The 72089-nt window shown below is 41.2% G+C and overlaps 3 protein-coding genes and 2 pseudogenes across 3 annotated transcripts in view; 2 read left to right on the plus strand and 3 right to left on the minus strand.

Annotated features, from left to right (window-relative positions):
* Positions 1–10784: 10784 nt before the first annotated feature.
* Positions 10785–24641, minus strand: LOC124511675 (60S ribosomal protein L9-like; annotated as a pseudogene).
* A 111-nt stretch (positions 24642–24752) lies between these two features.
* Positions 24753–36120, minus strand: LOC124511676 (KRAB domain-containing protein 5-like). The gene is made up of 4 exons (XM_047079063.1): positions 36067–36120; positions 35596–35719; positions 35009–35101; positions 24753–24763 (listed from the first exon to the last, which is right to left on the minus strand). Exons 1-4 carry the CDS (start codon positions 36118–36120, stop codon positions 24753–24755), a joined length of 282 nt encoding a protein of 93 aa, XP_046935019.1.
* A 957-nt stretch (positions 36121–37077) lies between these two features.
* Positions 37078–37269, plus strand: LOC124510848 (cytochrome c oxidase subunit 7C, mitochondrial-like; annotated as a pseudogene).
* A 21565-nt stretch (positions 37270–58834) lies between these two features.
* LOC124511678 (vomeronasal type-1 receptor 2) lies at positions 58835–59776 on the minus strand. Its single transcript, XM_047079064.1, has one exon. The coding sequence runs from the start codon at positions 59774–59776 to the stop codon at positions 58835–58837; it is 942 nt and encodes a 313-aa protein (XP_046935020.1).
* An 11584-nt stretch (positions 59777–71360) lies between these two features.
* LOC124510841 (vomeronasal type-1 receptor 4) overlaps positions 71361–72089 on the plus strand; it is a 921-nt gene continuing 192 nt past the window's right edge. The window contains exon 1 of the mRNA XM_047077519.1: positions 71361–72089. This exon is cut by the window's right edge and continues 192 nt beyond it. Within this exon, the coding sequence (XP_046933475.1) occupies positions 71361–72089 (729 nt within the window).

Here is a 72089-nt window from a genome sequence, read left to right on the forward strand (position 1 = left end):
ATCAACAATGAAACAAATTGGGAGTTTCATGCAAGGCTTCACTGAGCTGCATGCTTGAGAATCAAGAACACAACACCAAGGAAAGGAAAGTGTCCTCTGGCATAACCCCTAAATTAGAGATCAGGGAATTCATCATGACGTACCCTAGTTTGGTTGTCTTTACCAGTGTTCACAGTAAGCTTCCTCCCTCTGAATTCCTGCAACACAAACTACTAAAGAGGCATAGAGTTTTAGGTTGGTCCCCCCCCCCTTATCCAGGGAGTCAAAAAATGCTGGATTTCATGGTTGAGGAGAGCTGAATCTAGTCTTTGCTCTGTCTCATCAGAATATTGTTGAACACAATTTTCTCCTTAAAAACCTTAATTTGCAAGCCATTGAGGAGTTCAAGTCTTTGGAGCATTAGCTCCTCCTTCTCCTGGGTGGGTCCACACAAATAGCTTAAATTGGTTTACTGAAAAAGCTCAATGTATGATTTTATGGTTTGCTGCACATGGTAGACAAACTCTCATTTGCTTTGGTTACTATTTTGGTGAGCACAGCGGGAACCTAGTCCCATGTAGATGTTCTATACATGATTCATTGGCCCCTGGCCAGTGGGGGCATCTCAAAGATTTCAGCCAGCAGCTGCCAAGAGTGCTTATTTTGGGGAGAGTATTGACACACTGACCGCTGACCAGACCTTGTTAGTCAATGGCACTATCATTTTTTTTTCTGAGATCTACTATATTTTTTCTTTTCTGTTTATTGCAGATTCACCTTATCCCACAAAATTACACCATTTCTATTATTTCTGATGAGCTAAGGACAATAGAAGTGCTCAATTTCACCTTATTGTAACAAGGCAATGAAAGGCTGAATTCTAACTAGATGTTTTTTATTTTAACATAACATGGGACTCATGGCATGATTTTAACGCTCACATGGCTTCAATGAAGACCCCTAGAAATACTCAATTTGTATATGTATACATTCTCCTCCAGACAGCCATCTATTCACCTAAACAAAGTAAATGGGGTATATATTTTGACTGCAACTTAGAAGCTTTTAAAGGAAACAGTGACAAGATAGTTACCATGGAAGAAATAAAAAAGGAGCCTTCTGAAATAGTGACAAAAACTGAGCTTAAATGTACCAATCCCAGGGTGTCTGGGTGGCTCAGTCAGTTAAGTGTCTGACTTCAGCACAGGTTATATAATCTTGCAGTTCGTATGTTCAAGCCCCATAGAGCCGTCGGACTCTATGCTGACAGCTCAGAACCTGGACCATTTTTTAATCAACCCTTGTAGAAGTATTTCCTACTTCTCAACCATCTTTTTATACTTGAAATGGGATGCCAGAAAATGAGGTATTAAAATCAAATCCTCTGTCAGAAAACAAGAATTCTTGTCCCCTCAAAGGTCATTGTGGATGGACTAAGAATCAAATTGACATGACAGAGATTAACAGGAGAAAATAAAATTTAATAGGTAGACATACAAGGAATTCACATAGATGGGGACATTCCAAAGACTGTCAGGCAAGATGAGGTACAAATATCATCCTGAACTAAGGAAAATGGTGTAGGTGCCTAGAACTCCTAAGGAAATGAATGGACTTCACAGGACAGTAAGAGCAGCTATTAGGTAATTAGATGTTTGCCCTGACTTACAGATGGGTCACTGAGATAAACTTTGCCTCTGTTAATAATTGTTCTTCTGGGAAAGACTTCCAATTTCAGATTCTTCCGTGTGGTTAAAGGAGGGAGAAGTTTTCCTCTTGAGGCTGCAGTTTCAGGTATTTTCAGCTGAAATTATCCACAGGCCAAACTGGCACATTATGGGGGTGGGGTGGGAACGTCTGTCCAAATCCCCTTCCGTTCCGTCATCTGAAACTTCCTTGGGAGTTTCACGTATTAAAAGTTGACCAGGTTTCATGTCACTGATCCAGCATTTTAGTCCAGTTTATGATGAATAGCATTTAAGTCTAATATCCACAAAGATGTTTCACTGAAACATTTTTTACTATAATCACCCTCATTTTTACCAAACATAGCCAAATTTCATTGCAAAAAAAGTCTAGTTTAGGAGAAAAACACTTGGCCTGGTTATTTATATAAGTGCAGCAAGAATAGAGGTTTGACTTAAAGACTCTTTTTTTCCCCTATTTAACAGAATTTAATATATTGCTACATTTGCAAAATAGGAGAAAATTGGAATATCACTAGACTTTTAACAGTGAAACTTTTTGCCAAAAGAAAGTGGAACAACATATTTAGGTCACATCCTCGCCAACATCTGTTGTTGCCTGAGTTGTTAATGTTAGCCATTCTGACAGGTGTAAAGTGGTATCTCATTGTGGTTTTGATTTGTATTTCCCTGAGGATGAGTGATGTTGAGCATTTTTTCATGTGTCGGTTGCCCATCTGGTTGTCTTCTTTGGAGAAGTGTCTGTTCATGTCTTTTGCCCATTTCTTCACTGGATTATTTGTTTTTTGGGTGTTTAGTTTGATAAGTTCTTTATAGATTTTGCGTACTAACCCTTTATCTGATGTCATTGGCAAATATTTTCTCCCATTTCATTGGTTGCCTTTGAATTCTGCTGATGGTTTCCTTTGCTGTGCCAAAGCTGTTTATTTTGATAAAGTCTTATTTTTGCTTTTGTTTCCCTTGCTTCTGGAGACATGCTGAATAAGAAGTTGCTGCAGTGACTTAAGACTCTTTAAAACCAGTTGTGCCAGGGCTTTTCACAATGAATCTCTAGATTTCATTTTTAATAGCATTTCAAGCCCAGAAGCCAAGCCAAATATTTGCCATCAGACTTTGGCTACAATACCTATAGTTGAAGTCCCCAAATGTCCTGAGGTTCCTGCACCTGTTAAGAAATGATCTTCTTGGGGCACCTGGGTGGCTCAGTTGGTTGAGAATCCGACTTCAGCTCAAGTCACAATCTCACAGTTCGTGAGTTCGAGCCCCTGAATTGGGCTCTGTGCTGACAACTCAAAGCCTGGAGCCTGCTTCAGATTCTGTGTCTCCCTCTCTCTCTCTGCCCCATCCCCACTCATGCTCTGTCTCTCTGTCTTAAAAATAAATAAAACATTTTAAAAAATTTAAAAAAAAAAGAAATTATCTTCTTGGGGAGACTCGGTGGCTCAGTCGGTTAAACATCTGACTTCAGCTCAGGTCATAATCTCATGGTTCGTGAGTTCGAGCCTCGCATCAGGCTCTGTGCTGACAGCTCAGAACCTGGACCTTGCTTTGGATTCTGTATGTCCCTCTCTCTCTGACCCACCCTACTGTGCTCTATCTCTCTGTCTCTCAAAAATGAATAAACGTTTAAAAAAGTATATTAAAAAAAAAAGAAATGATCTTCTTTACTCAACTCACAAGACTGCTGAAAACTCTGTCAGCAAGGTACTAAGCTGATAATTCCAAGGGGGCTTTATTGGCTCCATAAAGTCAATCTCAATTCCTTATAGCTGTCTCTTCATATCTGAGTCTATGAAGCTCTTTCTCAGTGCTGACATTCTACACTGATTCTTGATTTCAGCTCAGGTTAGTATCCAAGTGTCATGGGAACTAGCCCTGAATCAGGCTGTGTGCTGAGCAGACTTGAAAGTCTCTCTCTCTCTCTCTCTCTCTCTCTCTCTCTCTCTACCTCTGTCCCTTTCTCATGCTCACACTCTCCTTCCCTCTCTCTATCAAAAGGAAAAGAAAATTAAAAAAAAAAAAGAAGTTCACTCACATTCTTTAAAATTGTAAGGTTTGCCCCAGTATGAATTCTGTGATTAGGAGTAAACGTTGAACAGTGATTAAGGATTTTCCCACATTCTTCACATTGATAAAGATTCTTTCAAGTATGAAATCTGTGATGTTGAGTGTCACTGCCTGTTAAAGGCCTTGCCACATTCTCTAGATTTCTAAAATTTCTGTCTAGCATGAATTCTGTGATGTCGAGTAAGCATTGACTGCTGGTTGAAGGCCTTACCACATACTTTACATTCATAAGGTTTTTCTCCAGAATGAATTCTATGATGTCTAATGAGGCTTGTGAGCTGGTTAAAGGCCTTGCTACATTCTTTACATTTGTGAAGTTTTTCTCCAGTATGAATTCTGTGATGATGATGAAGGCTTGAGGCCCAGTTAAAGGCTTTCCCACATTCTTTGCATATGTGAAGTTTCTCTCCAGTATGGATTCTCCTATGTCCATATAGTGATGAGCCATAAAGGTTTTACCACATTCTTCACATTTATAAGGTTTCACTCTAGTATGCATTTGCTGATGTTGAGATAGTCTTGAGTGCCAGTCAAAGGTTTTGCCACATTTCTTACAAATGTACTTTTTCTCTCTAGTACCTATTATCTTATGTATATTTAGTCCTGATGATTAAACATGCTCCCAGGTTTATCGCTTCTGTATGATTTTTTTCCCATGTGAATTCTCTGATGATCATTAATATTGGAGAACTGGTTAAAAGCTCTCCCACATATATTATATTTATAAGGATTCTCTCCCATATGTGTACTCTTATGTATAATAAGTTTTGAACTTTGATAAAAGACTTCCCCACATTTGTTACATTCATAATGGTCCTTTGGAAAATGGGTCCTCAGATATTTATTAACATCTGAGCCTTGGTTAAATTTTTTCTCAGATTCACTGCATTCAGTAATTCTGCCTCCATTAAAAATGCTGTGGTTATGTTGTAAGGTCAACTGCTCAGCGGAGGCCCTCTCAAGTTGATGCCACTTGGCACTTTTTTCTTCATTTTTAAATCTCTGATTTTCAGGAATATTTGACTGAAAGGCCAATCCAATCCTCTTTTTAGAAGGGTTCAAATAATTATTTTCAGCATGAACTAGATAACTTCCCAGAGTTTTCAAATTTTCTTTCCGTGAGTATGTATCCTTAAGTATTTTATTTGAGTCTTTGCTTACAGAAACGCACTGCTTTGCAGAAGTAGCAGACTTAAACACGGATGTTCTCCAAACTGCTTTATGTTCTTCACCATTTTGGGAAGTGAGATTCTTACTATGGGCAGTTGCCTCCATTTGGATATGTACTTCAGGAAATCTTTGCTGCCCTTCACTCTCCCCATCACTGTCCCAGTCTGTAATTAAGGGTAAATTCTCAAGGGTACTAAGTTGATATCTACCCATTGACACATTTTGGAAAGAAGCTTCTATGTGTGGCTTTGGCAGGAATCTCTGGGCACCATATGAAGATACAGCTGAAAGATATCAAATAAGAGAAAAGTAAAATCATTCCACTTACTACTCTCAGATGAATATTCTGAAAACTTCTAATATACAATCAGAGGATGTAATCAGATGGCTGAGAAGGAAATGTCACTACATCATTCCTCTATGAACACATAAACTTGCCTAAGAGATAACTCTGTAATATTGTCATGCTGTAGCACAAATCACTTTCCTATACCTCAAAAAATCAGAAGTACCATGTGAGCCCAAAATTAGCAGAAGGAAGAAAATTTAAACATAAAACGAAACTCAACAAAATAGGATACAGCAAAAATAGGAAAGTATCAACAATAGGAAGAATTGGTTTCAGAAAAGGTCAACAATGGAGTGCCTGGGTGGCTCAGCCACTTAAGCATTCGACTTCGGCTCAGGTCATGATCTCGTGGTCTGTGGGTTCAAGCCCTGTGTCAGGCTCTGTGCTGCCTGCTTCAGATTCTGTGTCTCTCTATCTCTGATCCTCCCTTGCTCACACTATGTCTCTCTCTGTCCTCAACAATAAATAAACATTAAAAAAATTAAAAACAAAACAAAACAGTATCTGTTACACAGCATCACCTGGTTATCAAAGTCACAGAAAGAGACTACAAGTAAACAAGAAGACAAACTACTACCTGTGAGGAATATTCATGCAACATCCACAATAAAACAAAGCAAACTGAATCAAAAGCACATTTTATCATTTTACAGCATAATCAACTGGGAATTCTTCCTGGAATTCAAGGGTGTTTCAACCTATGGCAAGCTATCAGTTTAAGACTGCACATTAACAGATTAAAGATAAAAAATAACACGATTATATTAATTGATGCATAATAGGAATGAGAGCTTTTGGACACCATTTCATGATTGCAAACACTCATTAAAATACAAAGAAACCACCACAAATCTAAAAGACGGTACATGCGCATGAAAAGCTGAAATCTAACATATTCAATAGTAAAAGAATGAAAACTTCTCCTGTATGATCAGAAACAAGGTATGAAAGCACCTTCACCACCTTCCATTCAACACAGTACTGGATAGTCTAGCCAGAACAATTAAAGTATACCTGGCATACAAAGTTACATTGGTTCAGGTGTACAACATAGTGATTTGACAACTCTATAGGTTCTACTGTGCTCACCACAAGTGTAGCTACAACCTGTCACCATATAATGCTATTATAATAGCACTGAATGCATTCCCAAAGCTGTATCTTTTACCCTAAGATGTATTCATTCCACAACTGGAAGCCTGTCCTTCCCATTCCCCTTTACCCATTTTACCCATGCTCCCTTCCCAGTTCACTCCAATAACCAGCACTTTGTTCTTTGTATTTATGGGTCTGTTTCTGCTTTTGTCGTGTTTTTTTTCTTCCACTTACAACAATGTGGATAGATGTAGAAGGTATTATGGTAAGTGAAATAAGACAAAGAAAGACATATAACCGTATGCTCTCATTTATAGGTGCGATCTAGAAAACAAAACAAATGAACAAATAAAACCAGAAACGTACTCATAAATATCTATTTTGTTTTGAAAAAAGTCCATGGATAATCTCAAGAATTATAAAAATTCCAAAATTCCACACATTTACAATGTAACAATTTGGCCTGTAACAATTTTCCAATGTTGGCAGAAAACAAGAGACTCCTAAATCAAACTCAAAAAATTTATGCCTTATGACACAGCTAACACCATAAACTTCTTCATACTAATTTCACTTGTCAGCCCCAACTCCCAGGCCCAACTCCCAATTCATACAGGTAAATCCTGCCCACGTAGATGGTTTGTGTAACATCTGTGAGACCTTGACCATAGGAAACCTCAATATCTTTAAAAAAAATGTTTTTAATGTTTACTTATTTTTCAGAGAGACTGAGAGACAGAGCACAAGTAGGGGAGGGGCAGAGAGAGAGGGTGACACAGAATCTGAAGCAGGCTCCAGGCTCTGAGCTGTCAAGACAGAGCCCGATGTGGGGGCCCGTACTCCCAAACCATGAGATCATGACCTGAGCCCAAGTCAGATGCCCAATGACTAAGCCACCCAGGCATCCCAGGAAACCCCGATATCCTAAAGCAACACCTAGCACATCTGCCCAAACTTTTGCCATAGAAGATGATATCTGTTTTCATGTGCAATAAATAAATATGTCCTCTACCCCATGGACAAGATAATATCACTACATTCCAATGCTTTCTATACACAAACATTAGTGGAAAGACGTTTAAGAAAAAAAAAAAAAACTTACAATGCTCTATCTATAACACATGGAGAAACTGAAATAACTAAAAAATTGTCTCCCAACAATATCCACCATTCTGACCATGGTTTGACTCCTGCCTAATTTTCTCACGTGTACACCACCTCATCAAACACTCATTAATCTGATATAGGATCTGGGATAAAATCTATTCAACTTATGTCATGAAACATTTTCCAACGCTATGATTGGCAGGATACAATGCAGAAGAATCCAGTGACTTGTAACGCTCACTTCTCCAATGTCTTTGTGAGTCATTGCATTCAACCAGGTAAAGAAATCCCAATACTCATGAAGGTCTACCTTAAATTTCAGTAGTGGGCTTTCTAAGGGAGATGGGTGAAGAAACAACTAAACTATGCAAAATCATATGATTTACATGAATCTGATAAGGTAAGGGGATTTTGTACTCCTTACCCAGGCAAGGCAGGTCCTGGATACCATGAAATCATGGTTTATTACAAGAAAAGGGCTGAGAGTTGAGAAACACATAGGAATTAGGGAAGAGGTGTTTACCAACCATCAACAGGGAATATTTAAATTTTTTTTTCAACGTTTATTTATTTTTGGGACAGAGAGAGACAGAGCATGAATGGGGGAGGGGCAGAGAGAGAGGGAGACACAGAATCGGAAACAGGCTCCAGGCTCCAAGCCATCAGCCCAGAGCCCGACGCGGGGCTCGAACTCACAGACCGCGAGATCGTGACCTGGCTGAAGTCGGACGCTTAACCGACTGTGCCACCCAGGCGCCCCTTAACAGGGAATATTTAAAGGAGCAACATAGATATAAAAGATCAAGGAGATTGTGTAAAATGAAACAGAGGTGGTCACAAGGACAAAAATACTTTGGGCTGCCCTGAACTCAGTTGAAGAGCTGGAAAAAACATTGATGGAAGAAACACTGATGGAAGTAAGCACTGTTTGTGCCTCTACTGGATGAAAATCAAGGAAATGATGGTCTAGATCATAAGCTGACAACATAATTTCAAGGAATAATAACAATGCTGTATGTAGGAATATATCATTTTGTTCTGATATCCACAACAGTGGGTTGTTCTGGGTTTCCTCTCATGATGTTTTTGCTGCTCATTTGGCAATGACATATAGAGGAAAAATTTTAAAAACTCAGTGTACCTGGAAGTTTTTACTTTAAGCTCCAATCAATGTCCATAGGGCTAATCTTAACAGTCTAGAAGACACCCAATACAAACATTATAACACAATGGACACACCGCTGGCAGGAAAAGATGGAGAGAAATCACAGTACAAATGTGCTCCAAGATGGTGGTGATGTTAATCCATGTCAAGAAATGACTTGCGTGGGGCGCCTATGTGTGGCTCAGTCAGTTAAGCGTCCGATTTCAGCTCAGGTCCTGATCTCAACACTCATGAGTTCGAGCCCCCCATCAGGCTCTATATTGACAGTTCAGATCCTGGAGCCTGTTTCAGATTCTATGTCTCCCTCTCTCACTCTGCCCCTCCCCTGCTTGCACTTTTTCTCTCTCTCTCTCAAAAATAAATAAACTTAAAATAATTTAAAAACATAAAAAATAAATAAAAGAAATGACTTGTGCAATCAGAAGGAAAAAAGCACAATACAGCATTTTCAGAATATGTTTCAATTTGTTAGCCATGTTATGAAAAAAAGAAAAAGAATAAAAAACATCAGTCACTACACAAACCACATAACTCATTGATTTTTAGTACACTTCTCACCAAAATTGTAAAGATAATTAATGATGCTTTGAGAAAAACACAAAGGATTCTATCTATGTGGTCTTGGTATAAGAGAAGATTTATAAAGACAATAAAAAACACTAACCATAATGGGTAAAGTGACAAATTAGATACATTAAAATTAAGAACTTCTTTGTACCACAAGCTCAAGAGCTAGAAATAGAGGTGGCATGAGAGAGGAGACAATGGAGTCATTCTTAGCATATATACGGAACTACAAAGCCTGAAGAAAAAGATATCACAACAGAACAAAATGGTCATAATAACTAACTAGACATTTTGAAAAGGAGATTATCCAAATTAATGCCTAACTCCATAGTAACACGAAGTAACAACAACAACAAAGCAAATAAAACCATGACTTGGTCATTATCACATACCAACCAGAAGCCTAATGTGAAGATGACCTAAACTACCAAGTTTTGCAAAGTATGTAGATACGCCAGAAATCCCATATACTGCTGGTGGGTGTGAAAATTAGTACAAAGATTTTGGCAAAGTATTGGGTACTATCTATAAAAGCTGAGCACATCTGTATTTACCAGCAATATGCTCCCACATATATAGCCAGCAGATATGTGTGCATGTTCCACTATAAGGAAAATTAAAGATTTTATATGCCAGTACTATTCATGACAGTTCTACATGGAGAATTCTTCACCTGCCCAGTAAAAGTAGAATGATGAGATCAATGGATATTCACACAATGGAATTGGATCCATCCAGTCTAATGAATGATGCACAACAACGTGCAGTAAATACAGATAAATTCACAAGCAATAGATGGAAAGAAAAAAAGCCAAACAGAAGAGTTCTTTGTGCCTGATTACATTTACAAAAAAGTGCAAAAACGAGGACATCAATCTATTGTCTACATGTTAAAAGAGTGCTGGGCTTTGGGCAAAGCTACTGAGGACCTCAAGGGGGAATTTTAGAGAACAAATGATATTCTGTTTCTTGATCTCAGGGGCTTATAGAGATGTGATCAGTTTGTGAAATTCCATTGAGCTGTGTGTTCACTTATGATCTGCACGTGTGACTTTAAAAAAATGATTGAAAAAATAGATATAAGTAAACAGATAAGTATCATAATGTACACATATTGACAAGTTGAAATTAAAAGTAGGAAGTAACTTCAAACTGTGACTAGACTTTGAAAGCATGCTTTAATTTCTAGCTAAACCATATGGTACTGAGTACACAGTGTTCACAGAGAAAGAATGAAATTTAGAATTATTTTCTTAAAATGCACACAGGAAAGCACATAAAACATAATAAAAAAATAGAGTGTAAGGGAAAATATAAAAAACTTGGTAAACCCAAACCCCAACATCTCCCTTAGAATATTAACATAAATAAGCCAAATGTTCCTCCTAACATTTGCTTGACTATATTCAATTGGATTATTCCTAGAGCTGTAACTAAAACATGAGGATGAAAAGTTAAAAATAAATAAATAAAACCCATATTCATACACATATATAAGCATATGCAGATGTACATACATGTATATAGAATTATAAGATATTAGATTAAAAAATAAAATATCACAAATAAGTCTGGAAAATCATCCACCATCTTGCTTTTTCTGGAGCTGGACAACTGAGATCTTATTGATCAGATGCTGAGTTGTTCCTTTTTCAGAAACATAGATACCATCCCAAAATTTTGTGATATCCTTGTTTTTAACAGTTGTGGCTTGCTGAATCAAAGCAGCTGGGTTTGGTACAAGTTCAATGACATTTCCTTCAAGAATTAACTTATTTTTAGGGGCTTGAGATACAGAACAAGCAACACCTGGCCTCATCCAAACCCTACAGATGTATTTTCCACCCGTGAAATTTTGAATTTCAGCAAGAGAACCATTCTCCTGAATAACCATGTTGGTGGGGAAGTGAGCATAGGCAGACCTCATCTTGTTACAAAAGCCCGGTTAATGCCCTTCCTTGATAATGCACCGTGCATGATGAAAGATGGTGCGAACAGTAGCCACTTCTTTTCTATTTCCCCACCATTTGTCAACTCAGAGCCTCCTCTTTTTCCTTTCCAGGAGACTGAGTTCTACACTGATGTGATTGAAGTCCCTTCACAGGGTTCCTCTGGGGCCCTTCTCAATAACAGTGCATTCCTCCAGAGTGATGTTTGATGTCAACGTTTTCTGTCATGTCTACAGTCTGCTGAGAATGGTCTTCATTCTCTAATGAAGCAAGTGGGTACTATCTATAAAAGGGAAACATCCATTTTTAGCTTATGAGATGGGGCACCTGGGTGGCTTGTTCAGTTAAGCTACTGACTTTGGCTCCGGTGTGATCTCACCATTCATGACTTCAAACCCTGCATCGGGCCCTCTACCATCAGCATGTGAAACCTGCTTCAGATCCTCTGCCCCAAACCCCTCTCTGCCTCTGCCTGACTTCACTCTCTCTCAAAAATAAACAAACATCAAAAAAAATCTAGATCATGAGACATGAAAATATTGATTACAGAGGGGTGACATCATTAAGATGGTGAAATATATGGTTCCCACTTCAGTCTGTCTTGTAATAAGCTCAACTAGCAACTATTCACATAAGACACCATTGGGCAAATCTCAGTTCTCAGGAATGAGACTGAAGCACCCCTGGACCAGAGACCCCAGACCAGAGACCAAGGACAGCATTAGAGGGGTGCCTGGCTGGCTCAGTCGGTTGAACGTCCAACTTCGGCTCAGATCATGATCTCGCAGTTTGTGAGTTTGAGCCCTGCGTCGGGCTCTGTGCTCACAGCTCAGAGCCTGGAGCCTGCTTTGGATTCTGTGTCTCCCCCTCTCTCTGCTCCTCCCCTGCTCATGCTCTGTCTCTTAATAATAAGTAAATGTTAAAAAAAATTTTTTTTAAATATTAAAAAAAAAAAAGGACAGCATTAGAAGGGTAAGAAGAGCCATTTCACTTTGACCACAAGCACCTCCCCCAGGACAGCACAGTGCCCCACCATGAGAGACCACCTCAAACAATGATTCCTCCATCAAAAAGAGAGAGAGACCAAGGTGGGAATCCAACATTCTGCAAATGGCCGGCCTCTTCCTGGGTGGCCCACTTAGGTCTCCTATCAAGTGGATCCTTGGGGGAATCTATACTGCTGGACCACAGGGTATCATATAAGGATGGAGAAGGTGGGTAAGCCTTACAACAACCAGTGTTCAGATCTTGGAAGACTGTCAGAACAGACTTGTTCCACCTTGTGGTGACACCCAATCAGAGATGTCAGTGACTCTGCCCACCTGCAGAGCTGAGATGGACCTACTTGGTCGAGGAGCTTTGTTAGCAGCTATGCCTGACTTGTGTCTCCAGCCAACAGGTTGAACTAGAGCATGGAAGCCATTCTATGGCCTGTCTCAGCAGGCATGCAAGTTGGAAGTCACCTCCCACTGCTGAGCATAGCGTCCAAACCTGCCCCACCATAAGTCTTCGCAGAGAACAGACTCTATGAAATGAGACTTCAAAGTGAAAATTCCAGCCCAAACCACACACATATAACCTGAGTGGCTTTCTGGTTGACTACTAAGAACCAGACATAGAGGTCAGACATCCAAAGTACAAGTGCAGGGAAGGTCTGGCACACACATGACTTCACTTTCACATCTGGAAAACCAAAATTAGACACCTATGTGCCTGATTGCATTCTGCAATATGCTAATATTTTTACTGAGTAACACAACCATAAATGTGCTCCAGGACATTGGTTCTCAGAGTGGGTTCCATAGACAGGTACCTGACAATGTGTATGAAAGGGAACTGGGGGAGCTGTACCCCAGAACTACCAAAGTAGTAATGTGGGGAGAGGCACAGCAATCTGATTTACAAGTTCACTTGGGGATTCTGACACTAATTTGAGAGCCTCTGTGGTAACTAAGTTACAGGTCATCACAGGTAAATCACTGTTAGAATTGCTCTATGCTTGTGGTCATGCTAGTGTTGTCACACACACACACACACACACACACACACACACACACACACACACACACAAGATCCACAAGACACATTCTTGTTATTCAAAAATAACAAAAGCCTGTCTTATTTTCCTCCTCTCCCTTCAGTCAATACCCTCCTTGAGCTTCCTGGAATGACCCCAAACACACTTCTGTTCATGCTCCTGAATGAAAGCAATCCAAGTTAGAGTGAATTGGAACTTATTTAAATATTTTATCAAGTGAGTTATGAAATGCATACCAGACATTAACACATGGTATATATTATCATGAGATTGAATATAGCACTCTCACTATAGATCTGTATTTGATGATTTAAACATGAGACCATAAGTAATTGCAGGCTTAAGAAGTGCTTCATCAGCACTCCATTTGTATGCAGAATAAAATCCCTATGAAGTAAGGTTAAGGAAATTGTAAATTTTAGGGACTTAAAAAAATTTTTTTTAAGTAGTTATTTATTCTTGAGAGAGAGAGAGAGAGAGAGAGAGAGAGAGCACGAGCAGGGGAGGGGCAGAGTGAGAGAGGGACACAGAATCTGAAGCAGGTTCCAGGCTCTGAGCTGTCAGCACAGAGCACAACATGGGGCTCGAACTCACGAGCCATGATATCATGACCTGAGCCAACGCTTAACTGACTGAGCCACTCAGGCGCCCCTACAGACTTTTTGTAATAGCTAGTTTCAGTGCAAAATGTGATTGCCTTTCTGTCAGATGCTGTGATACGGTTCAGAGAAAAAAAGCCCTTCACAAACATCTTATATGTCTACCTGTGTTACACTTATATATTTCTACTTAGACTGGCCCATATGTCAAAGTTCTTGTCAATGACTTGGAGGGAGAAGAGCCTTGGGGAGGATGGCCTTCCTTGAATGAAAACAAGACTTCAAAACAAATTCCCTAGCTCAATCAGATTTACACCGCCTCCTTTGCTGCATAGAACATACTATGATGCCTGGTGGTGGGGTAGGTATCTTGGGGCCATGGGAGAGCAAATATGAGCACAACACCTGGGGGTAGACAATACAAGAGAGAAGAAATGGAAAACCCAGAGCACACCAAAGGGTGTCTGTGCCATTTTATCAGATATGAGCATCTACCTACTCACTGTATACATAACACAAAATCCACCTCTTTTCTGTATATACACACATCAGCCTTTTCATACTATAGTTGACCATAAAATCGGAGGTACTGAAAAATGAATGATTAATCTTCATTTGAATCTATGTTAAATGTGAATATAACATGCTACCAAACTTTATTCTATCAGTTTCTACAACTGATAAAAATCCTCTTTCCACTTGGGTCAGAATGGGTGAAAGGATAGCATGAGCTGTGAAACAATGTAGGGACATCTAGACTAAAAAGTGGGTGGGCTGTTTGAAACAGAAATGTTCACGGCCCATGAACAGTGAACTGCTCCCTAACTAAAAGGTGCCTTATACACCGTCCAGAGCACGGGACTAGATTCATCACAAGCTGAAAGGGGAAAGGTGGAAGTGAAAGCGGTCCCTGCCAGCTGTAGATCAGCATCCTTGGAAAGTGATCCATTTATACTACATCAGACCTATACTGGGGTTTTACACCTGGGAGGCCAGTGCTTTGAGGAACTATCCACATGCCTTGCTGATTCTGATTATTCGTGTCCAGAAGACTTCTTCATCTTCAGTATGTACTCTGCCATGTGATATCTTAAAACAATGGCCATAATGTTTAAATATCCAATCTCCCCTTTCCATCCACTGCCACCCACCTGGGCCTGGGAAAGTACAGTTATCCCTGCCATCCAATAACAACAGTCCTCAGAACCACCAGGGAATTCATTAAATCATGAAGAAAGGATCTGACTCCCTCAATCCCAGGAAACCACATTTTCCAAGTCCCCATCCCTGTCACATTTGTCCATTACAAGTAGCTTCCTAAGACCTTGCAGTGACCAAGAGGGGCTCCCTACCAGATCTTTCTCTGCATCTCAAGAGTTCTCCGTATTTGCTTCTAGTAGGATTTATCTTCCTCTTAAAGGATACCATCATCATGTTTTATCCATCCCCACACATCTTAATACCAAGTGCCTGAAATAATCCTGTGACCCATTGATGGTGTTTTCCCGTTCTTCCAATGAAGTGGTGACAACATAGTATTTAAGTCCCAAGTATGGCCATACATGATCCAGTGACCAACCATTTCCCATTGAATTAAAAAATTCCAAACTACTCCTAAGAGCCTAGAAGGGCCTACATGGCTTATGTGGGAGGAGACAGCAGTGAAAATGGGGTCTCCACAACACAGGAAAGAAGGATAGCAGTGATGCCTACATCACTGGAATGGAGACGAGGACATCAAAGAACTGGAGATGATTTGGAAAGAAAACAAGTAAAGTTTATCCTTCTAAATTTAGACTCAGTAGTTCAGCCTTTGACAGGTGTCCTCTACCTAAATGAAGAATTCATGCCAATGCTTCAGCCTGGACATTTTATCTTTTACCCTGGGCTGCATCATCACTCTTAGTATTTGTTTTCTTCCTAAGTCAAGAACACCTACTAAGCACCCAGTACTGTCCCAAGTTTGGTTCCTTTAAATTGATGTTAAAATAACACATGACTCATGAAGTCTCCAAGTTTTCACCTAATCAAATTGTTCCAGTAAAGTGAATAACTTGGATGATGTCAGTTCCAAGAAGGAAAAAGAACAGTAACTAAAAGAAATTGTACTTAGTATTCTTGTCCAGTTGAGAAGAAGTAAAAGGGAGCAATTAAACTACATAGACTTAAACTACTGTGGAATTACTCCCATATTCAAATTAATTTTGGAACACCATGTCATTTCACGCAACGTATTCTTAAAATCCCTGAGCAAGTCATAAAAGCAACAATTCATGAACGTTGGAACAAGGGAAACAGAGTAGATCCTACATGAGTAATAAGTAGGTAGACAAAACAGGATTTGCAATGGGGAGATTCTCAAACCAAGATACAAGTGATTTAGGAGAAATCAATTCAATACAATGTAGAGAAAATTATTCCCACTATGAATATATAACATTTTGCTTGCTAGGAAATCATCAATTTTGAAATCTGGAAATTACTTCATTTGATCTAATATTCCCTTTCATTCTGAAGATATAGATATACATGCATTTCTTCTTAATTTGTTCTCTTACTACAAGATATACCTTTAGCTTAATAGAGCATATTATTTTCTGTGCATATCAAAACCAAAAAACTGTGTTCAGTATGCCCAGAAAAGCAACATAAGCAAAGAAAAATATAGTGTAAAGTTTTAAAAACAGTGATTGAGAATTCTGTAGATATGGCTTATAACTATATTTGCAGTGACTTTGTTCAATTAGCAGTTAAGTAGAACCAGTACTTGGTAGTCACATGGATGGTGACCCATGGTTCAATAAAAGAAAACAAAGAAATTTAAATACATGAAGTTTATTACCCTTAGATCCTGGAGGATGTACACAATATCCCTTGAGGGACAACATGGAGAGGTCAAGGCTGAGTGCAGGTAGACAGAATGGCAGGAACTGGGGCAGATGCCTTTTTTGGGGTGCATGGTTGGAGTGCTTTGGAGTTCCTGTGCTAAGTGTAGAATGCACAATTCAAATCAAAATGAGTGGAAAATGGTAAACTCTGAGAGAGTCTTCTGTAGGGGGTACACAAGGTAAATATATAGGGAGTGGACACTCATTCACAGAGGCTACTGGGGAAGTCATAGGAGGATCTTACCTTTGCTTGTGACTTTAGGGACTGTTATCTATAGTGTATTTGCTACTGGGCAGAGCCAGAGTCACTTCAAAAGCCCCTGCAGGCAGTCTAGTTGTCCAAGATGGATTCCAAGGCAGCAGTATGAATTGATTAGCTACAGTCTCAATAATACTTCTATATCCTTATTAAAAATATCATAATGTTCCAGCAGTCACAATAAGGAAGAAAATATATGATACATGAACATAGGGAAAATAATCTCAAGTAATGTTCAGTGTACCCACCACTCATGCAGTTGAAAATCATGTGTAATTTTGAGTCCCCAATACTTAATTTTAATAGCTTTAAAAAAAATAAACAAAAAATAATAATAGCAGCTTTCTGTTGACAAGAAACGTTATGAAAACCAGTCAATTATTACACCTTTATATGTTATATGTTACATATGGTATCCCTACAATAATGGAAGCTCAAGAAAATCAGAAGCAAGAGAAAATGCATTTACAGTACTGTACTATGAATAAATCTGACTGTAAGTGGACCCACACAGTTCAAACCCATGTTGATCAAGGGTCAAGTGTACTTTGTGTTACCATCTGTTAACCTGCAACCTTGTGAAGGTGGAACAGTCCAGGGTTTGTGTAGGTTAAAACTTCATTTATTACACATCAGTGTTAACACATTAAAATCCATTCAGTGTTATTAATGAAAATATATTGAGTTCAAATGCACTCTAAACAAACCACTGCAAAATTACTGTATGATTCTTTGTTAAAATACCCATGACAAGCATTCAAGAACCATTCTTGTTCCTGTGATATAAGGATCTGTGAGTTATACTTCCTACACTTTCAAATAATTATTCATTATTGAGTAAATGTGGATTATAATAATTTCATACCCTTTTATGGAAGAGTTAGCTATAATTTCCCCAGATATCTGAGAAAAATTTTTAAATTTCAACCACATAACTAATATTCTTGACTTGTATCAATTGCTATTATGAAAATACATCCAGATTTTAATGAACTGCCATTCTCCTTAAACAGCAACTAACACAACTATTTAAAACTCAAAATGTTTCTCTATCTTACTTTATTTCAAATAATAATGCCCTGAACCCTTACTTCATCATGAGTTGTATCCCTCTTAGACATCAAACACAAACAGCATCTCCAAGTAGATTTTCTTCATACATTGTACACTACAGTCTCAATCTTCCATGGAAAAGTAGGTATGAATGAATTCCCCATCATAAAAGAGCCACTCATGTCTATGAGACAACAATCAAATCATTTTGCACGCACACAAATAAAGGCATTGCATGACATGATTTAAGGGTGAAATTAATAGTATTTGTCATGCAAAAAAAAAAAAATCTCAAACATGGTCAATAGAAAAAAAAAAAAAAAGAGAGACACACTGAAATTATTCCCCTCCAGACATCCATCTTTCCCTGAGACTTTCAGGCACATTAACAAATACAGTTGATCATTGAGTAAGATGGGTTTGAGCAGTGTGGGTCCAAGTAGATTTATTTTTTGACAAACACATTGCAGTACTATAAATGTTTCTTCTCTGTTATGATTTCCTTAACCTTTTGTTTTCTCAAGCTTACTTAATTATAACAATACCATTTATAATACAGACAACAAAGAATGAGATGATTGTTAATATTCTAGGTAAGACTTCTAGTCAACGATAGGCTATTTCTGTGGAAAACCAGGTATGGTTTTAATTTGGGGGACTCAAAAGTTACAGTAAGATTCTCAGGTGTGGTGGGGTCATACCCCCAATGCCTACATTCTCCAAGGTGAAAATGTAATTCATATTAGAGTTTTACATTCAAATTTTTCTCTATAATAAATGCTCTGATTTACAATAGTGTCTGAAAAATGATAGACCTATTGCTTTCTGCTGTGAAACCTCTCATTTTATTTATATCTTGTTTTCCATTACATACTTTGCCAATTGTTTACAACTTTCATGTTTTTACCTGTTATAAAGACTCTTTTTTCCCTGAAGCATGTATTAAAAACAAAGGTCTTTCATCAACCATTACATTTATAGGGCTTCCAACCAATATGATTTCTCTGATGTTGAGTAAGTGTTTGAACCCAGATAAAGACATGACCATCATTCTTGTCATATGTAACTTATCTCCCCAAGAGATACTGCCTCACGTTGGATATTTTGGTTATGAATTAAATGCTTTACCATATTCTTTACATTTGTAGGGTTTCTTTCAGTATGCACACTATGATGTTCAGAAAGTTTATAGTTCTGCTTAAGGGCATTGTCACATTTTTGTAAACATTTTTCAGCCTTCTCTCCATAACATATTACCTAATTTTGATGTTTTGAGTGGTAAATGTTTTGCCACATTGTTTACATTTGTAAGATTTATTTCCATTATTAAATCTCTATTGTTGAGTGAGTTTTGAAGACTAGTTAAAAGGTTTGCCAGAGTTACTACATTTGTAAGTCTTCTGCCCAGTAAAGATACGATAATGTACAATAAGATTTGAGCTTTTATAAAAGACTTTCCCACATTTATTACTTTTATACTGGTTCATTGGAAACTGAGTTTTCTGATGTTTACTAGGATTTGACCCTTAACTGACATTTTTTCCCAGATTCATTGCATTAGTAAGTTTTATCTCCACTACAAATACCTCAGTAATTACGGAAGACTAAGTCCTCACTAAAGACCTTCCTAAAATCACAATACATAAAAACTTGCTCCAAATTAAGTATCATGTGATAACTATAGAACAGTGATGTTGGGATAAAGACCTTCTGAAGTTTATCAAAATTAGACGTTAGAATGAGGAGGGATTATGTGTTGGTGGGAGAATAATGAATACTCTGAAAAGGTCTTCTCAAAACCACATGTAGAACTTTTATCTTTATTCTTAAATGTCTAACTTTCAGAAATATTTCAGTGAATTACTAATCCAATCTTGTATTTGAAATGGTTTCAATGATTACTTTCGGCATGGTTTAGGTGACTTTCCAGAATTTCCAAATGTCCTTCTAGAGAATATGAAGGATTACGAAATGGATTTTGGGGGCACCTGGGTGGCTTAGTTGGTTGAGTGTCCAACTTCAGCTCAGGTCATGATCTCACAGGTTGTGAGTTCGAGCCCCACATTGGGCTTTGGGCTGACAACTCAGAGCCTAGAGCCTGCTTCAGATTGTGTCTCCCTCTCTCCCTGCCCCTCCCCTGCTCACGCTCTCTGTCTCTTTCTCAAAAATAAGTAAACATCTTTTTAAAAATGGATTTTGGTCCTTGGGTTCAAAGACACTTTCTGCAAATATCACTGACTTAAGGTAGGGTTTTCCCCCAAATGTTTTATACTCTTGATCTCCTCTAGCAGTAAGGATTTCCTTATGGATAATTGTCCCAGTTCGGTTATATCCATCATAATATCTGTTCTGCCCATCACTACCTCCCACAACCTTCCCAGTGATTCATTAAGTATAAATACTCAAGGCCACAGCTTCCATATTTTCCCATATCATTCTATGGAATGAATCTCCTTTGCCTGTCTGCCAACAGGCCTAGGGTGTTATGGACAGATGCAATCAAAAGATACAAAGTAAGTTATCCCATTTGTTATGCTAACATGCATGTACATTAAAATGCTAATGTGCAAAATTGTTTTTTATTTTTTTAAATTTACATCCAAATTAGTTAGCATATAGTGCAACAATGATTTCAGGAGTAGATTCCTTAGTGCCCCTTACCCATTTAGCCCATCCCCCCTCCAACACCCCCTCCAGGAACCCTCTGTTTGTTCTTCATATTTATGAGTCTTTTGTGTTTTGTCTCCTTCCCTGTTTTTATATTATTTTTGCCTCCCTTCCCTTGGGTTCATCTGTTCTGTGTCTTAAAGTCGTCATATGAGTGAAGTCTTATGATATTTATCTTTCTCTGACTGACTAATCTCACTTTGCACAATACCCTCCAGTTCCATCCATGTAGTTGCAAATGGCAAGATTTCATTCTTTTTGATTGCCGAGTAATACTCCATTGTGTATATATACCACATCTTCTTTATCCGTTCATCCATCGAGGGACATTTGGGCTCTTTCCATACTTTGACTATTGTTGATAGTGCTGCTATAAACATGGGGGTGCATGTGTCCCTTCAAAACAGCACACCTGTATCCCATGGATAAATGCCTAGTAGTGCAATTGCTGGGTCATAGGGTAGTTCTATTTTAGTTTTTTGAGGAACCTCCATAATGTTTTCCAGAGTGGCTGTACCAGCTTGCATTCCAACAAAATTAAATTTTTTTAAGGTTTACTTATTTTTCAGAGACAGAGAGAGAGAGAGAGAGAGAGAGAGCAAGCAGGGGAGGGGCAGAGAGAGAGGGGGAGACATAGAGTCCAAAGCAGGCTCCAGCTGTCAGCACAGAGCCTGACAGGGCTCAAACCCACAAACCATGAAATCATGACCTGAGCTGAAGTTGGAAACTTAACTGGCTGAGCCATCCAGGTACCCCACTAATGTGCAAAATTAATACTCATAACAGGACATCAGCAGAATGGAGGAATAGGAAGCAACCTGGACTTAACTCCCCCGTGGAGACAAAAATGGACCACATTACCTTTTGGAAGCTAGTTAGGAGAACATAGCACACCCTGGCAAGGACAAATGAAGAGCCGCATCAAAGAGACAAGAAAAGTTTGTGACACTTGCACACAACAGCTGTTCACCCTCTGTGGCACTCCATGGCAAGACTGAGAAAACGGTTACCCCTCATCAGGAGAGAAACAAGTAAGTGACCTGTATATTCAGTGATCTTGCTTCTTTGCAGCTGCCTGGGGGGCTTGTTTCTGTCACGCAGGACATGGAAGCAGAGGGAATGACAGCACCCTCTGGATGCACTGTGGTGGCTGCTCAAACAAAAGGTGACTGTTTGTTTAAACAATGAAAAGACTACAGAGCGAGGACACACAGAGAGAGGAAGGTATCATGGGCTCTAAAGAAGTAATTACACCTTTGTAAACTGGAAAATTACAAAATTTCAGACTTTGCAAGTGCCCAGAAGATGTATGACAGGCCCCAGAATTACTATTATTTTTGTTCTCCTGTACAAAGCAAGTCCATAATCCTGGGCCCAGAGGCTTTTTATTTTTGTTTTTGTTTTTAATTCCCAAATGTCAATAGAAGATCACAAGCCATACAAAGAAATAGAAAACTGTGTTCTAATCAGAGGAACAAAATAAATCTCTAAAACTGGCCCTAAATTAAGAAAGAACTTGGGGCGCCTGAGTGGCTCAGTTGGTTAAGTGTCCAACTTCAGCTCAGGTCATGATCTCATGGTTTGTGAGTTCAAGCCCCGTGCAGGGCTCTGTGCTGACAGCTCAGAGCCTGGAGCCTGCTTCGGATTCTGTGTGTCTCTCTCTCTGCCCCTCCCCTGCTCATGCTCTGTCTCTCAATAATAAATAAACGTTAAAAAAATTAAAAAAAAAAAGAACCATAAGTTTCCTGACAAAGAATTCAAATAACCATCATAAAGATACTCATGGAAGGAGAGAAAACAGGTAACTAAATGATGTCAGGACAACTATGCAGGACCAAAATGTAAACCCAAAGAGACAGCAAGTATATCAACCAGAAATTGGGAGCTGAAGAGTACCATCACTGAATTTAAAAATACAATAAAGGGTGAGCAACAGACTTGATCAAGCAGAAGAAAGAATCAGACAATCTAAAGACCCTTTGTGTTAAGTTATCTACTGAGAAACAAGAAAAATGTGGAAAAGGAATGAGGATAAGTGACCCATGGGACACCAACAAATGAACCAGTATGTACATTACAGGGACCCCATAAGGAGAGGAGAGTGAAAGGGGACAGAGCATTTCCATGAAGAAGTAAAGGCTGCTACTTCCCATGTATGTAGAAAAAAGAGACAAATTCACTGAGTTCAATAAATTCAAAGTAAGATAAATGTCAACATGAACACAATGACACATTATAATTAAACTATCAAAAATCACAAGTGATAAGAGAATTTTGAAAAGCATGACAAAAGCAACTCTTCTTGTACAAGAGAGCTCCTGTAAGATTATTAGTGGGGTTCTCAGCAGACCTGATAGGAAGAAGTGCATGGGACAATGTATTCAAGTACTGAATGATCAAAAAATATCCACCGAGAATCCCTATTTGGCAAAACTGTTTTCCATGAAAGTAGAAATGAAGACTTTGCCAAGTAAAAACCTCTGTATGTTTACCAGTAGACCTGTCCTATAAATGTTCAAGGAAGTCTTAGTTAAAATAGGATTCTAAACAGTAATTAAAATGACACAACACAAAGCTCTCTGCTAAATACAAATATTTACACAATTATAGAAATCTGTAAGATTGTAATGAAGCAGCACAAGTCACTTTTATTTCTGCTACAGAATTTTTTTAAATAAAAGTATAACAATCATAAATCTAGGTAATAAAATACACAACATAAAAGACAGAACTTGTGATATCAAGAACTTAAGGTGGGTGCAGGGGTGGAGTTGATAAGTAGAAGAGTTTTGTATGCAATTGACAATATCACTTTATGATGATTTGTTATCTTTAGAATGTTTTAGTAATCTCTAAGGTAAAGTGATGAAAATACATTCAGAGGATGCAAAAGTTAATGAGAATGGTATCAAAACATGAGATGGGTAGAACAAAATTAAGGATAAAATATAATACCTAATCTTGGGAAAGAGCATAAAGATGATTCATATTTCGGTAACACACACATTGTCCAAAAACGTCCTAAGGTGAGAAATGCCATTCTGTGACAAACTACATAGGTAAAAGAGAAAGCACAACTCTGTCCCTCTCCTGCTTACACATATGCATGCGCTCTTTCTCTCTCTCTCAAAATAAATAAATAAACATTTAAAAAAATAAAAATAAAAAAATAGATAAATTATAGAAAGTCACATTTAAAAAAAATTTTTTTTCAACGTTTATTTATTTTTGGGACAGAGAGAGACAGAGCATGAACGGGGGAGGGGCAGAGAGAGAGGGGGAGACACAGAATCGGAAACAGGCTCCAGGCTCCGAGCCATCAGCCCAGAGCCTGACGCGGGGCTCGAACTCACGCACCGCGAGATCGTGACCTGGCTGAAGTCGGACACTTAACCGACTGCGCCACCCAGGCGCCCCAGAAAGTCACATTTAAAAGGAAACCCTCTACGGAATAATAATTTTAAGGGGGAGGAGTTAAGATGGCTGAGGAGCTGGGAGACCTTAAGCTTGTCTCTTTCCTTGAACACAGCCAGATAGTTATCAAATCATTCTAAACACCGACGAAATCAATCGAAGATCTGAGAGAACAAAAACTGCAAGACTACAAGTAAAAAGTGACCCTTTCAGCAAGTAGGAAGTTCAGAGAGTTTACCCAGGGACATACTGCTCTGGGTATGGCCCAGGGAGGGAGCCTAATATGGAGGCCACTGCAAAGTACTATAAACTGTGGAGCACAAAATCTGAACTTGTAGCAGTCTGCTACTGTAGGGGGAGTGCCTGACTTAAAGGTGTTCATGTGGTGAAGAGGGGCAGAATGCCAGGAGTGACAGGGTGGTCTGAGGATTTCTTGGGTCTCAGGAAAGATGGGTTGTGCCAACACGCTGGGATATTTCCAGGCATGAGATGGGACTCACTCTGGCTGAGGGCGGCAAGCAGGGGTGCCGGCTTTCTGCTGTTTTGACATAAACTCTGAACAGCTGCATAGTCACATGACTTTTTTAAAGATGGGCTGGCAAAAGCATGGCCAGACGCTACCCCAGAGGAACGGTGTGGGTCCACCCTGTGGGAATCCATAAAATTTGGGGTTTTGAAATTCAGTTGCTGCCTGTAATAAAAAAGCTTGGACACAGTCAGGGTGACCGCAAGGTTCTGACAGAAACTGGGGACACAAGAGGGATGATTAGTTGCTCTTTAATCAGGTTTCCCCTTAAGAGTGGGGGTCATGAACTTTAAGCTCTGGGGCTACAGAATGGGAAAACCCCATATTCATTCTGTCCTTCAGAACTGAAAGGCTACAGGGAGCAAAACAGCGCCACCTAGTAGAGGCCACTGCCACTTACACCAAAACCCACACCCTTGCAATCTGGAGGTGCATTTCCACTGGAACAATTTAACCTGAGAATCAGCACAGCAGGCCTCTCCCCCAAAAGACCAGCACAAACAACTCACTTGCACCAACTCTACACTAACAGACTTCACCTCTAGGGGAAATAGGATCTAACTTCTCTTTTATTTCTATTCTTTATTGTTTATTATTATTTTCTTCATTTATTTTCTTATTTTTTCAATTCCCTTTGTTACTTTTTAGTATTTTTTTAAGTTTTTTTACATTTTTAATTGTTTGTTTGTTTGTTTGTTTAGATCAAGCTTGGGAGGGGCAGAGAGAGAGGAAGACAGAAATTCCAAGCAGGTTCCAGGCTGTTGGCACAGAGCCTGATGCAGGACTCAAACTCACAAACTGTGAGACCATGACTTGAGTTCAAATCAAGAGCTGGATGCTTAACTGACTGAGCCACCTAGGTGCTCTTATTTTTAATTTTTATATATACATATTATTTTTATTTTGATCTAATTAGTTGTTTTCATTTCATTTTATTATATTTTATTTTATTCTTGGATCTAGATTCTCTTAACAAGCAGAAAAAACACACAAGATCTAGTTTGTTTTTTCATTTTGTTTTGTTTTGTTTGTTTTCTTTCTTTTCTTTCTCTCCTCTTTTCCTTTCTGGACAAAATGATGAGATGGAGAAACTCATCCCAAAAGAAAGAACAGGCAATAGAACTCACGGCCAGGAATTTAATCAACACAAATACAATTAAAATGTCTGAACTAGAATTTAAAACCACGATTATAAGAATACTAGCTGGGGATGGAAAAAAAAAAAAGCATAGAAGACACCAGAAAATCCCTTTCTGCAGAGATAAAAGAACTAAAATTTAGTCAGGCCAAAATTAAAAATGCTATAACTAAGATGCAATCTCGGATGGATGCCATGACATGACAGTGAGGATGGATGAAGCAGAGTAGTAAATCAGTGATATAAAAGATAAAATTACATGGGAATGCAAGCTGGTGCACCCATTCTGGAAAACAGTATGGAGGTTCTTCAAAAAATTAAAAATAGAACTACCCTACGACCCAGCAATAGCACTACTAGGTATTTATCCAAGGGATACAGGTGTGCTGTTTTGAAGGGACACATGTACTCCCATGTTTATAGCAGCACTATCAACAATAGCCAAAGTATGGAAAGAGACCAAATGACCATCGATGGATGAATGGATAAAGACGATGTGGTGTATATATATATATATGTATGGAGTATTACTCAGCAATCAAAAAGAATGAAACCTTGCCATTTGCAACTACGTGGATGGAACTGGAGGGTATTATGCTAAGTGAAATTAGTCAGTCAGAGAAAGACAAATATATGACTTCACTCATATGAGGACTTTAAGAGACAAAACAGATGAACATAAGGGAAGGGAAATAAAAATATATAAAAACAGGGAGGGGGACAAAACATAAGAGACTCTTAAATATGGAAACAGAGGGTTACTGGAGGGGTTGTGGGAGGGGGGATGGGCTAAATGGGTAAGGGGCATTAAGGAATCTACTCCTGAAATCATTGTTGCACTATATGCTAAGTGATGTGGATGTAAATTTAAAAAAATAAAATTAATACAATTAAATAAAATTAAATAAATGATAAAATTATGGAAAATAATGAAGCAGAAAAAAGAAGGAAACACAGGCAAAAGATCACAATACAAGACTTAGAGAAATCAGCAACTTAGTAAAGAATTACATTCGTATCATAGAAGTCCCAGAAGATAAAGAGAAAGAAAAGGGGGCAGAAGGATTATGTGAGCAAAGTATAGTTGAAAACTGCCCTAATCTGTGGAAGGACACAGACATCAAAATCCAAGAAGCACAGAGAACTTCCATTAAATTCAACAAAAGCAGACCATCACCAAGACATATCATAGTCTTGCCATAGGCCACAATTAATGACTTAGGAAACAACATATGTTGGCAAGGATGCAAAGAAAGGGGAACCCTCTTGCACTGTTAGTGGGAATGCAAACTGGTGCAGCCACTCTGGAAAACAGTATGGAGGTTCCTCAAAAAGCTTAATATAGAACTTCCCTCTGACCCAGCAATTGCACTCTTAGGTATTAACTAAAAGGATACAAAAATACAGATTCGAAATGATGCAGGCACCACAATGTTTATAGCAGCATTATCAACAACAGCCAAACTATGAAGAGAGTCCAAACGTCCATCAAGTAATGAATGTATAAGGAAGATACAGTGTGTATGTGTTTATATAGAATGGAATATTACTCAGCCATCAAAAAGAATGTACTCTTGCATTTGCAATGATGTGGATGAAACTAGAATGTATTATACTAAGTGAAGTCCATTACAGAAAGACTAATACTATATGATTTCACTCATATGTGGAATTTAGAAACAAAACAGATGAACATATGGGAAGGGGGTGGAAGAGGAGAGAATTTTATTGGCAAAGTGCATAAAGCTGATTCATATTTGAGTTACACTCACATTATCCAAGAATGTAATGAGTTGAAATTTATCCTATAACAAAATACACATGTGGAAACGAAACCACAACTAACTAATACTGTGGAAAGTCACAAATAAATGGAAGCTGATTACTATGGAATTGCAAAAACAAAGTAAGACAAAATTTAACCCAAAAAATTCTACATAAAAAAGATGTATTATTTAAAAGGAAACCTACTATGTATACAACTATAATTTTTTTTTTTTATGAAGTTTATTGACAAATTGGTTTCCATACAACACCCAGTGCTCATCCCAAAAGGTGCCCTCCTCAATACCCATCACCCACCCGCCCCTCCCTCCCACCCCCCATCAACCCTCAGTTTGTTCTCAGTTTTTAACAGTCTCTTATGCTTTGGCTCTCTCCCACTCTAACGTCTTTTTTTTTTTCTCCCTTCCCCTCCCCCATGGGTTCCTGTTGAGTTTCTCAGGATCCACATAAGAGTGAAACCATATGGTATCTGTCTTTCTCTGTATGGCTTATTTCACTTAGCATCACACTCTCCAGTTCCATCCACGTTGCTACAAAAGGCCATATTTCATTTTTTCTCATTGCCACGTAGTATTCCATTGTGTATATAAACCACAATTTCTTTATCCATTCATCAGTTGATGGACATTTAGGCTCTTTCCATAATTTGGCTATTGTTGAGAGTGCTGCTATGAACATTGGGGTACAAGTGCCCCTATGCATCAGTACTCCTGTATCCCTTGGGTAGATTCCTAGCAGTGCTATTGCTGGGTCATAGGGTAGGTCTATTTTTAATTTTCTGAGGAACCTCCACACTGTTTTCCAGAGCGGCTGCACCAATTTGCATTCCCACCAACAGTGCAAGAGGGTTCCCGTTTCTCCACATCCTCTCCAGCATCTATAGTCTCCTGATTTGTTCATTTTGGCCACTCTGACTGGCGTGAGGTGATACCTGAGTGTGGTTTTGATTTGTATTTCCCTGATAAGGAGCGACGCTGAACATCTTTTCATGTGCCTGTTGGCCATCTGGATGTCTTCTTTAGAGAAGTGTCTATTCATGTTTTCTGCCCATTTCTTCACTGGGTTATTTGTTTTTCGGGTGTGGAGTTTGGTGAGCTCTTTATAGATTTTAGATACTAGCCCTTTGTCCGATATGTCATTTGCAAATATCTTTTCCCATTCCGTTGGTTGTCTTTTAGTTTTGTTGGTTGTTTCCTTTGCTGTGCAGAAGCTTTTTATCTTCATAAGGTCCCAGTAATTCACTTTTGCTTTTAATTCCCTTGCCTTTGGGGATGTGTCGAGTAAGAGATTGCTACGGCTGAGGTCAGAGAGGTCTTTTCCTGCTTTCTCCTCTAAGGTTCTGATGGTTTCCTGTCTCACATTTAGGTCCTTTATCCATTTTGAGTTTATTTTTGTAAATGGTGTGAGAAAGTGGTCTAGTTTCAACCTTCTGCATGTTGCTGTCCAGTTCTCCCAGCACCATTTGTTAAAGAGGCTGTCTTTTTTCCATTGGATGTTCTTTCCTGCTTTGTCAAAGATGAGTTGGCCATATGTTTGTGGGTCTAGTTCTGGGGTTTCTATTCTATTCCATTGGTCTGTGTGTCTGTTTTTGTGCCAATACCATGCTGTCTTGATGATGACAGCTTTGTAGTAGAGGCTGAAGTCTGGGATTGTGATGCCTCCTGCTTTGGTCTTCTTCTTCAAAATTCCTTTGGCTATTCGGGGCCTTTTGTGGTTCCATATGAATTTTAGGATTGCTTGTTCTAGTTTCGAGAAGAATGCTGGTGCAATTTTGATTGGGATTGCATTGAATGTGTAGATAGCTTTGGGTAGTATTGACATTTTGACAATATTTATTTTTCCAATCCATGAGCAGGGAATGTCTTTCCATTTCTTTAAATCTTCTTCAATTACCTTCATAAGCTTTCTATAGTTTTCAGCATACAGATCCTTTACATCTTTGGTTAGATTTATTCCTAGGTATTTTATGCTTTTTGGTGCAATTGTGAATGGGATCAGTTTCTTTATTTGTCTTTCTGTTGCTTCATTGTTAGTGTATAAGAATGCAACTGATTTCTGTACATTGATTTTGTATCCTGCAACTTTGCTGAATTCATGTATCAGTTCTAGCAGACTTTTGGTGGAGTCTATCGGATTTTCCATGTATAATATCATGTCATCTGCAAAAAGCGAAAGCTTACTTCATCTTTGCCAATTTTGATGCCTTTGATTTCCTTTTGTTGTCTGATTGCTGATGCTAGAACTTCCAGCACTATGTTAAATAACAACGGTGAGAGTGGGCATCCCTGTCGTGTTCCTGATCTCAGGGAAAAAGCTCTCAGTTTTTCCCCGTTGAGGATGATGTTAGCTGTGGGCTTTTCATAAATGGCTTTTATGATCTTTAAGTATGTTCCTTCTATCCCGACTTTCTCAAGGGTTTTTATTAAGAAAGGGTGCTGGATTTTATCAAAGGCCTTTTCTGCATCGATTGACAGGATCATATGGTTCTTCTCTTTTTTTTTGTTAATGTGATGTATCACGTTGATTGATTTGTGAATGTTGAACCAGCCCTGCATCCCAGGAATGAATCCCACTTGATCATGGTGAATAATTCTTTTTATATGCTGTTGAATTCGATTTGCTAGTATCTTATTGAGAATTTTGGCATCCATATTCATCAGGGATATTGGCCTGTAGTTCTCTTTTTTTACTGGGTCTCTGTCTGGTTTAGGAATCAAAGTAATACTGGCTTCATAGAATGAGTCTGGAAGTTTTCCTTCCCTTTCTATTTCTTGGAATAGCTTGAGAAGGATAGGTATTATCTCTGCTTTAAACGTCTGGTAGAACTCCCCTGGGAAGCCATCTGGTCCTGGACTCTTATTTGTTGGGAGATTTTTGATAACCGATTCAATTTCTTCGCTGGTTATGGGTCTGTTCAAGCTTTCTATTTCCTCCTGATTGAGTTTTGGAAGAGTGTGGGTGTTCAGGAATTTGTCCATTTCTTCCAGGTTGTCCAATTTGTTGGCATATAATTTTTCATAGTATTCCCTGATAATTGTTTGTATCTCTGAGGGATTGGTTGTAATAATTCCATTTTCATTCATGATTTTATCTATTTGGGTCATCTCCCTTTTCTTTTTGAGAAGCCTGGCTAGAGGTTTGTCAATTTTGTTTATTTTTTCAAAAAACCAACTCTTGGTTTCGTTGATCTGCTCTACAGTTTTTTTAGATTCTATATTGTTTATTTCTGCTCTGATCTTTATTATTTCTCTTCTGCTGGGTTTAGGCTGCCTTTGCTGTTCTGCTTCTATTTCCTTTAGGTGTGCTGTTAGATTTTGTATTTGGGATTTTTCTTGTTTCTTGAGATAGGCCTGGATTGCGATGTATTTTCCTCTCAGGACTGCCTTCGCTGCGTCCCAAAGCGTTTGGATTGTTGTATTTTCATTTTCGTTTGTTTCCATATATTTTTTGATTTCTTCTCTAATTGCCTGGTTGACCCACTCATTCGTGAGTAGGGTGTTCTTTAACCTCCATGCTTTTGGAGGTTTTCCAGACTTTTTCCTGTGGTTGACTTCAAGCTTCATAGCATTGTGGTCTGAAAGTATGCATGGTATAATTTCAATTCTTGTAAACTTATGAAGGGCTGATTTGTGACCCAGTATATGATCTATCTTGGAGAATGTTCCATGTGCACTCGAGAAGAAAGTATATTCTGTTGCTTTGGGATGCAGAGTTCTAAATATATCTGTCAAGTCCATCTGATCCAGTGTCTCATTCAGGGCCCTTGTTTTTTTATTGACCGTGTGTCTAGATGATCTATCCATTTCTGTAAGTGGGGTGTTAAAGTCCCCAGCAATTACCACATTCTTATCAATAAGGTTGCTTATGTTTATGAGTAATTGTTTTATATATTTGGGGGCTCCGGTATTCGGCGCATAGACATTTATAATTGTTAGCTCTTCCTGATGGATAGACCCTGTAACTATTATATAATGTCCTTCTTCATCTCTTGTTACAGCCTTTAATTTAAAGTCTAGTTTGTCTGATATAAGTATGGCTACTCCAGCTTTCTTCTGGCTTCCAGTAGCATGATAAATAGTTCTCCATCCCCTCACTCTCAATCTAAAGGTGTCCTCAGGTCTAAAATGAGTCTCTTGTAGACAGCAAATAGATGGGTCTTGTTTTTTTATCCATTCTGATACCCTATGTCTTTTGGTTGGCGCATTTAATCCATTTACATTCAGTGTTATTATAGAAAGATACGGGTTTAGAGTCATTGTGATGTCTGTATGTTTTATGCTTGTAGTGATGTCTGTGGTACTTTGTCTCACAGGGTCCCCCTTAGGATCTCTTGTAGGGCTGGTTTAGTGGTGACAAATTCCTTCAGTTTTTGTTTGTTTGGGAAGACCTTTATCTCTCCTTCTATTCTAAATGACAGACTTGCTGGATAAAGGATTCTCGGCTGCATATTTTTGCTGTCTAGCACCCTGAAAATCTCGTGCCAATTCTTTCTGGCCTGCCAAGTTTCAAAAGAGAGATCAGTCACGAGTCTTATAGGTCTCCCTTTATATGTGAGGGCACGTTTACCCCTTGCTGCTTTCAGAATTTTCTCTTTATCCTTGTATTTTGCCAGTTTCACTATGATATGTCGTGCAGAAGATCGATTCAAGTTACGTCTGAAGGGAGTTCTCTGTGCCTCTTGGATTTCAATGCCTTTTTCCTTCCCCAGTTCAGGGAAGTTCTCAGCTATAATTTCTTCAAGTACCCCTTCAGCACCTTTCCCTCTCTCTTCCTCCTCTGGGATACCAATTATGCGTAAATTATTTCTTTTTAGTGTATCACTTAGTTCTCTAATTTTCCCCTCATACTCCTGGATTTTTTTATCTCTCTTTTTCTCAGCTTCCTCTTTTTCCATAACTTTATCTTCTAGTTCACCTATTCTCTCCTCTGCCTCTTCCATCCGAGCTGTGGTGGTTTGCATTTTGTTTTCCATTTCCTTTAAAGCGTTTTTCAGCTCCTCGTGCCTGTTCATTAGTCCCCTGATGTCTGTAGCAAGAGATTCTCTGCTGTCCTGTATGCTGTTTTCCAGCCCAGCGATTAATTTTATGACTATTATTCTAAATTCACTTTCTGTTATATTATTTAAATCCTTTTTGATCAGCTCATTAGCTGTTGTTATTTCCTGGAGATTCTTCTGAGGGGAATTCTTCCGCTTGGTCATTTTGGATAGTCCCTGGTGTGGTGAGGGCCTGCAGGGCACTTCCCCTGTGCTGTGGTGTATAACTGGAGTTGGTGGGCGGGGCCGCAGTCCGACCTGATGTCTGCCCCCAGCCCACCGCTGGGGCCACAGTCAGACTGGTGTGTGCCTTCTCTTCCCCTCTCCTAGGGGCGGGATTCACTGTGGGGTGGCGTGGCCCGTCTGGGCTACTTGCACACTGCCAGGCTTGTGATGCTGGGGATCTGGCGTATTAGCTGGGGTGGGAAGGCAAGGTGCACGGCGGCAGGGGGGGCAGGCTTAGCTCGCTTCTCCTTAGGTGATCCACTTCAGGAGGGGCCCTGTGCAGCTGGAGGGAGTCAGATCGCTGCCGGAGGTTTGGCTCCGCAGAAGCACAGAGTTGGGTGTTCGCGCGGAGCGAGCAATTTCCCTGGCCGGAGCCGGTTCCCTTTGGGATTTTGGCTGGGGGATGGGCGGGGGAGATGGCGCTGGTGAGCGCCTTTGTTCCCCGCCAAACTGAGCTCTGTCGTCCGGGGGCTCCGCAGCTCACCCTCCCTTTGTCCTCCAGCCTTCCCGCTTTCTGAGCAGAGCTGTTAACTTATGACCTCCCAGACGCTAAGTCGCGCTTGCTGTCGGAACACAGTCTGTCAGGCCCCTCCGCTTTTGCAAGCCGGACTCGGGGGCTCTGCTTGGCCGGCGAGCCGCCCCTCCGCCCCGGCTCCCTCCCGCCAGTCCGTGGAGCGCGCACCGCCTCGCCGCCCTTCCTACCCTCTTCCGTGGGCCTCTCGTCTGCACTTGGGTCCGGTGACTCTGTTCTGCTAATCCTCTGGCGGTTTTCTGGGTTATTTAGGCAGGTGTAGGTGGAATCTAAGTGATCAGCAGGACGCGCGGTGAGCCCAGCGTCCTCCTACGCCGCCATCTTCTCTACTCCCTCACAACTATAATTTTTAACAGTGACTGTGTACCCATGAAAAACAAGCATTTTGAATTAGACATGTCTTCATTGATAGTAAAATTATAAAGAATATTCATTAAAATCCACCATGAAAAGCTATGATAAAAATTTTTATAAATAAGCACTTATAAGACATGAAAAATATATTGCTATTAATATATTCCTCCTCATACAGAGTTTAAGGCTATAATCCCACATTTAGAACCAAGCAGAAAAACAAAAACTTTTCATTTCTAAACAGACAAATACCATCAAAGTTGTGAAATATGTTGACAATCACTTTAGAAAAATTAAATATTTGGGATTAAATTCAGATACATTCTGAGGAAAGTAGAAAAAATCGTACTGATTAATTTTTCCTGAAGTAAAATTACATGTATGAACAAACCTTTTTTATTCAATCAGAATTTTACTAATTATCTATTTTACTTCTTATAAAGCACATGCCAATGTCATAGCAGAATTTTTTATTTAATAAATCAGAAATGAATCTCATATATATATAATTAGAAAGTAAAAAGTATATGACAAAGTCATAGGAACTTCTTATAAGACAAAATTATGAAATGATGCAATTATTAAGAAACAAGTTAACAATTGAGAATTTATTTTACACTGTGAGTTCTAAGTTTTAATGTTCTAGTTCCCCTATGGCATTAATTTATATAAGATTCTAAGAAACAAAAAGATACATTAAATGATTTCATCATTGAGGAATGAAACACATGGAGTGGAAATTTCTAGTTTTAGCTAATACAAAAAAAAAATGAACTTTTGAAGTGAAATAAAGGACTAGATTCTCTCATTTTAGGGAGGTGTTTTGTTATCTGATGAAATTACCTAACACCATTCTGTGTAAAACCTTTGTAACATTGGAAATCATAGATCAATAAACACATGATATTGGTCTCCACTGTTCCAGGATTTCTATACCAAACCACAATATGCCCACACTACCCTGACACACTTCTCACAGGAGGCAAAGCAGAATTTAGAAAGGCTTTAGCATAAAGTTCCTCATAAATATGGAGATTTCCCCGGGGCCCTCAAAGCAATGGAGCAGCTCTCAGAATATGGAGGCCCTCACGCTGCAAGGAAAGTCTCCTGGCCCTCGCAGGGGACAGGATGGGCCATCACTGGAGCTAAAGTCAAATCCTTACAGAACATAGAGCATGATAATGTTGGATACCAGATGTCCTATCATGAGAGGGAGAGACCTAAAACTAGGCTTCTCAAACTTTTATTCAAGGAGAGCTACTGGAACCACATTTTAAGGTCTATCTTCCTCCTTCACATTTGGACCCCACCTCTGTCATCTGCTTCATTCATTCAACCTACCTGGGTGTGAGGCTACCTTCTCCTTTCTCTTCACTCCCCATAGCTCCTTCTTTTGCTCCAAAAAGATGTCTAGGTCTGGCTTAGACACAAGACCTGTTTAGTAGAAAAAAGAAATGAGTATTGTTAGAGATTCTAACTTTCAATCCAGTATTGCACTCAGCAGATAAGAGAGGACATTGTAAAATTCTAAGAAATGATTTCCCAAAGGCTGTTACCCAATAGCCCCTTTAGAACACATAGGAGGGATTTCCAATGTTCAGATCTTGACCTCCACTTCCAAGTACTAGACACAATGATAAAGAGTGGAAATTGGTGTTTGAGATGTGGGCAGGACCATTTTATGTCACTTAATGTTTAGAATTGCCACTAATCTACAGAAATGATGCTACTCTAAGGAAGAGGAAGCTAAAGCTGAAAAGGAAACATCATGAAGATATTTCTTTACATCTACAAACTCCTACTTCTTTCCCTTACTGCAGGGATCTGAATCCCAGTCATGCAAAGAAGAAGCTTCCAAGAGACTGTCTTCAAAGGAAGGAACAAAACCCTGAGTGTGGTTTGGGAAGTCTGGAGGGAGTTATCCTCACCCAAAAAGAGGAGGTGTCCATGGGTCTCTAACATCACATCCCTGTATAGTTCCCCCTGAATGTGATTTATGAATCTCCATTCCTGAGAGAATTCTATGGCCACATCTCTGAAGGTCAGCACTCCCTGCAACAAATACCACAGTTACCAAGTGGACACAGGCAGAGTTCATAATGGTACCTATGATGAAAGAGGGAGTTAATGTCACCAGCTAGACGCCAAGACCTGACCTTTACTGCTTACCTGCTTGTACCCGCTGACCTTAGCCCCTCATTTTACTTAACCTCTTCTTTCTGTCTTATCTTTTACTTCAGGCCATAGTCTCATGGTCATAGTCTCCCATGAGGGAAATAGAAACTAACAAAAGGTAATGACTGCCCTGAGGAAGAGCTTGGGCAGGCCCAGGTTGAGCTTACTCCCCACTTATATCTAAGCAGATCAACTATGGAGTAACTCATGGAGTGAGGACTTGCCTTGACCTCATTGTAATACCAAAATCTCCACGTAAGGAGGAGCACAAACCTCATTTACGTAATATACGAAGCATGATAGAACTGGTTGTTTTTTTTTTTTAAGTTTATTTATTTATTTTGAGAGAGAGAGAGTGGGAGAGGAGGGGAAAGAGAAGTAGACAGAGAATCCTAAGCAGGCTCTGTGCTGTCCATGCAGAGCCTGATGCAGGGCTCAAACCCACAAAACTGTGAGATCATGACTTGAGCTGAAACCAAGAGTCGGACACTTACCTGACTGAGCCAACCAGGTGCCCCTCGAACTTCTTTCTTTTTAAAAAAATTTTTAATACTTATTTTTGAGAGAAAAACAGAGCACAAATGGAGGAGGGAGAGAGAGAGAAGGAGACAGAATTTGAAGCAGCTCCAGGCTCTGAGCTGTCAGCATAGAGCCCGACATGGGGCTTGAACTCACAGACTGGACTGCGAGAGCATGACCTGAGCAGAAGTTGGTCACTCATCTGACTAAGCCTACCAGGTGCCCCTAGAACTGCTTTCTCAAGGCTCATGTGTGACCTTATGCCCAACTCTACATAGATGATAAAGCTCCCCTTTCCAAATATCTGTCCTAACCTTAAATAAAAGGAAATCATTCCCCCTTACTCTGTGAGTCTGTTTTAGAAGTTATTCCCTGTGGGGGTGCCTGGGTGGCTCCGTTGGTTAAACATCCAACTCTTGATTTCCCTTGGGTCATGATCTCACAGTTCATGAGTTTGAGCCCCACATGGGGCTCAGCACTGATAGCAAGGAGCCTGCTTGGGATTTTCTCTCCCTCCCTCTCTCTCTGCCCCTGCCCCACTGGTACTATCTCTCTCTCTCAAAATAAACGAACTTTAAAAAAAAAAAAAAACAACCTTACCCCTCTGTTTCTTACACACCAGGGAACAACAGTGTCTTGAAAAGAGAACTTGGTATGCTGATGTTATTCCTACCATCTGGAATCTCTGCGCCTTTCACAGAACTTCCAACAGCACTATGTTGGGACAGAGCATCCAAGGGTTCACAACATCTGTGGTCCATAGGAGCCACTATGAGGAGGGCCCAGGGAAGAATTTGCCATTTTCAGTGGAAAACAAGTGACAGTTACTAATTATGATGACTATGTATTTTGGATCTGGATTTGCTGCCCCCTTTTTTATGGTAAGACACCAACTGCTTAGCAAATAAGGATGTTTTCATTAATCCATTACACAGATGTGGAAAGGAACATTTTAAGAGGTGGAGTCTCTTTGAAAAATGGATCAAACTCTTGAATACAACATACTCAATATGTTTGTAAATAAATTTATGGCATTACTTCTTAATGCCTCTTTTCTGAAAAAATAAATAAACAAAAAAGTTATTCCCTGTGATCTCCTTTTTGGCTGCACATGAAGTTTCCTTTGTGTGTGATATGCCCCAATTCGAGAGACCCCCCCCCCCAAAAACAAACCACCAGAGTCCAGAGTCAAAGCCAAGCGGCAAGGGTCGTTTATTGCAGGTTCGAACCCGGTCCTCCGCGCACTCATTGCCGGTGACGCTAAGAGGCCCCGAGCAAGGCTCTTACAGCTTCTTTTATAGACAGGCACAAACAAGTTAGGGATTTTTTGCGGTTACAGAGCTGTTATTGGTTGACATTTAAATTTGAACGCTCAGCAGAACTTGTTTGGTTCCCGCCTTTATTTCAAACCACTCAGCAGAACTTGATTGGTTCCCGCCTTTATTTCAAACCACTCAGCAGAACTTGTTTGGTTCCCGCCTTTAGGTCAGACTACAACCGGGCATGCCCTGGCTGGTTTCGGGAATGGCTGGGGGGGGGGGGGGCGGGGGGGGGGGTCTTTTCTTTGCAGTTGTGAGTACACCTGGTAATTTTTCTCTTAGTCTCTCATGTGACAACCCCATGTGGTGTAGTTTCTACCTGTGACTCACCAGGAAGTAAACTCATGCTAGTTCAGTTATAGTAAAAAAAAAGTGGTTCTGACTTAAGTGAGTTTCACACTTTCTGCAGTGAGATAATTTTTAACACAGTCCCATATGCTCTAATGTATTCTCTAACTTAAAAAAATTTTTTTCTTAATGTTTATTCATTTTTGAGAGACACAGAGAGAGAGCGCGCGCATACACAAACACACACACACACACACACACACACACACACACACGAGTGGAGGAGGGGCAGAGAGAGAGAGGGAGACACAGAATCCGAAGCAGGCTCCAGGCTCTGAGCTCTGGGAAGGGACGGGGCTCAAACTCACAAGCTGTGAGATCATGACCTGAGCTGAAGTCAGACGCTCAACTGACTGAGCCACCCAGGCGCCCCATGTATGCTCTAACTTTAAGGTAAGAACTGTTACAGACATACACCTTTTCTGAGTACTATGTGATGAGGTTTTGGGGGTCCAGGGGGAATAGTGGGGCTCCCAGGGTCCGGAGCCATGGCCAAGAAAGAATCTTGAAGATGTCTTTGCTGCAAAAAGGTGATTTTACTAAAAGCACAGGGACAGGACCCATGGGCAGGAAGAGCTGCCCGGGGACTGTGAGGAGAGACTGGTTATATATACACTATCGAGCTGGGGGGAGGTAATGTCCAGGGGAAGTTTTCAGTGAGACTTTCATATCCTAAAGAAGACCCACAGGCTACTGGAAGCCTTATCTATTGTCAGGCTAAGGTTGTTTGCCCTCTAGCAAACCATTAGCATTAAAACTAGGAAGTTCCTGGAGAAATGTTTTATTCTGCCAGCCTCAAGTATCTGTCAATGGGCTGCAGGTTATAGGGAAATTTAGTTCTATCCGCCATTTCCTTCTGCCTTTGTTTCCCCCATCACTATGGAGAGGGGATGTTGGTGCTCCAGAAAACAGTCTACAGGTTTCTGGAGATTAGGCTGTTGATAAGATTGCCTTTTTCTCGGTGATTTACTAAGATATTTGTAAACAGATGGAGACTCAGGTCCTTCAAGACTATGATCTCTATCAGTTAACCATTTGGTTTTTTTTCCTCTTTCCTTTGTTCTTGGGCAGCCAGGAGTGCCCTGAGGAATATCACACCTGGGGGTCAGGCAGTATTTGTGGCCTGTCAGCTTGCCTCATGCTCCCTCATCACTATGGTTATATCATACAGTATAATTTGTGTCTATTTCTTTGATAGAAAGTTTTGTGGTGAGTTACAAATATACTTATCAAATTCTAATCTGAATTAGACTTTCACAAGAGCACATTGGAGATGTTGTTAAAATGCAAATTTTATTCAGGAGTTCCGCCCTGGGATCTGAGTCTGAATTTTTTTTTTTTTTAGTTTATTTATTTATTTTGAGATAGAGAGAGAATGAGAGAGAGAGAGAGAAGCAGGGAAGTGGTAGAGAGAGAGGGAGAGAGAGAATCCCAAGCAGGCTCTGCACTGTCAGCACAGAGCCCAATGTGGGGCTTGATCTCATAAATAGTGAGAACATACCCCGAAGCTGAAGTCAGATGCTCAACCAACTGAGCTACCCTGGCACCCACTGAGCCTCCATTTCTTTCTTTTTTTTTTAACATTTATTTATTTTTGAGACAGAGAGAGACAAAGCATGAATGGGGGAGGGTCAGAGACAGGGAGACACAGAATCTGAAACAGGTTCCAGGCTCTGAGCTGTCAGCACAGAGCCCACTCGGGGCTCGAACTCACAGACCGCGAGATCATGACCTGAGCGGAAGTCGGCCGCCCAACCGACTGAGCCACCCAGGTGCCCCTGAGCCTGCATTTCTTCCAAGGTATTAGCCTATGGGCCAAGGGATACATTTTTGAATAGTAAAGAGTTGAACTCCCAGGCAAGAATTCTTGGAGGACTTGGAACTGAATGGGTTTTGATGAGGAAAACAAAGGCAAGAGAAGTGTAGCCAAAATTAAATTTACAACTTGCAGCCCACTCACTGATAGATACCTGAGACAGGCAGAGTTGACATTCCTCAAGGAACTCATGGCTGCCTTAATGTCGGTGTTTTGCTACAGAGTACAGGCAATCTTATCTTGCCAATAGCCAGACCTCCAAGGTCCAGTAAACTCCACTTCAGCATAAAAAAAATTCCTTCAAAACTTATGTTATCTCTCCTCCCCTAACTAAAAAGTATAGAACCAGTCACTCTTCACAATCCCAGTACAAGCTCTTTCTGCCCACGGGTCCTGTACCTGTGCTTTAATTAAAACACATTTTTGCACCAAAAACATCTCAAGAATTTTTTCTTGGCCTTTTGCTCTGGAACCCAAACTTCAAATCACATTAGGTTTTATAGCAATTACAGGTTCTACTAGAAGAGCAAGAAAGGCAACAACAAGCCTTCTGAGCATTTCCTATTTACTACATAGTATGTGACAGTTTTCATAAGTTAATAAAAACATAGATAATCTAAGACAGCAAACACATTATTCTATTTGTATGCAAATATTTTTAAAAAATTTTTAACGTTTATTCATCTTTGAGAGACAGGGAGAGACAAAGTGTGAGTGGGGGAGGGGCAGAGAGAGAGGGAGACACAGAATCCAAAGCAGGCTCCAGGCTCCAAGCTGTCAGCACAGAGCCTGACACAGGGCTTGAACCCCCGACCGTGAGATCATGACCTGAGCCGAAGTCAGTCGCCCAACTGACTGAGACACCCTGATGCCCCTGTATGCAAATATTTTGTCAAACATCCAGTACATGGAGTGGATCAGTCTTTTTTGTTTTTTAGTGTTTATTTGTTTTGAGAGAGACAGAGAGACAGAGAGAGAGTACGCAGGGGATGGGCAGAGAGAATCCCAAGCATGCTCTGTGCTGTCAGCCCAGAGCCCGAGGTGGGGGCTGGATCTCATGAACCCTGAGATCATGACCTGAGCTGAAACCAAGAGTCAGACATTTCACCAACCACCCAGATGCCACTCAATCATTTCTTTTGAAGGCCATGGATTTTTGCTCTGTCTTCTTCAATTTTGACTTCTCAAATTTCTCAATCCCAGCCATATTGGGTTTGTCAGACATGGTTGCAGAGGAAGCAGAGTAAGTCTCATGAGCAGGTCAAGTCTAGTCTGTGCAGTGACGACCACCAAGTGCCTAAAGATTTTATGTTTAAGTAATCTCTACACCCAAGGTAGGGCTCGAAATCACAACCCTGATTTCGCTCCACCAACAGAACCAGCCAGGTGGCCCTCTACAGGTACTTTCTTATGTTAAAGAAGACTTACAGGATCCTGGAGGTTTGGTTACTGTCCAGCTAAGGTTGCTTTATGTCTTGAGAAAAGCATTAACATTAAAGCACTTGTGAATTCCTTGAGGAATATCTTACTCTGCCAGTCTCAACTATTTATCAGGGGGCTGCAAGTCAGAAGGAAATTTAATTTTATCTACATTTCTTTTGTCTTTGTTTTCCTCATCAGAAACTACAAGCAAAGGTAACTTGAAAGAAGTTTCCAGTTTAAAGGTGATAATTTCTGCACATCGCAGTAAATCCACCTAAGATCCTTAGGAATGATTGAGAGGAAAAAATATGAACTTTAAAGGGGAAATATCGGGGCGCCTGGGTGGGTCAGTGGGTTGAATGTCCGCCTGGCTGGTCCAGTGGGTTGTGTGTCTGCCTTCGGCTCAGGTCGTGATCTCGCAGTCAGGGAGTTTGAGCCCCGCGTCAGGCTCACAGCCTGGAGCCTGCTTCGGATTCTGTGTCTCCCTCTCTCTCTGCCCCTCCCCGCTCACACTCTGTTCTGTCTCTCAAAAATGAATAAATGTTAGAAATATTTTTTTAAAAAAATTAAAAAAAATTAAAACAAAATAAAGGGGAAATATCTACCAGAGAGCCCCAAGCCAAGTAAAAGAAGTTATCATCTATAATGAAAGAAATTGATATCAGTGCCTAAGTCAGACTAAAGGACCTATTATCACTGGTGTGTTCTTGTGGACAGCAAAAAATAAATCAGAATATAAATCAAATTACGAGCATATGGTTGATTTATACAAAGTTCAATCACCTACAATCTCTATGTCCTGTAATATTTAATGTATTTTAAATAAAGTATCCTTTTCACATTCTGAACAGCGGGACTCCCTTTTTATTTGAGAACCTTCTGAGTTATCCTGGGTCTCATATCCATCCTGTTTATTTGTGCATTTTCTTAATCCTGGTCTACACAGAGCTAATAAAGCATCTAGATGGGACCTAAATGTGAAATGGTTTTCTTGACTGATATCCCAGGACCAGACCCCATCAGCAATAGGAATCTTGGATTCAAGGCCTTCCCCTGTGAATCTGTCACAAAGGGAATATTTTCAATACTTGTAGGACTTTAACTCAAAGCGACAATTGTTGATGTGCTATTGGAGGCCAGGCTGGAGAAGGGAGAGAAGGCTCTGGGATATACAGGAGACGTGTTCTAAAGACCTAACCTTAAGTATCATTTTTAAAAAGGTGTAGGGGCGCCTGGGTGGCTCAGTCGGTTAAGCATCCGACTCTTGGTTTCGGCTCAGGTCATGATCCCACGGTTCATGAGTTCAAGCCCTGTGTTGGGCTCTGCACTGACAACACTGAGCCTGCTAGGGATTCTCTCTCCTCTCTGCCCACCCCCCACTCATGCTCACACTCTCTCTCTCTCTCTCTCTCTCCAAAGAAATAAACTTGAAAAATATAGTACTTTAAAAAATAAATAAAATGGCTTAAAAATGAGGTGAACACATAAGGCAGAAATATCAGAGCTAGAGGAATCAACATTTGCAATTTCTAAAAGCACGGAATTTCAGGAGACAATGATGACACAGCCTGTGACGTGGGACATGCGGCTTACCAGAGAACTGGCCATTGCTTCTTTCACCTCGTCCTCTAGATTCCTTTCTCAGAAGCTATTTGGGGAGAAATCACCGCTACATCAGGAGAAAATGCCTTCAAAGCCACCAGCTGACTCTCTTCACGTGTAAAGCGCTCGCCTGCAGGCAGGACTTGGAAATGCAGAAAACGCCCAACTTCCTAGTCCTTTGTGTCCTGAGCTCTCAGAAACTGTGAGCTTTTACTTGGAGGCCGATCCCTGCCTTTTCCTTCTCTACTTTCGGGGGCGTCCTGTCCCACAGATGCTCACAAACTCAACTCAAGCGTAGGAAGACTGTGCTGCCTGGACCTGATCCTCCCAGACTCGTGTAGAGGAGACCCTGTTACCTCTCCTTGAGCCAAAGCTTGCCCTCAACTCTCCTAAATTCATGGGAATCCTTCCTGCTTAACCCTGGCCTCACTTAGAATCACCTGGAGCAGTTGTAATTAAAACAACACTGTTGTTTCCCCCCACACCAACTGACGGGGGAGGGCACCAACAACGATGGTGTTTGAAACTCCACACGTGAACCTATTGGGAAGCATTTGGGGAAGTGACCAGACGGAAAACTAACCATGGCTATGGTTGTTGTCCAAATTTTTTTTTTTAATTCTTATTAACATTTATTTATTTTTTGAGAGTCAGAGAGAGACTGAGCACGAGCAGGGGAGGTGCAGAGGGAGGGAGACACAGAATCGGAAGCAGGCTCCAGGCCTGTGCTGTCAGCACAGGGCCCGATGAGGGTTCAAACCCAAACCCACAAACCATGAGATCATGACCCGAGGTGAAGTCAGTCACCCAACGGACTGAGCCACCCAGGTGCCCCGATTGTTGTCCAAATTTAAATTCATGCCTTCTCCACTGATCAGAGTTTTCTGGGGATTTACACATTCCCCCCTCTTCTACGCAGAGGGAGCCTTCCAAATGGAGATTTCTTTTATAAATGTAAATGTCTCTTTCAAAGGAAACTTCTGTGTTTCAGAGATTTCCCTTTGTCTGCTGTTTCTTAAAATAACAAGCCTAGGGGCACCTGGATGGTTCAGTCAGTTAAGTGTCTGTCTTCGGTTCAGGTCATGATCTCTCAGTCCGTGAGTTCGAACCCCGTGTTGGGCTCTGTGCTGACCACTCAGAGTCTGGAGACTGTTTCAGATTCTGTGTCTCCCTCTCTCTCTGCCCCTCCCATGCTCATGCTCTCTCTCTGTCTCTCAATAATAAATAATAATTGTTAAAAAACAATTTAAAAATAAAATAACCAGCCTAACCTAACCCATGTTTTGGGGTGGCAAAATGCTTTCCTTCAGTAGGTAAATGCCAATTTTCATAAGTAACTGCCAAACAGTTCTCGAAAGTAAATGTAACTTTTACACTCCTATCTGCAATACATGAGAATTCTAATTCCTCTACATTTTCATGGAAAGTGGTATTATCCTTTTGTCTTAATTTTAGCCATTCTAGAAAATATTAAGTGGTTTCTCACTATAAAATATGAAGCGGCCTTGCTATATTTGTCCTGGTGACTGAGAAGACTGTGTAGGAGAAGAAACGTTTTGTTTTTGCATCTAGATTCCTTGGCTGATCTAATAATCAAACTGACATAAGACAGATTTGATAAAATTTGGAAGTGAGGTTCATGAGCAAATTGCCAAGAAAAAATTCTTGAGACGTTTTTGGTGCAAAAACGTGATTTTGTTGAAGCACAGGTACAGGAGCTGTGGGCAGAAAGAGCTGCACTGGGCTTGTGAGAAGTGACTGATTATATAACTTCTAAGTTTGTGGAGGAAGGGGGGTTAGAGATGATGTAAATTTCTAAGGAATTTTGAAGCAAGGCTTTCCAGACCTTGACGGGCTAGCTGTTGTTAAGAGGTTACTTTTAAGTCTTTGATATGATATAAACATGAAGGCAGCCATGAGTTCCTTGGGGAAGAGTCATGCTCAGCGGTCTCAGGTGTCCATCAGTAAGTAGGCTGCAAGCTCTAAGGAGATTTAAGCTACATTTCTCTTTGCCTTTGTTTCCCACACCTGATTAACAGGACAAAAATTTAAGTTCTTAATTACAGGAATCCTAAAGATATGAGGCTTAAAAACAGGCGATTCATGTTTATATGCCATGCTGACTTAACAAGAAGGGGGTGATATGCCGCGATTCGAAAGACCCCCGAAAACAAACCACCAGAGTCCAGAGTCAAAGCCAAGCGGCAAGGGTCGTTTATTGCAGGTTCGAACCGGTCCTCCGCGCACTTGTTGCCAGTGACGCTAAGAGGCCCCGAGCAAGGCTCTTACAGCTTCTTTTATAGACAGGCACAAACAAGTTAGGGATTTTTTGAGGTTACAGAGCTGTTATTGGTTGACATTTAAATTTGAACACTCAGCAGAACTCGATTGGTTCCCGCCTTTATTTCAAACCATTCAGCAGAACTTGACTGGTTCCCGCCTTTAGGTCAGACTACAACCGGGCGTGCCCTGGCTGGATTCGGGAACGGCGGGGGGGGGGGGGGGGGGGGGGGAGATCTTTTCTTTGCAGTTGTGAGTACACCTGGTAATTTTTCTCTTAGCCTCTCAGGGGGTAGGGATTTACAGTTTCAAAAAGGGGGTAAGTAGGGGTACCTGGGTGGCTCAGTTGGTTGAGCATCCGACTTTGGCTCAGCTCATGATCTCAATGTTCGTGAGTTCAAGCCCTGCATCAGGCTCTGTGCTGACAGCTTGGAGCCCGGAGTCTGTGTCTCCCTCTCTCTCTGCCCCTCTCCCACTCATGCTCCCTCGCAAAAATAATAAACATTACCAATAATAATAATAAACAAATGGGGGAAGTACATCCACAGGGAAATGGAAAGAAGAAATATTTGGTAAACTAATATTTGCCATGCCAGGCAGGTAACTCTTTCTAATATAAAAATTTGTCTTGGGGAGGGTGGGTGATGGGTATTGAGGAGGGCACCTTTTGGTATGAGCACTGGGTGTTGTATGGAAACCAATTTGACAATAAATTTCATATATTGAAAAAAAATTTGTCTCTGGAGGGCACCTGGGCAGCTCAGTCGCTTAAGCATCTAACTTTGGCTCAGGTCATGATCTCACAATTCATGAGTTCAAGCCCCGTGTCAGGCTCTGTGCTGACAGCTCAGAGCCTGGAGCCTGCTTTGGGTTCTGTGTCTCCCTCTCTCTCTGCCTCTCCCCTGCTCTCTCTCTCTCAAAAATAAACAAACATTAAAAAAAAATTTTTTTGTTTAAATTTTCTCTGGTGTAAACTCTCTTCCTGATAGAGTGATAGCGGTCCCCCATCTAATTTCTTTTTGGTATATAGATCAGCCTCAGAAAAGAAGAGAATCCTTCTATTTGCAGCAACAGAATAAAACTGGAGGACATTTTGTTAGGTTAAATAAGCCACATAGAGAAAAATAGACACTGTTTGAAACTACATATATGCAGGATCTTAAAAAAGTTAGAATCATAAAAGTGAAGATTAGCAATGTTTGTTGCCAGGAGCTGAGGGTGGGGAAAATGTTGAGATGTTGGTCAAGTGGTAAAAAGGTTCACTTATGCAGGATGTGTAAGCATGCAACATCAAATGTACATCATGGTGACTATAGTTAATAATAGTGTATTGCACGCTTGAAATTTGCTGGGAGAGGGCATCTGAAGCATTCCCACCACACACACACACACACACACACACACACACACCTTAACTACAGGAGGTAAGGGACATGATCATTAGCTTATCTTGTTGGAGAAATGAATAAAGTACGCCAAAGATGGCAGATGCGGCTAAAACAAACTCTGGTCTCTAGATTAGAGATCCCTCCGGGTTCTTCTTCCTTTGTTTGCTGCACGTGCAACCCTCCCCCCCCCCCCCCCCCCCCGCCACACACACACACACACACACACACACACACAAATGCGGAGGCTTACAAGTATAAATTACCCTTCCTGCTCGCATCTGGGGCTCAGATCTTTGGAGAAACAATCTCCTCTGAGCCCATCGGTGTTAAATAAATCTCTGATCCACCAAGATCTCCGAGTGCCGCTTGATTTTTCCGCCAGCGTTCCAGCCTGGTTCCGAAACAGATTGTGGCGATCTTTTTTTTTTTTTTAAGAGTTTATTTTTAAGTAATCTCTACACCCAAACGTGGGGCTCCGACTCATGACCCCAAGATCAGGATTCACATGCTCTTCTAACGGAGCCAGCCAGGTGCCCAACTGTGTTAATCATTTTGTAGCTAGTGCAGAGTGGGGAAGGACATCTGGTTCCGGGGATCCCAAACAGACAGGGATTGTTTTGTTTTGTTTTGTTTTTAAATGTTTTATTTAATTTTATTTTTTAGAGGCAAAGAGAGAGAGGGGGAGACACAGAATCCGAAGCAGGCTCCAAGCTCTGAGCTGTCAGCACAGAGCCCCACGCGGGGCTAGAACACACAAACTGTGATCAGGACCTGAGCCAAAGTCGGATGCTTAACCGACTGAGCCTCCCAGGCACCCCCAGACCAGGTTTGGCCACTAGCTGCTGACAAAATCCAAGGCAGAAGAGCAGTGGTGGAACAGGAAAGGGATTTCCTTCAGTGGGACCAAAGGGGATATGCAGGTGAGCCGAACTCTAATTTCCAAACATCTGCTCTCCTTATCCTGTGAAGTGTATGCCTTCACTCTGAAATCCTAGACCCCTATCGATATGGGGAACAAAGGCGAAAAAAAAAATCAATCTCCTTGCAACTTGCAGCCCATTGACAAACCTTGAGACAGACTGAGTGATCTTCTAGGAACTCAAGCACCTCCATGTTAATAGTTTGCTAAGGGCAAAAGGTAATCTTTTCCTTCCTTCCTCCCTTCCTTCCTTCTGAAGGACAGAGAAAGCAAGCAGGGGAGGGGCAGAGAGAGAGAGGGAGAGAGAGAATCCTAACCAGGCTCCACCCTGTCAGCCCAGAGCCTGACATAGGGCTTGAATTCACAAACTGTGATATGACCTGAGCTGAAACCAAGAATCTGCCACTTAACCAACTGAGCTACCCAGGCACCTCAGCAATCTTTTGCTTTAGCTTGACATTATCCCAAGCACCACACCCCCTCCCAAGATGCTGTAAGTCTTCTTTAACATATAAAAATACCTTTGGAAACTTCCTTTAACTCTACTTCCCCAAGATAACAGGTTGACAATCAGGCTCCAAGCATATGGCCCACTGATATACATCTGAAGGGTCTCATGACTGAGTTTTTAGTAAACAGTAATAAATGACCTTTTCTGAACAACAGGTAGTCCCTCAAGGTCCTGGAAACCTTGTTTCCAAAATTCCTTAGACACTTACACTATCCCTAACCCCCTCCCCACCTGAAGGTATATAACCAGTCACTCTTCACAGTCCTAGTGCAGCTCTTTCTGCCCACGGGTCCTGCCCCTATGCCTAAATAAAACCACCTCTGCACCAAAGTCGTCTCAAGAATTCTTTGTTCACTTCTGAACCCCAACATTGCCACATCACCTACCCCCTTGTCTTTACATCAGAATGACATATATACCTCATTTTACCTGTGTTTAAAATTTCCATGCCTATGTGGTATTCATCATAGGTACAGCAGTAAATTTTATTTTCTCATGTTAATCTGGTCTCATGTCAATTCGATTTTTTTTTTTTTGAGAGAGCAAGCACAAGTAGGAGAGAAAGGAGCAGAAAGAAAGGGAGAGAGAGAATCTATCAGTGCAGAGCCTGACACAGGGCTCAATCCCACAAACCATGAGATCATGACCTGAGCTGAAATCAAGGGTCAGATGACCAACCAACTGAGCTACCCATACACCCCAGGATCCTTAGTCTAGAAGGACCCTTGAGGGAACAGGTCTACTCTTGCTCCCCAACAATGGTAATTAGATATTTGTACTGCCAACAGATGGGTCACTGAGATAAAATGTACTTCTGGTAATAACCAGAGTTTGGAAAGGGCCCCCAGTTTAGATTCCTCTGTGTCATTAAGGGAGAAGCAAAATTTTTCTTGAGCCTACAGGGTCTCAATTGTCTTCAGTTGAAAATAATCCACATGCCAAAGTGGCACATTCTGGCAGGGGCAGGGGAAGGGGGGTGCTGTCCCAAACCCTTCCAAAGCACAGAATTTAATAAGAAATCAAGGCGCCAAACCATACAATCTTTGCTCCTGTATATCTGCTTTTAGATTTCAGCAAAACATTAGCACTACCATTGAGACATGGGAGGAGCAGTAAACCAAACCTCTGACCTCCTCTAATCAGTTCAGTGAGGCCACAGCCCAGGGTGGGGCCAGAGCTGGAAAAGCTTCTGGAGGGAGGGCTCTGGGTGGAGCTGGGGAGGCAGATTGCTCTAGGCTTCTGAGCTCCCTGCCTGTGGGGTATTTATTCCCAATTCTGTCTTCCTACATTTGCCTAGTAAAAACTTTGTATGATTATATTCCACTTAAGCCAATTACCTACTTTACAACATAATAATAAGCAATTTAATGTAAACTCTTAAGAGTTCTCTGGGACAATCCCACCAGAAACTAAAGTTGGCCCTTGAAAAACATGGGTTTGAATTTGCGCCAGACTACTGAGACATGGATGTTTTTCAACAAATACAGTACAGTACTGTATTTTCCTTTTGATTTCCTGAACAGTCTCTAGCTTTCTTTATTAAGACTCTACTATATAATCTGCATGTAACACACAAGATACATGTTAATCGATTGTTTATGTCATTGGTAAGGCTTCCAGTCAACAGTAGCCTGGTAAGAGTCAAGCGTTTGGGTGTTCACATCTGCAGCACATATACTAAAAATGGAATTGTACGGATTAGCGTGGCCCCTAGAATGACATGCAAGTTCACGAAGCGTTCCATATTAAAAAAAAAAAAAAAAAAAAGGTAAGTTTTTAGGGACTCAAAAGTGACACACAGATTTTCATCACAGTGGGGTCAGTGCCCCCAACCTCCATGATGTTTAAGGGTCAAGTAGATCTTATTCTTTTTTTTTTTTTTTTTTAATTTTTTTTTTTTCAACGTTTATTTATTTTTGGGACAGAGAGAGACAGAGCATGAACGGGGGAGGGGCAGAGAGAGAGGGAGACACAGAATCAGAATCAGGCTCCAGGCTCTGAGCCATCAGCCCAGAGCCTGACGCGGGGCTCGAACTCCCGGACCGCAAGATCGTGACCTGGCTGAAGTCGGACGCTTAACCGACTGCGCCACCCAGGCGCCCCAAGTAGATCTTATTCTTAACAAGGTAAACAAATAATACAACTACAAAACTCTTTTCTTTGTGGATGGCCTTCAGGGGCCACAAGAGTACTCCTAAAACCACAGAGAAATGAACCCATAGTCCCCTGTGAACCACCCATTCCTTGCACTGACCCCACAGTCTGGAATTCAACCGTGTAACCATTTGCTCTAGACTGGAAGTCTCTGGATGGTAGGGGCCATTGCTCTTCATCTGTTTTTCTCATGACCACATTAAGTAGACACAATCACTTTCTCTAGCAGTTTGTAAGCCTCCTCAGTGTTCATCCCAGAACAAGGAACGTGGACTAACTCACACCTGGGTGCCATGGAGATTCCTTCTATGGGGGAAGAAGAGGACCCTGAATGACTCACCCCACCTCCTCTGAGATAGAAGCAAATTCAAACACTGTTGTCATCCACGTGTGTCTGCACACGATATTCCCCACATCCTAAACAGTCCCTGGTGCTGGAGAGAGTGTCCCCAGTGAGACTGACTGCTGCCTCCAGAGTGATGAAGAGGAGAGACTAGGGGTGGGTCTGTGGCGTCAGGTAGATCTTGGATCTGCTAGGTTGAGAGCACCCATGGCCCCAGGTGTGATACAGCCTGTCCCTGAGCAGGACACTCTTATGTAAGACGCCTCTACACCAGTAACACAGTTTACACTCAGGTTTAATTGTGGTCATGGCTCTGGATATTTTGAGTCCTGACCTCCCATGCCTAGGGACCTTCTCCCCTCTTGACATGGCATCAAGGCAGGGCTTGCGTCCCTGAAAAGGGCTGCTTTTGCTGCCCATACTCGTTGGCACTGAACTGGACAGCAGGAGCACCTCACACAGCTGCAGCAGATCACTGAATGAAATCTGGACAACACTGGGGGCCCGTTCCAGTGAGGACCTTTGACTTCATGTCTCTGTCCATCTGTCAAGCTCAAGAAAACATGTCCCCTGGATTACCTGCACGTCCTCAAAAATCTTGCCTTCTCTCATGAATCCCAAGTAGAGAGCCTCTGTGTGCAGATTCTAGGTGGAATTGTACCTCTATCTTTGTGGTTGCTACGGAGGAGGGAGCCCCGAGGGGAGATGATGCTCTAACCCATCTTAAAGATCCCCATGCACTGGATGCAGAACTTGTTGCTGCAGGGGTGACTGGGTGGCTCCGTTGGTTAAGCATACAAGTCTTGACTTTGGCTCAGGTCATGATCTCATGTTTCGTGAGTTCCAGCCCCACATGGGGCTCTGCAATGGCAGCAGGGAGCCTCTTTGGGATTCTGTTTCCCTTTCTGTCCCTCCCCTGCTTGCTCTCTCTCTCTCTCAAAATAAATATAAACTTAAAAAAAAAAAGAATTTGAATCTGCAGTGTTAGGTCTCTCCAGGGAAGGGGAAGCAGCAGGTATTCTCTTCACATGTACGGGCATTTGGGCAACAGATGGAGGCAGTTCAGAACCTCAGGTCAACTTGGTTCATGCACTTATCTCCCTGGGATTCCCAAGCCCCACTGTGTCCATCAGTTTTAGGTGTGAACATTAAATCAAGCTGGAACTGCTGATGGTCACTCTGTGATGCTGTCTTCATTGGAATCTGATCTAACTTTGCTCTAGTGGAGACAGTAGGACTCATATAAGCAAAGACATCTTCCTGCAGGTGGATTTTGGGGCATCTTAGCTCTGTGCTGCACAACTGTGGGTTAGAGCTGGAAGCCCCAGAAGGAATTGGGAAGAGGTACTCTGTGAAATGCTCCTCCAGAGCGGGTCTAATGGGCACCTGAAGTGTTTAGGTGGGGATTGGTAGTCCTGGTCAGTGGTGAGGGGAACAGAATTAAAAACAAAATGTCCTCCCAAACCAGAAAACCTCCAGACAAAAGCAGAAGAGAAAGAGAACACTTTTATTACAGAATAAGCATTAAACTGGAATGTGATGCCAATTACAGGCAATCCACTAAGTGATTAAAGACCAAAAGAAATCTAATATTTTTGGATAGCCAAGCAGATACATATACTTATCATATTCGTGTGATAAGGTAAATAACAGGCCTCAAGTAAGAGGATTGGACAGCATTTGCTATTTGGGGTAACTGTCTGTGTGCTGACTGGCCTATTCCAAGTTACAGTAAACCCACATCTTTAGGACAGGAAGTATTTTTTTGCACCATAGAACTTTTTCCTGCTGGACTTAGGCTCCTACCCTTCATGCAGAAACGGAGCAGTGGGCATGCTATCCCTTGATGTTCACATGTCAAAGAGCTAGATCCCATGCAATTGAGAAAGATATTCGCCGACCTGAAAGTTGAAGAAAGCTTTCTTCAGCTTAAAAAGATTTACATATATTTCAAAGATATGGAGAAACAAATGACAAGATTGGTAAAGTGAATATTCCAAGAAAAGGGAGGTGATGGAAAATCTCTTATTTTTGGCTCAGAGTATTAGGCTTCCTGTGTTGTTTGTCCTTACCACAGCCAGGCCCAAGGCCCTGACCACCTAGGGCTCGTTGACATGTGGATTCCCGCAGGCCCAGGATTCAGGCAGCTGGCGGTGGCCTCGAACTCACTGTCCTCCTGCAGAGGGGTTAGAGAAGGAAGGAGGAGGCAGTGCTGGACAAGGCTCAGCAAGGACACGAGTAGGGAGCCTGCACAGGTTTGGTGTTAGGACTGCTGGTGCCGTAGACACGGATTCAGGTTGGGGTTGGGTGTGCTCTGCCTTACTCCTGTGTGCATGCAGGCACATGGCATTCTGAGGGCTGTTCCATGAGCCTAGGTTGCTGCAGGAGACTCGGGGCCCAAGTGTGGTATATGCCAGGTTTGCTGGGGGCACTTGTGAGGGTTTGGGTGGAATTTCTAAGAGCACAGGCTCTGTGGCCCCTCTTCTTGAGAGGGGAGGTGTGTGTGTGTGTGTGTGTGTGTGTGTCTATTGCTGGGGAGCGGTGTGTCATTGCTTAGTACACATGTGTGGGTAGACAGAAGTCCATGGTGACTGCACAGTGGGTGAAGGGGACTCAGGGCCAGAATTCTGTCCTCCAGAAACTCCCCAGTCCACAGCTTCCTCCCCAGTCCATGGCGTCACAGGATGATCCGTGGTCTGAAGGCCTGGAGCGGGTGAGTGGCGTCTCCCTCCAGCCCAGGTCCCTGCAGCCAGGTCTGAGTCAAGACAATGCACTCAAGTGTCCTGCCGCAACCAGGTTCACTCTCTGGAGACACTTGGTCCAAATGGCAGAGCTTTAGAACAACGACACGCCTCTCCTTTGGGCATCTCTCACGGGGCGGCATCAGGAATTATTCTAGCTGAGCATGAAGGTGTCTTCACAGCTGTGTTTGAAATGAGCAAAAGGACCACAACAGAGGACAGCTGGGAACAGAAGGAAGCCTTTGATGGCAGTGCCATCCACACGTCTGTGAGTTGTGTTGTCTTGTACACAAGGTAAGTCATGATCGGTGTTAAGTAATAAAGCAGATTATAACTGCACTAACGGACCAGGTTGTGTTCATCGTCCCTTGGGTTGTATGTGCATGCCTGTCTTCTTGGACTTTGTGCTGCCACAGGCCTTTGATCTCTGTCCTTTAGGTACTTGTATTTCCTCACATCTTTAAATAGCTAATAAAAAACTCATTGGGGAGGGTGCCTGGGCGGCTCAGTCGGTTGAGCATCTGACTTCAGCTCAGGTCATGATGTTGTAGTTTGTGGGTTTGAGCCCTGCATCGGGTTCCACACTGTCAGCACGGAGTCCACTTCAGACCCTCTGTCCCCCTCTCTTCTGCCCCTCCCCTGCTCATGCTTGTGTGCATGCTCTCTCTCCTTCTCTCTCAAAAATAAACATTAAAAAAAAACAAACAAACCCTCTTTGGGGAAATACATGATTCTAGGTCTGGGACAGACCTGAGAGTCTGGAAGCATCTTATACTGGTATAAAAATGGAAACTTCCCAACCCCCCCCCCCCCACAAAAAAAATTGGAACATATCAAAGCCACATGAAAGAAAACCTTTAAGGACTCCTGATGCCCAAAGCTGGAATAATTTGAGCGATAAAATAAATAGCATCATACTGGATTATAATACCTACTGTAAGTTAACATACATGAGTTCATACTGACATGAATAATTGAATAAACAAATAAATGAGGAAGGGACAAATCTTCCTGGCAGAAAAATGCTAAAGAGAATACACATATATTTTCACACACACACAGATATATACATATACGTATACATATATATGCCTCCTTTCAGGAGAAAGGCATTAATTTAACTCCCCTTGGTTTTGTTTTGGGATGAACTTAGTGACTTCTAAACAAGTATGGAAATGGGAACACAGTAATTTCATGAAGATACCTGGCAAGCATCAGCTGAACCAAGGGATCACGGTTAACAGCACCAGTGATACATCAAGATTATTTCCTGAATCTCTGATATGATATGATAGGAGATTGGGATATTCTTCTAAAAATCTACGAACATATTCTAATCATTAAAAAATAATCAGACAAACTCAACTTTAGTGACATGCAAAAATAACACCTGACCAGACTTCCCCTAACTCACTAAAACCATGAAAAACTAGGAAGGGTTAAAATACTGACACAGCACAAGGGACACTGAGGAGATATGATGACTAAAGAAAATGTGGTATTCTGAAATGGATCCTGGAACGTGAAAATATATTGTTATAACTGGTGAAATGCAAATAAAGCGTGAAGTAAATTAACAGTGCTGCGCCAATGCTGGTCCTCAGTTTTGTCAACGGTGTCATGGGGGTGCCTGCCATGGGACTCTTGATCTCAGGGTCATGAGTTTGAGCCCCACATTGGGGGTAGGGATTATATAAACAAACAAATAGAAAGAAGTATCTTGGTAATGTACAACATTAATATGTGGATACACTCAGTGAGAAGGTATATAGGAAGTTTCTGTATTATCTTTGCTACTTATCTGCATATATAAATTTATTCCAAAATAAAAATTTACATTAGAAATTGTAACTGCTTGTAATTTAATTATAGAGAATTACATTACATTATTGGCATGTTTAAGTTAATATCCTTTTGTTGTTGCTGTTATTCTGAAGTTATCCAGTGTGCTTCCTTGGTGATTTCAAAAGCAATATAACTCTTCATTAAACAAAAACAGTTTCGTATCTTTTGCCCCCAAACTGTTACTACAGGTGACCCTTGAACAACATGGGTATTTGGGCTGTCAACCCGCTGTGCAGTTGAAAATGCATGTGTAACTTTTTTTTTTTTTTTGAGAGAGAGGGAGAGAGAAAGAGAATGCATGAATGGGGGAGGGGCAGAGGGAGAAAGAGAATCTTAAGCAGGCTCCATGGCCAGCATGGAGCCCCATGCGAGGCTTGATCTCGTGACTGAGAGATAACGACCTGAGCCAAAATCGAGTCAGACCCTCAACCAACTGGGCTACCCAGTGCCCCATAACTTTTGATTCTCCCAAAACTCAACTAATGTTGACCAGAAGCCTTACCAAAACCATAAGTCTATTAACACCTATTTTGTATGTTATATGTATTATGTACTGTTTTACATCTTCATACATATTATATAATTTATTCTTACAATAAACCTAGAAGAAAATGTTATTAAGAAAACCATAAGAAAAATACATTTGCAGTACTGTACTATAAAAAATCTACACATAAGTACACCTATGCAGTTCAAAAACCATGGTTCAAGGGTCAACTGAATACAATATTATAAATTGATTTATAACTTTGTGCTAATTTATCATTTTCATGTAAATATTATATAGATATATATTACCTGTCAATGACCATTCAAGGGTCTTAATAAAATGCTGAATAATTTTCTATTGGGTTTATATACTAAAGGTCCACATTTGGATAGCAACATAAATAATTCTATCACATTTGTTTCTCAATGAGACCAACTACAAAAATTATGTATAATCTAGGTTTCATTCTAATTTATGGTGTATGAAATTCAAGTAAGTGATAAAATATTTTATGGTAGAAAGTAATCATCACTAGAGTTATATATAAATTTTATATATATATATTTAAAAATATTATATATATATTTTAGAAAAAATTAGCTGAAAATAATAAGTGATTTGGGAATAAGATATAAGACAATAATGCAACATGGAAATTCAAGGCATTACATTTTGTTCACTCAATAAATTGAAATGAGAGAAATACAGGATGAACCTTAAAATAACATTAGATTTTTTTTTTTGAGAGGAAGTATGCAGAAGGAGAGGGAGCAAGAATCCTAAGCAAACATATTTGAGCCCGAAAAATGCTGAAACCCTTAATTTTTCTCCTATCTGAACCTCTCAAGTGGGATGTTAACTTTTCCAAATGTCTTCTCTAACTTCACAAGAGAAAACTGTCTCCCTATGAACAACAGATTACAGATATTTTCAAGAGAGACTTAATTATACTTCAGCAATTTCCACTCAATCACATTGGGTGCACAGAGGTAGATGATTCAGTGAGCTCCTTCCAACTCCATATTACATGCACAGAACTGCTGTGAAGCAACTATACTAATCATGCAAACTTCTCTGTGATTTCTGTAGAGCAGATTGAATAGCAAATTAATTTATGAGTCATAGTCTTAAAGATCATAAAAGTTAGACTTTATTACTGCTTGGAACAAATTCCAACAATCATCATCAGAGTTTTTATGAAAATATATGCATGCAAATACACACTTTCACACGTATAAACACGCATACATGTTGTTATGCATACATATACGGATACACACACATACACATACGTACACGACACACAGAATTCAGTATGTTAGAAATGTTCTCTGTAGAAAGTAAACAAAAGATGAAGTTTAAAAATCTAAACATATTAGAAAAAAGGATTATATATTTATAAATAAATTATAATGAAGATATGAAATGTAATAAAACTGTACAAAACACTTACATATTGAATGCCTTAAATAATATTCATTGATACCATAAAAGAAACTGATTTTTTTTTTAAATTTTTTTTTTCAACGTTTATTTATTTTTTGGGGGGACAGAGAGAGACAAAGCATGAACAGGGGAGGGGCAGAGAGAGAGGGAGACACAGAATCGGAAACAGGCTCCAGGCTCTGAGCCATCAGCCCAGAGCCTGACGCAGGGCTCGAACTCACGGACCGCGAGATCGTGACCTGGCTGAAGTCGGACGCTTAACCGACTGCGCCACCCAGGCGCCCCAGAAACTGATTTTATTAATCAAAATGAGATAGTACATTCTAATGAGGTTGTTTGTTTTTTTGTTTAAGTAAACTCTATGCCCAAAATGGGGTTTGACCCGTGTAGAATAAATTCTAAACTGAATAATATTGATGGAAGAAACAGGGATATCTATCAAAGAGCAACCCCCCCCCCCAACAAACACACACAAACGTACCCTGATGACATGGCTTAACAGTGAGGAGGTTATGTTCATAGGTAAACCAATACTATTTAAGCCGTTTAAAAGTGAAGAAGGACGCCTGAGTGACTCAGGAGGCTGAACATCAGACTCTTGATTTCGGCTCAAGTCATGATCTCAGAAGGTGAGATCGAATCCTGTGTCAGGCTCCACACTGGGCATAAAGCCTGATTGGGATTCTCTCTCCCTCTCAAAATAATAAACATTTAAATATATACATATTAAAAAAAAAGAAAACATATATAAGATGAACATGAGTATCTTGTACTGACAGAAAGTAAGAAAGTTAAAAAGTATATACGTATCCGAGTATGCCAAATGGCCAAAGCTGGAACAATCTGAATAAGACAATAAATGTCAGTTTTGAATTATAATGCAAAATATTAGAAACTATATGTGAGGGGCACCTGAGTGGCTCAGTCGGTTAAGCGTCCGGCTGCAGCTCAGGTCATGATCTCACGGTTGTGAGTTCGAGCTCCACGTCAGGCTCTGTGCTGGAGCCTGGAGCCTGCTTGGGATTCTGTGTCTCTTTCTCTCTCTGCCCCTTCCCTGCTCACACTCTGTCTCTCTCAAAAATGAAGAAACATTAAAAAAAAATGTGAAATTATACTGATATAAATAATAGTACAATCAATAACTTCCAAATGCTACTACTCTAGCTGCTCCAAGTTTGATGAAAGACTCCTCCTTAAAATTGCTTCATAAAATCGGAAATGTAGGAGATGACCCTAAATCCATTTCTTGTTAATAGAGCCAACTGGCATCAAGATTTAGAACAAACTACCTTCTAAAAAAATTTTTTTTTAATGTTTATTTATTTTTGTGAGAGAGAGACAGAGTATGAGTGGGGAAGGGGCTGAGAGAGAGGGAGACACAGAATCTGAAGCAGGCTCCAGGCTCTGAGCTGTTAGCACAGAGCCCGATGTGGGGCTCGAAGCCACGAATGGTGAGATCATGACCTGAGCTGAAGTCAGAGGCTTAACTGACTGAGCCATGCAGGCACCCCAGAACAACCTACCTTCTAAAGACTCCCCACATACATTTAACTTGATGAAACGAAACGTCTGTTTGCTTCCTGCCTGCACAGTTTCTAAGTATCAGCTGACATGTCTTCTTGCTTGTTTTCCTTTGTCTTCTGCAATTCATTGTTGTAATGTTTACCTGAAAGTATTTTACATGCTCATCTTTCTCCAGAAGTATTTTCATATTTCAGTTGTTACTGAAACAGATGCTCTTCCTGTCTTTTTCACAACTCAATCTACAAGGAGACTGGCTTGTAATTGTGTGTAGGATTCTACTGGGAATGAGTATATCAATGACCAAACATGGTAAAAAACATACAATTTATATGTTTCTGGTGAGATGGGGTAGTTGTGTATTTCTTCTAGTACATGTACAGAAGAGTCTAGATACACAGGGGTTACAACTTAAGAGAATAAAGGGGCTAACAGTTGGGAAACAGATACTGATTAAGGCAGAGGTGTTCACCAGCCACCAAGTGGTCTTGCCAAAACAAGAAAAACAAATGTAAATGATGGAAGAGAGGGTAGAAAAAGATACAAAGGTGCTTACCAGGACAAGGATGGTTTGAATGGCTCTGGTCTCAGGGGAGAATCTAGATGACAGGTTGTTCCTATGAATGTGTTGGACCCTCTGCTTGTGTGTGTAAAGGATGAAAACCATGGAGCCGCTGGCCCAGGACATGAGCCCCAAACACAAAACATCAGGGATGGATGTGACAGTTGCACATAGGAAGTCTGTACCTTTGTCATGAAGTGTAGCTGAACAGTACTTAAAGTCTATAGTTGTGATGTTTTCATTACTCCATTTTTTAATCACATACATAGGTACTATGATATTTACCAACATGTGCAGAATCCAGCACAAAATGGTGGAGGGGCCAATGTACTTCAGGGCTTTTGCTTTCATCTCTGCCCACCTGGAACTCCTGGGACTGATGGTGATGGCCTGGAAGATACTCAAGAGGCAGGTAGTGCCAATGGATACACCCCTGACCACTCTGTGCATATAGAAAACAACTCTGCATCCAAAGTCATTGAGAAAATATCTCAACCCAAAAGCTGCCATGGTCTCCGGGATTCCTCTCGAGAGAATGACCAAAGAGTTGGCTACAGTCAAGTGCCTGAAAATCACATCTGTGGATCTTGACCTACCTCCATTGAAGCAAAGGGACATATAATGATATAAGAGTGAGAAATTCCCCAGGATTCCAATGGTAATCTGGACCAGGAAGATTACTGCAATTTTCAAATCCACAGACGTCATTCAGTTATTTTCCAGGGCTCAATATTCACTTTCGCAAAGAAGAGGATTCTGTGTGGAGACACCGGGAATGGGCTACAATTTTCAAGAAAAATTAAATCCCAAAATCTCTACTTACTCTTACTTTTCCCTGATAACTTATTTCTAATATATTTTCTTCTTTTGTTAAGAGATTTTTCCAAGTTTGATGTATTTCCTTATACAGCACTTGCAATGTATGGGTCTCTGTTATTAATGCTTTATTTATAACATTTAATATTTACAACTCTCCAAGTTAGTACCTAACATTATCTTCCTTTTACAGATGAGGAGAATTTATAGTGTTTTTGTTGTTGTTAACTCCCAACGTGGGGCTCAAACTCACGATCCAGAGATCAAGAGTTGGTCATAAGCTCTACTGACTGAGCCAGCCAGGTGCCCCCAGATAAGGAGAATTTAGCTGAAAAGAGGTTAAGTGACTCAACTAAATGTTAGTAGTAGAGCCATGGTTTGAACCTGAGTAGCCGGGTTGCAGTGACATTGGCCGTTGGCATCATACTACTTTCTCAGATCTTGTATTCTTTAAATAATCCAAATATACTTACACATTGTCATATTTGAAACTTGCTGTATTTTACGTTTAATTGTGCTAATTAATTATTTTTTAGTATTTAGGCTATTGACTAGCACCACTAGCAAGACCATCGAAGGTCTTACAATGCAGATGCACTAAATAATTCTCCAGCATCAAATTGACTGTAGAATATAGGTCAGTGGCGCCTGGGTGGTTCAATCACTTAAGGGTCCAACTTTGGCTCAGGTCATGATCCTGAAGTTCCTGAGTTCAAGCCCCGCATCGGGCTCTGTGCTGACAGCTCGGAGCCTGAAGCCTGCTTCAGATTCTGTGTCTCCCTCTCTCTCTGCTCCTCTTCCACTTGTGCTCTGTTCCCTCCCCCACCCCCCAAATAAATAAACATTAAAAAACAATTTAGCTAAAAAAAAAAATTAGAATATGGGTTAATATGGGGATAGCAAAGTAATGAATCATATCATTTATTTTTTCCAGTGAGATCTACCATATAAATTATGGCATACTATGGGTTTTTTTTTTTTTTCTCCTAAGCAGTTGAATTTGACATTTAAGTAAGTACTGAAATATGTTTAGGGTAAAAACTCAATTTGGGCGCCTGGGTGGCGCAGTCGGTTAAGCGTCCGACTTCAGCCACGTCACGATCTCGCGGTCCATGAGTTCGAGCCCCGCGTCAGGCTCTGGGCTGATGGCTCGGAGCCTGGAGCCTGTTTCCGATTCTGTGTCTCCCTCTCTCTCTGCCCCTCCCCCGTTCATGCTCTGTCTCTCTCTGTCCCAAAAATTAAAAAAAAGCAAAAAAAAAAAAAAAAAAAAAACGTTGAAAAAAAACCTCTATTAGTCTTTATTTCATGTAAAAATATAAAACATATAAAAATATAAAACAAGTCCTATGCAAGATGGAATTTGAGACATGAAATCTTAGGCGCTGAAAAAATTCAAATAGGAGAACACAGGGGTGAGTCTGAAAATGACACATTAGAGTATTACAAGCTAGAGAAAATATCAGAAGGCACATTTGCGATTGAAAAATGCCAGGTCCTTAGTTTACTCTGCCATCTAAACCCTCAAGTTAACTTTTCCTTGAAGGCTGCTTCACTAACTTCATGGAGGAAAACTGTCCCACCTAGATCAACAGACTATGGGTATTTTCAAAAGAGAGATAATTAACACCTCCATTAAACACACCAAACCTAAGTAACAGAAAAATCACACGCCAGCAAGTGTCACTTAACCACACTGTTCGTACAGGGAGGAATGGTTCAATGAGCTCCATCAAACTCATTATCACATCCACACAACTCTTACTGAAATAACAATGCTAATCCTGGAAATCACTCCATGATTTCTATAGAGCAGATTAACTTCTGAATTATAGTCTTAAGGATCATAAAAACCAGAATCCACTAATGCTCAGAATGAAGCCCAACCATCATCATCAGTGAAGATCACAGTAAGATAAACATTAGGAACAACTGGAGATTGATATAGGGTCTCAGACCTCTGGTTCCTCTCCCCAAGTTCAGCCTGTGCCTCAGAAATTATTATTTCTTCCTGTATGGGACTGTTTCTGTGTCACTTTCTACCCTCAGAAGAATCCCTTCCCCAGACAGGAGCATTTCCCCGGACTGTGATATGCCTCATCTCCAAACATAATCTGTGTCTCAGGCTGAAACAGAAAAATACTCACGTATCTCTTTCCTGCTGCTGGGACAGTGAGCTCGGTGTGACAGTCATGACACCCTTTGCTCATGTGGGAGGGAGGCAGCCAGACCCTATGATAAGAGTCTGTGATTCTGTGATCTCAACTCTCCACAGAACTACAATTATCACTTCGCGGGCAGTTCCAATGACGCTGTACAATGTGGCAGCTGAAATTAATCTTAAAAAAAAAAAAAAAATCCTTCCAGTTCCCAATTCCCAGAAACAATTAGAGTTTCCAGTTAGCCTCTCCAAAGAGACAGACTGAATGTTTTGGAGGAGTGTTTTCCTTTTCCATAATAGCTGGGGATAGACAGAGTCTCACTTGGTAGAAATAGAAAAACGTTGAGATCTGGCCCAGGAGAGAACAGCAGTGAAGCACAAGTATTTAGTCAGACCCTGCACTTCCTGGAGAATGTCACCGTCCTTAAAATATAATTGTCTGTTTACGCTCAGGCTCCTAAGCTGAAAAATAAGGCCCAGGGAGGATTTTTCAAGAAGAGCGAAAGGAAGGCTGTGATGCAACAAACATGTATCACAAATCATTAGATATGCTTTGTACAACTCGGTGCAGTTAACTGGAAAGTCCAGTTGACATGGACATTTCTAGGAATGTGTACTTCATGGCACTGACCCCAGAAGAAGTACAAATTCTGAAGTGAACCCTGTGCACGGGCCAGTGGGGGGGGGGGGGGAAGGGGCAGAAACAGCAATATTTGTACAGGAAGTCTTTCACAAAGACAGCACCAGGTGATAGTTTATCAGTGATACTCTATTATTCTTCACTATCAGATAGATCCATGTTACTTGGGCCATTCACAAATGTTATGTTTACTATACTTCAAAAGAATAATGCTTGCAAATAATTTCCCAATATCTTACAAAGATTGCCACCAATATTTAACAAATCTCACATACGTAAGGGATCCCAAATTATTAAATATATTTGCAAATACTGTCACCAATAAAAGATTACAGCATAGGGGCACCTGGCTGCTAAGTCTGTAAAGCATGTAATTCTTGAGTTGTGAGTTCAAGCCCCAACTTGGAGGGACAGTTTACTTAAAAAAAAAAAAGAAAAGAAAAGAAAGAAAGGAAGAAAGAAAAAGAAGTTAAGGAGGAAGACAGATGATCATGTTGGTAACTGCAAACCAAGATATTTGGCAGAATTTTATAGGTGACAATGGTAAAAAAAAGTAATATTAGGATGTCCTTAAGTTGATAAATATCACTGATTTCTTCTTTTAAGTTTATTTATTCTGAGAGACAGCGAGCGAGCATGCATGAATGATGGAGGGCAGACAGACAGGGAGAGAGGGAGAATGCCAAGCAGACTGCATACTGTCAGCACAGAGCCTGATGCGAGGCTCAAACTCACCAACCGTGAGATCGTGACCTGAGCCGAGATCAAGGGTCAGATGCCTGACTAAGCCACCCAGGCACTCATAGTATTACTGCACCTACTGCTTGTAGAAGACATAAATATATACCTGGGAAGCCCAAATAATTAATTTTTTATTTAAAAAAAGATAATCAGGGCACCTGGGTGGTTCAGTTGGTTAAGCGTCCAACTTTGGCTCAGGTCATGATCTCACAGTTCCTGAGTTCGAGCATCGCGTTGGGCTCTGTGCTCACAGCTCAGAGCCTGCAGCCTGCTTCGGATTCTGTGTCTCCCTCTCTCTCTACCCCATCCCCATTCATGCTCTGTCTCTGTCTGTCTTAAAAGTAAATAAAACATTAAAAAAAAATTAAAAAAAATCAATCCATCAATGAAAAAATATTAGGATAGAACATTAACATACATAACATATGGGTCTTCATATATGCGGACTGCATACGGAGGGGGATTACGATTAATACAAGTATGAGATGAGATAGGAATAAATCTAACAAGAAATGTGAAAAGCCTATATGTGGAAAATTATCAAGCATTGATAACACACACACATTTGGAGAAATGGAAAAATGAACAAGATCAAGGCAGGTGGGGCTCAAAGGAAAGAATACCAAACAGGAAGAGATCTGCATGTTGAAAGAACCCCAGAAATCTGCAGAGTGCTCCCAAATACTCGGCCGAGTCCTGACTGCACAAACATGTGAGGAAACAAGCTGATACCGCAGAAAAAAGCCACGTGATAGGGTTGGAGGGAACAATGTTTGGTGCTCACAGAGGGCCAGACATAGTACCCGTTCCAAACAGCTACACTGGAAAAACTCACAATTCACAGGGATCGAGTGGATTAAACAAGAAGGCCTTGTCTCAGGTGTGGAGAGATAATCACTCCCACACTGAGTTCAGGCTCCACCTGAGAGAAACTGCCTCTCCTGCCAGACCCACGATGGTCATGTCCTGTCCCTGGTATCCCCAAGAGAGAGAGAAAAGGTTGTGGCACACTGGACGCTCTGAATCCTTCCTTTACTTGGAAGTTCAACTTAAGGGGTTTTCAGGGTTGTTTTTGCCCTCATTTTTGCCTCATGATCTCAAACTCGGATCAAACCATGATGAAGCTGTGAGTTGACTGTAATGAGCGAACTGATGAGTGAGGGAATTCATGAGGGTTTTATAAATGGGCCAAAGACAGCCCCTGTGGCTCCCTTTTTCCTTACTTCACCACAGGAAGGGCTAGGAATATTGGCCACTGGAACCAAACTCAAATTATTATACAGTCAGCTGCTTTACATTTAGCCCAAACAAACATATCTCTACCCATTTAAAGCTACCTATTTGCTGAAAACCCTACCCAATGTGTGCCAAGCACAGGTAAGCAGACCCTGTAGCTACAACAGACTCCAGATGGGTGCAGCACGTGGGAGCTAAGTCAGCATCCTCAGTCACATGGGACTCTCTGTAATCTCCCCTTCTCCTGGGCGGGGTGGGACCGTTACCCATTTCCCTCTGGGAATTGGCCTCGTGACACTGTCTGTGGAAGGTCTCTTGCTAGCAGGGACCCTTTGCCTTTCATGTAACCCTGTTCAAGTACCACCCAATGAAGCTTGTTGTGTGTTCTGCCTTTCTTGATCGATCCCCAAATCCTGACTTACCACAATTACATGGCCTCCAATTTGTCTCAGTGATTTCCACCAGCCTGTCTGTCCTCCATTCTGTCCCTCCTTCCACCTTTATCTCCTTTAATGAACTTTGTCTGCCACTCTTGTGACTCTTAGCCATTCCCAAGACCTTTGTGTGTCACCCCACATCTACCCGACACTGCTAGACTTCTCTATTGAGCCCCATCTCCGTCCTGTGCCCTTCTGACCTCCATCCCTCCATGCCACCTATACCCCTGAGAACTGCAGAACTCTAGAATGGCTCCTGACAGCACAAGGCCATGTCCCCCTCCTGTTAAAATGCCTGCATGAGAAAGCCCCAATGCTGCCAGGAGAAGTTTATGTTTATTCTAGCCCACACCTGACGACAGGCCCCTGACTTCCCTTTCTTAGAGGATTTACTAAAAAAGGGCTTACAAACGTGCATATGTATCTTTTACAATTCAGGAGTATCTTCCTTAAGGACTGGGAACCACTCCTGTAGAGTGTGATCATCAGGAAGGACAGGGTCTCTCTCAGTCTGTGGGAGGACAGAATCTAATTTCAGTGACTGTCTGCAGACACACAGCAGGCCTAATCCCACTTACGATGACCAACCTTTGGTAATGCTCACTTCTCCGACTCCACTGAGCCCCTCCTTTTCCTTCTAAAACACTCAGTCACCTTGGCACAGACTGTAACGGAGCCCAGCTCTCCTACCGCCAGCAGTTACTGAAGATAATCTGTGTTCACCACTTCTCTCTCCCCTCCAGGGATGCCGGTCAAACCTTCCTGCCTTCCACTGCCCCGTTCATCCTCATCTGAATTCCCAGCCATCGTGTTTCCTCAGCTTCCCTATGACCACCACAGCTGCTCTTTGCCCCCACTTGTGATCACCATCCTCCCCAGCTCCCTTCACGGCCTTGCTCCCATTCTGCCTCCAGTGCCCACCACCCCTCCAAACCCCAGCTCTCTACCTACACCCCATCTCTGCCCGTGATCCTCCTCCAGCTCTCCTTTCTTTAACTCCTCAGACATCAAGTCTCGTGTGCCTTTTACCCTTTGCTGCTCTTTACCGTTGCCTGCTATCTCGCTGCCCGCATATCCCTTTGTTCCATGGGGCCAAAACCCCCAATGCCACGGCATCCCATAGTTCCTGCACTCTCAACTTCCTTGCACATTGTATCACCACCAATACCCTCTAATCCCTCTGCAACATTAACGAAATCCTGCCTTTGACCCTCTGTCTTCTTTCCTGTTTCACATTCCCACATCTCCAGGCTCTCTGTACCCCCACGTTCTCCCAATTCCATGCTCTCCCTGGGCTTTCATTCCTACCCTGCTCTATCACACAACTGTGCACTGTCACCGCCTCCAGCACTCGATTTTCTTACATGCTTTAAACTAAGGGAGTGATGCTCAGATCACTTGTTGTATTTTGGACACTGTAGTCTCATCCCCATGAGATGGTACAGAGTTGAAAATATAAAGGGTGGATTGAGGGGAACCTGGGTGGCTCAGTCAGGTAAGCATCCAACTTCAGCTCAGGTCATGATCTCACAGTCCATGGGTTCAAGCCTCGCATCAAGCTCTGTGCTGACAGTATGAAGCCTGCTTGGGACTCTGTCTCCCCTACTCTCAAAAATAAACAAACATTGGAAAAAAAAAAAAGGTGGATTGACACAAGTGGTCTGGAAATACAACTATTTCATTTATACACGAACACAATGTACACAATGTATTTCATTATACACGAACACAATGTGTGTCTTGACACACATGCATAGGTTTACCATCTGAGTTTGATTTCTTGAATGAAAATGAGACCTTGTGAGTATTGTGAAAGTGCATAACACTGTGTATTATGTGAGTGCGTACTTCTGTAGAGTAAGTCGGTCTATAGAGGAGTGTGTTCGTGGTGGGATGTATGTGCATAAATATGTGAGTATATGTGGCTGTGTATTTGGCTGAGTGTGAATGCACGTGTGTGCTTGCATCTGTATGTAAGTGTGTCACTGTGTGTGTGCTGGGGTGTGTGGGTAGGTGTATTGGGGGCTGTCCATACAGTTCTAATATCTGAGTTCAACATTGAGAGACACTGCATAATAAACCTGGATCAAAAGTGGGTTTGTATGACACAAAATTTTTATTCAAATTCATGTTTTATATTTCTTTTTTTTAATATAAAGTTCATTTATTTTGAGAAAGAGAGAGAGAGAGAGAGAGAGAGAGAGAGACATACATGAGTGGGGGATGGGCAGAGAGAGAGAGAGAGAAAGAATCCCAAGCAGACTCCGAGCTGTCAAAGCATAGCCCAACTTGGGGCTCAATCTCATAAACTGTGAGATTATGACTGGAGCCAAAATCATGAGTTGGTCACTTAACGAACTAAGGCACCCAGGCGCCCCTATATTTCTTGATTAATTACAAAGGTAATCAGGGTTCGCTACTAAAAATTCAGCAAAAAACAAGTACAGAGAACTGTGGCAACCACTCAGTGCTCTTGAACTGTGTAAGTAGCATTGGTTGATCCAGAATTTAGAGGAATGACCTTTTCTTATTATTATTTTTAATGCTTTTTATTTTAATATTCATTCATTCACTTCAGAGAGAGAAGAGAGCACATGGGGGGGGGAGAGAGGGGGTTCTCCCTCTCTGGCAGAGAGAGGGAGAGAGAAGAGAGAGAGAGAGAAAGAGAGTGAGAGAATCTTAAGCAGGCTCCATGCTCACCATGGAGCCCAATGAGGGGCTCAATCCCACGACTGTGAGATCATGACCTGAGCTGAAATGAAGAGTTGGACGCTTAACCAACTGACCCACCCAAGCGCCCTAAGGAATGACCTTTTAAAGCATCAGATCCTGGTGCTATTACTAGTCCAGACCTCACGAACTTCTCTCTTTCTATGGTTATTGTTCTCCCATCCAAGTACTAACCAGACCTGACCCTGCTTAGCTGCCGAGATCAGACGAAATCGGGCACATTCAGGGTGGTATGGCCACAGACTTTGTTTATTGTTCTTTTTTTTAATTTTTTTTAATGTTTTTATTTTATTTTATTTTTTTTAATTTTTTTTTTCAACGTTTATTTATTTTTGGGACAGAGAGAGACAGAGCATGAATGGGCGAGGGGCAGAGAGAGAGGGAGACACAGAATCGGAAACAGGCTCCAGGCTCCGAGCCATCAGCCCAGAGCCCGACGCGGGGCTCGAACTCACGGACCGCGAGATCGTGACCTGGCTGAAGTCGGATGCTTAACCGACTGCGCCAGCCAGGCGCCCCTATTTTATTTTTTTGAGACAGAGAGAGACAGAGCATGAACGGGGGAGGGTCAGAGAGAGAGGGAGACACAGAATCTGAAGCAGGCTCCAGGCTCTGAGCTGTCAGCACAGAGCCCGACGTGGGGCTCAAACTCATGGACTGTGAGATCATGACCTGAGCCGAAGTTGGACGCTCAACCGGCAGAGCCACCCAGGCGCCCGTTTATTGTTCTTTTTAGACCTCCTATTACTCCTGCGAGTTGAGTATCAGTAAAGTATATTTTCCCACAAAACTTCCATATCGTCCGGAGTTCCAAACTGTCAGTGAATGCTTGACATCGTGTTCTTCCTGTTACTAAAACTCTTTGAAAACCATTGGACTTTGTTCCAACTTCTTTGCTTACAACTTAAATTATGTTGTGGCTTTGGAGGTGTGAAGATTAAGAAAGGACTCACTTTTGGCTGGAAAAACTTCTCAGGGAAGCAGAGCATCTGGCGAGACACACACGCTTCACTGCCAGGCCCTCACAGGTCAGCCCTTAGCATTCTGTGCTCCCATGTGCGAGCCTTTCTGCTCCCCGAAATGTGGAAAAGAGCCTTTCCCAGACAGTTCAATGTCTCTTTGGAGCTGCTACCCGGAAACTTTTAATGTGTTTGAGTAATTAGCAACTGGGAAAAAGTTCTCCAGAAATGTTCTCAGTTCCCCAAGCGCATAATATCAATGTTGTTAACTGATGAAATGATAATTGCAGTTCTCAGGGGAGGTGGAGGTCACAGATTCACAATCCTTTATCTCAGGATCTGCCTCCCTCCCTCCTGTACACTTACTCACTAGCCATTATGATCTTCACAGGAGCTCACTGTCCAGACCGATGGTGTGTGGTGAGTATTTTGTTTCAGGCTGAGAGTTATAGTCTGTAAGGGAAGCAAGCATATCAGAAGTCCGAGTTAGTGATCATATTGGAAATTGGGATTCTTTCAGGTTTGAATGGGATCCAGTGCAAAAACCCCACAGGAAGGAGAAATTACCCCTCAAGTGTGAATTGAATGAGCAAATAGAAACGGGGGTCCTAAAGTCTGCAGCACTCAACAGCTCCATAAGTGATTTAACGTAATCGCCACTGAGAATAATTGTTGATGTTTAATTCACGTAGCAATAAAATCTGATTTTTAGAGTGCTTAAGAACTGTAGTTATGAAATCAATTGTTTTCAGCCTACCTTACAGGAACCATAGACAAATTCTTCAGAATTATTAAAGTGCCTTAGAATACTTCCATGCTTGCAATAAAGAGTAGGGTGAATCCACAGGAATCGCCAATTCAATGAAAAACATTTTATCTGAAAGGAAATTGCTAGAATGCGAATGTTTTATCTAGCTTGCATAAGTAGAGAGCGCTTAATGAAGACAGTAATTGTGTTTCCCCTGAAAATACCCACTGTCTGTTGGTGTTCGTGAAACTGTTTTCTGCTTGAAGTTAAGGAAGCAGAATTTAAGGAAAAGGCAACTATATCTGCATGTCAGACAGAAGCTGTCAGACCCAAATCTACCTCGTGATCTTTTCTCTAATTTAAATTTATTCTAATACAAATCCAAAAATCTAAAAGTTACACTTAATGAAATACAGAAAACCCCATCCCTTACATCTTCTGTGTGTCTGATATTTTACAATCTTTCATAAATGTGGCCTCACTGCTAATAGTCTTACTTCTAAAGTGTTAACAAGCAGACAGTTATATAGCCTGAAATTAGTGATAATTTAGTTTTTAATCCTATATGTTTTTATACTGGATTAGCGTTCTACAACCCACAGTATAAGGCAAGACATGCTACTGTTCAGTGGTTTCCATATAGGTGCTAATGTACTTGTCTTCCTGGCATAAAGGCAAATACGTTTTTCTCTTACCTCCTAATATGGAGCAACTCCTGAATTAATCAAGTCCAACCTGGTCACAGGCAGGCCTCTGCAGCCCCCTACTGCAGTCAGCACATCTACCCTGCCCTAACATCTCAAGTCTTCATTCATGATGTGTGTTGTCATCTAGAATAAGAAATCTTCGCACAGAAACTGAAACTTGTTACGACCAAAATTGGAAACTAAACATACCAGTGATATAAAACAAAATGACAGGTATAAAAACAAAACTAAATCTTTATCTAAATTATTCAAAGAAAACAGCTAACCTAACAGACTTGGTTAGTTTGGCATGACTGCTAAGTGCCCTGTCTTTGCAACCAGCCCAGATGGGTTACATTCCCTATTTTCCCCTAAACAAGGTGTGAATTTAAACAAATACGGTGTGTCTATATTGTTCTGATCTTTATAATGAAATAGTAGTGCGGGTTTATAGATTTACAAGAGTAAACTAAGCTACCATGTGTATGGACTTCACACCAGTTTTTACACGCAGTAAGTGATTTTATTTTTTTTAAGTTTATTTCTTTATTTTGAGAGTGAGAGCAAGCAGGGGAGGGGCAGAGGTGGAGGAAGAGAGAATCCCAAGCAGGCTCCACACTATCAGCACCAAGCCCAAGGTGGGGCTCAAACCCACAAATCATGAGATCGTGACTTGAGCTGAAATCCAGGTACCCAGGTACCCCTAAGTGATTTTAAAAGTTATATATTCAGGGCGCCTGGGTGGCCCAGCTCGTAAAGTGTCTGACTTCAGCTCAGGTCGTGATCTCGGGGTCTGTGAGTTCGAGCCCTGCATCGGGCTCTGTCCTGACAGTTCAGAGCCTGGAGCCTGCTTTGGATTCTGTGTCTCCCTCTCTCTCTCTCTGCAAATGCCCCTGCTCATTCTCTCTCTCTCTCAAAAAAAGATAAACATTAAAAAAAAAAACTTATATATTCAACACTTGAAAGCATGTGTAGAAAAAAACACAAAACACCTATAAATACTTCTAAAGGGGAACCAATGGTAACTGGAGAATACTGAATTGCAGTGGACAAGATAAATGTAGCCTGTGCACCATAATCCCAAGCAGGGAGGATCTTATTCTGGCCCTATAGACATTATCAGTCACTGCAAGCTGGCACAATGGCATCCATGGATGTGGCCACTGGAACAATCTTCTTATCACAGACAGTATTTGGAACTCTTGGAAATTTCTCTCTTCTCTACCATTATCTCTTCCTTTACTCCACTGAGCACAGGCTGAGGCCCACAGATTTGATTCTCAAGCACCTGATGATAGCCAACTCCTTAGCCCTGCTTTCTAAAGGAGTCCCGCAGACAATGACAGCTTTCGGTTTCAAAGATTTCCTCAACGAAGCCGGATGCAAACTGGTTTTCTATCTTCACAGAATTGGAAGGGCCATGTCCATGAGCAGCATCTGCCTCTTGAGTGTCTTTCAGGCCATCACGATCAGCCCCAGAGACTCCACACACGCAGAACTTAAACTGAAGGCTCCCAAGCACGCTGGCTCCTTTGTTTTCTTGTGCTGGATTCTGGCAATGCTGGCAAATATCTCTTTTCCCGTAAATGTGACTGGCAAATGGAGCAACGCAAACATCACCATGAAAAAGGATTTGGGATACTGCTCTGGCATGGGCAATAACAAACTCATGTTATCCGTACTGGCAGCGATGTTATCATTCCCTGATGTTTTATGTCTGGGGCTCATGATCTGGGCCAGCGGCTCCATGGTTTCCATCCTGCACAGGCACAAGCAGCGGGTCAGATACATTCGTGGCAACAAACTCTCTGCTAGATGCTCCCCCGAGTCCACTGCCACCCAAAGAATCCTTGTCCTTGTGAGCATCTTC

Source organism: Lynx rufus, unplaced genomic scaffold (genome assembly GCF_022079265.1).
Source record: "Lynx rufus isolate CCGP_SWC_20201006 ecotype Redwood Valley unplaced genomic scaffold, mLynRuf1.p SCAF_16, whole genome shotgun sequence".
Lineage (NCBI taxonomy): Eukaryota > Metazoa > Chordata > Mammalia > Carnivora > Felidae > Lynx > Lynx rufus.

Excerpts from the sequence above, each read along its gene's own strand:
- LOC124511676 (XM_047079063.1), bottom strand. The coding sequence starts at position 36,120 with ATGAGGTTTGTGCTCCTCCTTACGTGGAGATTTTGGTATTACAATGAG. Across the intron at positions 35,720-36,066 it reads GGTATTACAATGAGGTCAAG|GGAGTGCTGACCTTCAGAGA; the intron begins GCAAGTCCTCAC and ends TATTTGTTGCAG. Across the intron at positions 35,102-35,595 it reads TGGACACCTCCTCTTTTTGG|GTCTTGTGTCTAAGCCAGAC; the intron begins GTGAGGATAACT and ends TCTACTAAACAG.
- LOC124511678 (XM_047079064.1), bottom strand. The coding sequence starts at position 59,776 with ATGACGTCTGTGGATTTGAAAATTGCAGTAATCTTCCTGGTCCAGATT.